This window comes from Anopheles darlingi, chromosome 2 (genome assembly GCF_943734745.1).
Source record: "Anopheles darlingi chromosome 2, idAnoDarlMG_H_01, whole genome shotgun sequence".
Lineage (NCBI taxonomy): Eukaryota > Metazoa > Arthropoda > Insecta > Diptera > Culicidae > Anopheles > Anopheles darlingi.
This window is the reverse complement of record NC_064874.1, coordinates 53,263,099-53,335,187: the sequence shown is the minus strand read 5'-3', so window position 1 is coordinate 53,335,187 and position 72,089 is coordinate 53,263,099. Positions and strand designations below refer to the sequence as shown.

At 41.4% G+C, this 72,089-nt stretch overlaps 2 protein-coding genes across 2 annotated transcripts; both read right to left on the bottom strand.

Moving 5' to 3' along the window:
- Window positions 1–21,255: 21,255 nt before the first annotated feature.
- On the bottom strand, window positions 21,256–35,618 carry LOC125952034 (protein unc-79 homolog). The gene is given in 28 exon segments (XM_049681251.1): window positions 21,256–21,732; window positions 21,734–22,165; window positions 22,269–22,447; window positions 22,520–22,906; window positions 22,987–23,318; window positions 23,395–23,549; window positions 23,688–23,866; window positions 23,959–24,342; window positions 24,451–24,581; window positions 24,647–24,742; window positions 24,908–25,448; window positions 25,747–26,538; window positions 26,632–26,777; window positions 26,871–26,942; window positions 27,024–27,584; window positions 28,601–28,773; window positions 29,296–29,644; window positions 29,728–29,845; window positions 30,526–30,605; window positions 30,857–30,989; window positions 31,143–31,238; window positions 31,308–31,436; window positions 31,538–31,680; window positions 31,752–32,892; window positions 32,966–33,474; window positions 33,679–34,011; window positions 34,385–34,504; window positions 34,713–35,618. Coding segments are annotated over 28 exon segments (8,109 nt in total). The 5' UTR covers window positions 34,768–35,618; the 3' UTR covers window positions 21,256–21,389.
- A 418-nt stretch (window positions 35,619–36,036) lies between these two features.
- LOC125952012 (neurogenic locus protein delta) lies at window positions 36,037–49,131 on the bottom strand. Its single transcript, XM_049681218.1, has 7 exons — window positions 47,827–49,131; window positions 47,343–47,467; window positions 43,213–43,518; window positions 41,704–41,767; window positions 41,244–41,492; window positions 40,593–40,647; window positions 36,037–40,498 (listed from the first exon to the last, which is right to left on the bottom strand). Exons 1-7 carry the CDS (start codon window positions 47,933–47,935, stop codon window positions 38,314–38,316), a joined length of 3,093 nt encoding a protein of 1,030 aa, XP_049537175.1. The 5' UTR covers window positions 47,936–49,131; the 3' UTR covers window positions 36,037–38,313.
- Between the last annotated feature and the right edge of the window lie 22,958 nt (window positions 49,132–72,089).

The following is a 72,089-nucleotide window of genomic DNA, read 5'->3' as shown; positions in this document are numbered from 1 at the left end:
CACATTGCTTCGAAAAAGCTAATTTTAACACAGGATTTTCAAAAATCGTGGCGATCAAATGTCTATGTGAAATTTTTAATTGTACTTATATTTCTCGAATAGAACATCATTCTCGTTTTCGTCAATTAGTATCCTAAAATGGTATAAGGCTCCTTGGAAAGGGTAATTACTTTATGCGAAAAATTCAAGGAAAAAATCGCACCAGTCTGCACAGATCGATTTTTAACGGGTTTATATCCAATTAATTTATTTATTTTAATTTTTATTTTTTCCATAATGCAGACCTTTCGTAAAATTGTTTGCGAAAGTTTTATATCAAAAGAAGCAGAAATGAGCGATACCAGAGTGATCTAATTCATTTTAGTTCGGTTTGCCGGGGAATCCATGCGGTGCATACCAATACTCGTAAATAAGGCAACGCTTTTTATCAGTACAGTTACAGGCATTCATATAGCACCAAGAGGCTTGGTACCATACTAATACATGCAACTGTACTGATAACAAGCGTTTCGTTATATCAAATTCATTTTCATTCGGCTTGCCGCGCAATCCACGCGGTGCATACCAATACTCGTAAATAAGGCAACACTTGCTATAAGTACAGTTACAGGCATTCATATAGCACCAAGAGGCTTGGTACCATACTAATCCATGCAACTGTACTGATAACAAGTGTTGCCTTATTTACGAGTATTGGTATGTACCGCGTGAATTGCGCGGCAAGCCGAATGAAAACGAATTTGATCACTCATGCCGTACTGATAACAAGTGTTTCCTTATTTACGAGTATTGGTATGCACTGCGTGGATTGCGCGGCAAGCCGAATGAAAATGAATTGATGATCGAGTATTGGTATGCACCGCGTGGATTGCGCGGCAAGCCGAATGAAAATGAATTTGATATAACGAAACGCTTGTTATCAGTACAGTTGCATGTATTAGTATGGTACCAAGCCTCTTGGAGCTATATGAATGCCTGTAACTGTACTGATAAAAAGCGTTGCCTTATTTACGAGTATTGGTATGCACCGCATGGATTCCCCGGCAAACCGAACTAAAATGAATTAGATCACTCTGGTATCGCTCATTTCTGCTTCTTTTTATATAAAACTTTCGCAAACAATTTTACGAAAGGTCTGCATTATGGAAAATATAAAAATTAAAATAAATAAATTAATTGGATATAAACCCGTTAAAAATCGATCTGTGCAGACTGGTGCGATTTTTTCCTTGAATTTTTCGCATAAAGTAATTACCCTTTCCAAGGAGCCTTATACCATTTTAGGATACTAATTGACGAAAACGAGAATGATGTTCTATTCGAGAAATATAAGTACAATTAAAAATTTCACATAGACATTTGATCGCCACGATTTTTGAAAATCCTGTGTTAAAATTAGCTTTTTCGAAGCAATGTGCAAGAGAGTTTTTTACTGCCTGCTTGGAAAGGGTAATAATTTTATGCGAAAAATTCAAGGAAAAATCGCACCAATCTCGCGGTGCATGCGCATGAGTGATCAAATTCGTTTTCATTCGGCTTGCCGCGCAATCCACGCGGTGCATACCAATACTCGTAAATAAGGCAACACTTGCTATAAGTACAGTTACAGGCATTCATATAGCACCAAGAGGCTTGGTACCATACTAATCCATGCAACGTACTGATAACAAGTGTTGCCTTATTTACGAGTATTGGTATGTACCGCGTGAATTGCGCGGCAAGCCGAATGAAAACGAATTTGATCACTCATGCCGTACTGATAACAAGTGTTTCCTTATTTACGAGTATTGGTATGCACTGCGTGGATTGCGCGGCAAGCCGAATGAAAATGAATTGATGATCGAGTATTGGTATGCACCGCGTGGATTGCGCGGCAAGCCGAATGAAAATGAATTTGATATAACGAAACGCTTGTTATCAGTACAGTTGCATGTATTAGTATGGTACCAAGCCTCTTGGAGCTATATGAATGCCTGTAACTGTACTGATAAAAAGCGTTGCCTTATTTACGAGTATTGGTATGCACCGCATGGATTCCCCGGCAAACCGAACTAAAATGAATTAGATCACTCTGGTATCGCTCATTTCTGCTTCTTTTTATATAAAACTTTCGCAAACAATTTTACGAAAGGTCTGCATTATGGAAAATATAAAAATTAAAATAAATAAATTAATTGGATATAAACCCGTTAAAAATCGATCTGTGCAGACTGGTGCGATTTTTTCCTTGAATTTTTCGCATAAAGTAATTACCCTTTCCAAGGAGCCTTATACCATTTTAGGATACTAATTGACGAAAACGAGAATGATGTTCTATTCGAGAAATATAAGTACAATTAAAAATTTCACATAGACATTTGATCGCCACGATTTTTGAAAATCCTGTGTTAAAATTAGCTTTTTCGAAGCAATGTGCAAGAGAGTTTTTTACTGCCTGCTTGGAAAGGGTAATAATTTTATGCGAAAAATTCAAGGAAAAATCGCACCAATCTCGCGGTGCATGCGCATGAGTGATCAAATTCGTTTTCATTCGGCTTGCCGCGCAATTCACGCGGTACATACCAATACTCGTAAATAAGGCAACACTTGCTATAAGTACAGTTACAGGCATTCATATAGCACCAAGAGGCTTGGTACCATACTAATACATGCAACTGTACTGATAACAAGCGTTTCGTTATATCAAATTCATTATCATTCGGCTTGCCGCGCAATCCACGCGGTGCATACCAATACTCGATCATCAATTCATTTTCATTCGGCTTGCCGCGCAATCCATGCGGTGCATACCAAACTCGATCATCAATTCATTTTCATTCGGCTTGCCGCGCAATCCACGCGGTGCATACCAATACTCGTAAATAAGGCAACACTTGCTATAAGTACAGTTACAGGCATTCATATAGCACCAAGAGGCTTGGTACCATACTAATACATGCAACTGTACTGATAACAAGCGTTTCGTTATATCAAATTCATTTTCATTCGGCTTGCCGCGCAATCCACGCGGTGCATACCAATACTCGATCATCAATTCATTTTCATTCGGCTTGCCGCGCAATCCACGCAGTGCATACCAATACTCGTAAATAAGGAAACACTTGTTATCAGTACGGCATGAGTGATCAAATTCGTTTTCATTCGGCTTGCCGCGCAATTCATGCGGTACATACCAATACTCGTAAATAAGGCAACACTTGTTATCAGTACAGTTGCATGGATTAGTATGGTACCAAGCCTCTTGGTGCTATATGAATGCCCGTAACTGTACTTATAGCAAGTGTTGCCTTATTTACGAGTATTGGTATGTACCGCGTGGATTGCGCGGCAAGCCGAATGAAAATGAATTGATGATCGAGTTTGGTATGCACCGCATGGATTGCGCGGCAAGCCGAATGAAAATGAATTGATGATCGAGTATTGGTATGCACCGCGTGGATTGCGCGGCAAGCCGAATGAAAATGAATTTGATATAACGAAACGCTTGTTATCAGTACAGTTGCATGTATTAGTATGGTACCAAGCCTCTTGGTGCTATATGAATGCCTGTAACTGTACTTATAGCAAGTGTTGCCTTATTTACGAGTATTGGTATGTACCGCGTGAATTGCGCGGCAAGCCGAATGAAAACGAATTTGATCACTCATGCGCATGCACCGCGAGATTGGTGCGATTTTTCCTTGAATTTTTCGCATAAAATTATTACCCTTTCCAAGCAGGCAGTAAAAAACTCTCTTGCACATTGCTTCGAAAAAGCTAATTTTAACACAGGATTTTCAAAAATCGTGGCGATCAAATGTATATGTGAAATTTTTAATTGTACTTATATTTCTCGAATAGAACATCATTCTCGTTTTCGTCAATTAGTATCCTAAAATGGTATAAGGCTCCTTGGAAAGGGTAATTACTTTATGCGAAAAATTCAAGGAAAAAATCGCACCAGTCTGCACAGATCGATTTTTAACGGGTTTATATCCAATTAATTTATTTATTTTAATTTTTATTTTTTCCATAATGCAGACCTTTCGTAAAATTGTTTGCGAAAGTTTTATATCAAAAGAAGCAGAAATGAGCGATACCAGAGTGATCTAATTCATTTTAGTTCGGTTTGCCGGGGAATCCATGCGGTGCATACCAATACTCGTAAATAAGGCAACGCTTTTTATCAGTACAGTTACAGGCATTCATATAGCACCAAGAGGCTTGGTACCATACTAATACATGCAACTGTACTGATAACAAGCGTTTCGTTATATCAAATTCATTTTCATTCGGCTTGCCGCGCAATCCACGCGGTGCATACCAATACTCGATCATCAATTCATTTTCATTCGGCTTGCCGCGCAATCCATGCGGTGCATACCAAACTCGATCATCAATTCATTTTCATTCGGCTTGCCGCGCAATCCACGCGGTGCATACCAATACTCGTAAATAAGGCAACACTTGCTATAAGTACAGTTACAGGCATTCATATAGCACCAAGAGGCTTGGTACCATACTAATCCATGCAACTGTACTGATAACAAGTGTTGCCTTATTTACGAGTATTGGTATGTACCGCGTGAATTGCGCGGCAAGCCGAATGAAAACGAATTTGATCACTCATGCCGTACTGATAACAAGTGTTTCCTTATTTACGAGTATTGGTATGCACTGCGTGGATTGCGCGGCAAGCCGAATGAAAATGAATTGATGATCGAGTATTGGTATGCACCGCGTGGATTGCGCGGCAAGCCGAATGAAAATGAATTTGATATAACGAAACGCTTGTTATCAGTACAGTTGCATGTATTAGTATGGTACCAAGCCTCTTGGTGCTATATGAATGCCTGTAACTGTACTGATAAAAAGCGTTGCCTTATTTACGAGTATTGGTATGCACCGCATGGATTCCCCGGCAAACCGAACTAAAATGAATTAGATCACTCTGGTATCGCTCATTTCTGCTTCTTTTTATATAAAACTTTCGCAAACAATTTTACGAAAGGTCTGCATTATGGAAAATATAAAAATTAAAATAAATAAATTAATTGGATATAAACCCGTTAAAAATCGATCTGTGCAGACTGGTGCGATGTTTTCCTTGAATTTTTCGCATAAAGTAATTACCCTTTCCAAGGAGCCTTATACCATTTTAGGATACTAATTGACGAAAACGAGAATGATGTTCTATTCGAGAAATATAAGTACAATTAAAAATTTCACATAGACATTTGATCGCCACGATTTTTGAAAATCCTGTGTTAAAATTAGCTTTTTCGAAGCAATGTGCAAGAGAGTTTTTTACTGCCTGCTTGGAAAGGGTAATAATTTTATGCGAAAAATTCAAGGAAAAATCGCACCAATCTCGCGGTGCATGCGCATGAGTGATCAAATTCGTTTTCATTCGGCTTGCCGCGCAATTCACGCGGTACATACCAATACTCGTAAATAAGGCAACACTTGCTATAAGTACAGTTACAGGCATTCATATAGCACCAAGAGGCTTGGTACCATACTAATACATGCAACTGTACTGATAACAAGCGTTTCGTTGTATCAAATTCGTTTTCATTCGGCTTGCCGCGCAATTCATGCGGTACATATCAATACTCGTAAATAAGGCAACACTTGTTATCAGTACAGTTGCATGGATTAGTATGGTACCAAGCCTCTTGGTGCTATATGAATGCCCGTAACTGTACTTATAGCAAGTGTTGCCTTATTTACGAGTATTGGTATGTACCGCGTGGATTGCGCGGCAAGCCGAATGAAAATGAATTGATGATCGAGTTTGGTATGCACCGCATGGATTGCGCGGCAAGCCGAATGAAAATGAATTGATGATCGAGTATTGGTATGCACCGCGTGGATTGCGCGGCAAGCCGAATGAAAATGAATTTGATATAACGAAACGCTTGTTATCAGTACAGTTGCATGTATTAGTATGGTACCAAGCCTCTTGGTGCTATATGAATGCCTGTAACTGTACTTATAGCAAGTGTTGCCTTATTTACGAGTATTGGTATGTACCGCGTGAATTGCGCGGCAAGCCGAATGAAAACGAATTTGATCACTCATGCGCATGCACCGCGAGATTGGTGCGATTTTTCCTTGAATTTTTCGCATAAAATTATTACCCTTTCCAAGCAGGCAGTAAAAAACTCTCTTGCACATTGCTTCGAAAAAGCTAATTTTAACACAGGATTTTTAAAAATCGTGGCGATCAAATGTCTATGTGAAATTTTTAATTTTACTTATATTTCTCGAATAGAACATCATTCTCGTTTTCGTCAATTAGTATCCTAAAATGGTATAAGGCTCCTTGGAAAGGGTAATTACTTTATGCGAAAAATTCAAGGAAAAAATCGCACCAGTCTGCACAGATCGATTTTTAACGGGTTTATATCCAATTAATTTATTTATTTTAATTTTTATTTTTTCCATAATGCAGACCTTTCGTAAAATTGTTTGCGAAAGTTTTATATCAAAAGAAACAGAAATGAGCGATACCAGAGTGATCTAATTCATTTTAGTTCGGTTTGCCGGGGAATCCATGCGGTGCATACCAATACTCGTAAATAAGGCAACGCTTTTTATCAGTACAGTTACAGGCATTCATATAGCACCAAGAGGCTTGGTACCATACTAATACATGCAACTGTACTGATAACAAGCGTTTCGTTATATCAAATTCATTTTCATTCGGCTTGCCGCGCAATCCACGCGGTGCATACCAATACTCGTAAATAAGGCAACACTTGCTATAAGTACAGTTACAGGCATTCATATAGCACCAAGAGGCTTGGTACCATACTAATCCATGCAACTGTACTGATAACAAGTGTTGCCTTATTTACGAGTATTGGTATGTAACGCGTGAATTGCGCGGCAAGCCGAATGAAAACGAATTTGATCACTCATGCCGTACTGATAACAAGTGTTTCCTTATTTACGAGTATTGGTATGCACTGCGTGGATTGCGCGGCAAGCCGAATGAAAATGAATTGATGATCGAGTATTGGTATGCACCGCGTGGATTGCGCGGCAAGCCGAATGAAAATGAATTTGATATAACGAAACGCTTGTTATCAGTACAGTTGCATGTATTAGTATGGTACCAAGCCTCTTGGTGCTATATGAATGCCTGTAACTGTACTGATAAAAAGCGTTGCCTTATTTACGAGTATTGGTATGCACCGCATGGATTCCCCGGCAAACCGAACTAAAATGAATTAGATCACTCTGGTATCGCTCATTTCTGCTTCTTTGTATATAAAACTTTCGCAAACAATTTTACGAAAGGTCTGCATTATGGAAAATATAAAAATTAAAATAAATAAATTAATTGGATATAAACCCGTTAAAAATCGATCTGTGCAGACTGGTGCGATTTTTTCCTTGAATTTTTCGCATAAAGTAATTACCCTTTCCAAGGAGCCTTATACCATTTTAGGATACTAATTGACGAAAACGAGAATGATGTTCTATTCGAGAAATATAAGTACAATTAAAAATTTCACATAGACATTTGATCGCCACGATTTTTGAAAATCCTGTGTTAAAATTAGCTTTTTCGAAGCAATGTGCAAGAGAGTTTTTTACTGCCTGCTTGGAAAGGGTAATAATTTTATGCGAAAAATTCAAGGAAAAATCGCACCAATCTCGCGGTGCATGCGCATGAGTGATCAAATTCGTTTTCATTCGGCTTGCCGCGCAATTCACGCGGTACATACCAATACTCGTAAATAAGGCAACACTTGCTATAAGTACAGTTACAGGCATTCATATAGCACCAAGAGGCTTGGTACCATACTAATACATGCAACTGTACTGATAACAAGCGTTTCGTTATATCAAATTCATTATCATTCGGCTTGCCGCGCAATCCACGCGGTGCATACCAATACTCGATCATCAATTCATTTTCATTCGGCTTGCCGCGCAATCCATGCGGTGCATACCAAACTCGATCATCAATTCATTTTCATTCGGCTTGCCGCGCAATCCACGCGGTGCATACCAATACTCGTAAATAAGGCAACACTTGCTATAAGTACAGTTACAGGCATTCATATAGCACCAAGAGGCTTGGTACCATACTAATACATGCAACTGTACTGATAACAAGCGTTTCGTTATATCAAATTCATTTTCATTCGGCTTGCCGCGCAATCCACGCGGTGCATACCAATACTCGATCATCAATTCATTTTCATTCGGCTTGCCGCGCAATCCACGCAGTGCATACCAATACTCGTAAATAAGGAAACACTTGTTATCAGTACGGCATGAGTGATCAAATTCGTTTTCATTCGGCTTGCCGCGCAATTCATGCGGTACATACCAATACTCGTAAATAAGGCAACACTTGTTATCAGTACAGTTGCATGGATTAGTATGGTACCAAGCCTCTTGGTGCTATATGAATGCCCGTAACTGTACTTATAGCAAGTGTTGCCTTATTTACGAGTATTGGTATGTACCGCGTGGATTGCGCGGCAAGCCGAATGAAAATGAATTGATGATCGAGTTTGGTATGCACCGCATGGATTGCGCGGCAAGCCGAATGAAAATGAATTGATGATCGAGTATTGGTATGCACCGCGTGGATTGCGCGGCAAGCCGAATGAAAATGAATTTGATATAACGAAACGCTTGTTATCAGTACAGTTGCATGTATTAGTATGGTACCAAGCCTCTTGGTGCTATATGAATGCCTGTAACTGTACTTATAGCAAGTGTTGCCTTATTTACGAGTATTGGTATGTACCGCGTGAATTGCGCGGCAAGCCGAATGAAAACGAATTTGATCACTCATGCGCATGCACCGCGAGATTGGTGCGATTTTTCCTTGAATTTTTCGCATAAAATTATTACCCTTTCCAAGCAGGCAGTAAAAAACTCTCTTGCACATTGCTTCGAAAAAGCTAATTTTAACACAGGATTTTCAAAAATCGTGGCGATCAAATGTCTATGTGAAATTTTTAATTGTACTTATATTTCTCGAATAGAACATCATTCTCGTTTTCGTCAATTAGTATCCTAAAATGGTATAAGGCTCCTTGGAAAGGGTAATTACTTTATGCGAAAAATTCAAGGAAAAAATCGCACCAGTCTGCACAGATCGATTTTTAACGGGTTTATATCCAATTAATTTATTTATTTTAATTTTTGGTAAAAAACTAATATATACACCTCAACCGATTCGTTAGGCTAACCGATTCTAATTGCATACATTTAGGGGCCGAACATTTCAAAATTTAGCCCTTAAATAACCAGTGGAATGAACAAGAACCTTAAACATGAGATTAAATCAATTTATGGTGCGAAAAAATACCCAAATATTATCTTTTGACATTGAAAATGTATTGGCATCTCCCTCCCCTCTTCTGTAATAGTACTATTTAACGTTTATAATGTAGTTTTTAAAGATATTTAACTGAAAATGTGTATGTTTTTGGGACAATTATTATGTCTAAATCATCTTTTTATCTATCTGGCAGGGACGGGGGGAGGTACAAGCGATATACTAGGTATGTACTCGCTCCCTCCCCACCCTTCCTGCACTTTCCATGTGTATTTCTGTGTCCGGCTCATTCTATCGGTTATCTAACGGCAAATTTTTGAAATGAATAACCGCTAAAATTATTTGAATCGGTTGAGGTGTATGTTTTGGTTTTTTACCTAATTTTTATATTTTCCATAATGCAGACCTTTCGTAAAATTGTTTGCGAAAGTTTTATATAAAAAGAAGCAGAAATGAGCGATACCAGAGTGATCTAATTCATTTTAGTTCGGTTTGCCGGGGAATCCATGCGGTGCATACCAATACTCGTAAATAAGGCAACGCTTTTTATCAGTACAGTTACAGGCATTCATATAGCACCAAGAGGCTTGGTACCACACTAATACATGCAACTGTACTGATAACAAGCGTTTCGTTATATCAAATTCATTATCATTCGGCTTGCCGCGCAATCCACGCGGTGCATACCAATACTCGATCATCAATTCATTTTCATTCGGCTTGCCGCGCAATCCATGCGGTGCATACCAAACTCGATCATCAATTCATTTTCATTCGGCTTGCCGCGCAATCCACGCGGTGCATACCAATACTCGTAAATAAGGCAACACTTGCTATAAGTACAGTTACAGGCATTCATATAGCACCAAGAGGCTTGGTACCATACTAATCCATGCAACTGTACTGATAACAAGTGTTGCCTTATTTACGAGTATTGGTATGTACCGCGTGAATTGCGCGGCAAGCCGAATGAAAACGAATTTGATCACTCATGCCGTACTGATAACAAGTGTTTCCTTTTTTACGAGTATTGGTATGCACTGCGTGGATTGCGCGGCAAGCCGAATGAAAATGAATTGATGATCGAGTATTGGTATGCACCGCGTGGATTGCGCGGCAAGCCGAATGAAAATGAATTTGATATAACGAAACGCTTGTTATCAGTACAGTTGCATGTATTAGTATGGTACCAAGCCTCTTGGTGCTATATGAATGCCTGTAACTGTACTGATAAAAAGCGTTGCCTTATTTACGAGTATTGGTATGCACCGCATGGATTCCCCGGCAAACCGAACTAAAATGAATTAGATCACTCTGGTATCGCTCATTTCTGCTTCTTTTTATATAAAACTTTCGCAAACAATTTTACGAAAGGTCTGCATTATGGAAAATATAAAAATTAAAATAAATAAATTAATTGGATATAAACCCGTTAAAAATCGATCTGTGCAGACTGGTGCGATGTTTTCCTTGAATTTTTCGCATAAAGTAATTACCCTTTCCAAGGAGCCTTATACCATTTTAGGATACTAATTGACGAAAACGAGAATGATGTTCTATTCGAGAAATATAAGTACAATTAAAAATTTCACATAGACATTTGATCGCCACGATTTTTGAAAATCCTGTGTTAAAATTAGCTTTTTCGAAGCAATGTGCAAGAGAGTTTTTTACTGCCTGCTTGGAAAGGGTAATAATTTTATGCGAAAAATTCAAGGAAAAATCGCACCAATCTCGCGGTGCATGCGCATGAGTGATCAAATTCGTTTTCATTCGGCTTGCCGCGCAATTCACGCGGTACATACCAATACTCGTAAATAAGGCAACACTTGCTATAAGTACAGTTACAGGCATTCATATAGCACCAAGAGGCTTGGTACCATACTAATACATGCAACTGTACTGATAACAAGCGTTTCGTTATATCAAATTCATTTTCATTCGGCTTGCCGCGCAATCCACGCGGTGCATACCAATACTCGATCATCAATTCATTTTCATTCGGCTTGCCGCGCAATCCATGCGGTGCATACCAAACTCGATCATCAATTCATTTTCATTCGGCTTGCCGCGCAATCCATGCGGTGCATACCAAACTCGATCATCAATTCATTTTCATTCGGCTTGCCGCGCAATCCACGCGGTGCATACCAATACTCGTAAATAAGGCAACACTTGCTATAAGTACAGTTACAGGCATTCATATAGCACCAAGAGGCTTGGTACCATACTAATACATGCAACTGTACTGATAACAAGCGTTTCGTTATATCAAATTCATTTTCATTCGGCTTGCCGCGCAATCCACGCGGTGCATACCAATACTCGATCATCAATTCATTTTCATTCGGCTTGCCGCGCAATCCACGCAGTGCATACCAATACTCGTAAATAAGGAAACACTTGTTATCAGTACGGCATGAGTGATCAAATTCGTTTTCATTCGGCTTGCCGCGCAATTCATGCGGTACCACGCAGTGTTGCCTTATTTACGAGTATTGGTATGCACTGCGTGGATTGCGCGGCAAGCCGAATGAAAATGAATTGATGATCGAGTATTGGTATGCACCGCGTGGATTGCGCGGCAAGCCGAATGAAAATGAATTTGATATAACGAAACGCTTGTTATCAGTACAGTTGCATGTATTAGTATGGTACCAAACCTCTTGGTGCTATATGAATGCCTGTAACTGTACTTATAGCAAGTGTTGCCTTATTTACGAGTATTGGTATGCACCGCGTGGATTCCCCGGCAAACCGAACGAAAATGAATTAGATCACTCTGGTATCGCTCATTTCTGCTCCTTTTTATATAAAACTTTCGCAAACAATTTTACGAAAGGTCTGCATTATGGAAAATATGAAAATTAAAATAAATAAATTAATTGGATATAAACCCGTTAAAAATCGATCTGTGCAGACTGGTGCGACTTTTTCCTTGAATTTTTCGCATAAAGTAATTACCCTTTCCAAGGAGCCTTATACCATTTTAGGATACTAATTGACGAAAACGAGAATGATGTTCTATTCGAGAAATATAAGTAAAATTAAAAATTTCACATAGACATTTGATCGCTACGATTTTTGAAAATCCTGTGTTAAAATTAGCTTTTTCGAAGCAATGTGCAAGAGAGTTTTTTACTGCCTGCTTGGAAAGGGTAATAATTTTATGCGAAAAATTCAAGGAAAAATCGCACCAATCTCGCGGTGCATGCGCATGAGTGATCAAATTCGTTTTCATTCGGCTTGCCGCGCAATTCACGCGGTACATACCAATACTCGTAAATAAGGCAACACTTGCTATAAGTACAGTTACAGGCATTCATATAGCACCAAGAGGCTTGGTACCATACTAATACATGCAACTGTACTGATAACAAGCGTTTCGTTATATCAAATTCATTTTCATTCCGCTTGCCGCGCAATCCACGCGGTGCATACCAATACTCGATCATCAATTCATTTTCATTCGGCTTGCCGCGCAATCCATGCGGTGCATACCAAACTCGATCATCAATTCATTTTCATTCGGCTTGCCGCGCAATCCACGCGGTACATACCAATACTCGTAAATAAGGCAACACTTGCTATAAGTACAGTTACAGGCATTCATATAGCACCAAGAGGCTTGGTACCATACTAATACATGCAACTGTACTGATAACAAGTGTTGCCTTATTTACGAGTATTGGTATGTACCGCGTGAATTGCGCGGCAAGCCGAATGAAAACGAATTTGATCACTCATGCCGTACTGATAACAAGTGTTTCCTTATTTACGAGTATTGGTATGCACTGCGTGGATTGCGCGGCAAGCCGAATGAAAATGAATTGATGATCGAGTATTGGTATGCACCGCGTGGATTGCGCGGCAAGCCGAATGAAAATGAATTTGATATAACGAAACGCTTGTTATCAGTACAGTTGCATGTATTAGTATGGTACCAAGCCGTACCTTGGTGCTATATGAATGCCTGTAACTGTACTTATAGCAAGTGTTGCCTTATTTACGAGTATTGGTATGTACCGCGTGAATTGCGCGGCAAGCCGAATGAAAACGAATTTGATCACTCATGCGCATGCACCGCGAGATTGGTGCGATTTTTCCTTGAATTTTTCGCATAAAATTATTACCCTTTCCAAGCAGGCAGTAAAAAACTCTCTTGCACATTGCTTCGAAAAAGCTAATTTTAACACAGGATTTTCAAAAATCGTGGCGATCAAATGTCTATGTGAAATTTATAATTTTACTTATAATTTCTCGAATAGAACATCATTCTCGTTTTCGTCAATAAGTATCCTAAAATGGTATAAGGCTCCTTGGAAAGGGTAATTACTTTATGCGAAAAATTCAAGGAAAAAATCGCACCAGTCTGCACAGATCGATTTTTAACGGGTTTATATCCAATTAATTTATTTATTTTAATTTTTATATTTTCCATAATGCAGACCTTTCGTAAAATTGTTTGCGAAAGTTTTATATAAAAAGAAGCAGAAATGAGCGATACCAGAGTGATCTAATTCATTTTCGTTCGGTTTGCCGGGGAATCCATGCGGTGCATACCAATACTCGTAAATAAGGCAACGCTTTTTATCAGTACAGTTACAGGCATTCATATAGCACCAAGAGGCTTGGTACCATACTAATACATGCAACTGTACTGATAACAAGCGTTTCGTTATATCAAATTCATTTTCATTCGGCTTGCCGCGCAATCCACGCGGTGCATACCAAACTCGATCATCAATTCATTTTCATTCGGCTTGCCGCGCAATCCACGCGGTGCATACCAATACTCGTAAATAAGGCAACACTTGCTATAAGTACAGTTACAGGCATTCATATAGCACCAAGAGGCTTGGTACCATACTAATACATGCAACTGTACTGATAACAAGCGTTTCGTTATATCAAATTCATTTTCATTCGGCTTGCCGCGCAATCCACGCAGTGCATACCAATACTCGTAAATAAGGAAACACTTGTTATCAGTACGGCATGAGTGATCAAATTCGTTTTCATTCGGCTTGCCGCGCAATTCACGCGGTACATACCAATACTCGTAAATAAGGCAACACTTGTTATCAGTACAGTTGCATGGATTAGTATGGTACCAAGCCTCTTGGTGCTATATGAATGCCTGTAACTGTACTTATAGCAAGTGTTGCCTTATTTACGAGTATTGGTATGCACCGCGTGGATTGCGCGGCAAGCCGAATGAAAATGAATTGATGATCGAGTTTGGTATGCACCGCATGGATTGCGCGGCAAGCCGAATGAAAATGAATTGATGATCGAGTATTGGTATGCACCGCGTGGATTGCGCGGCAAGCCGAATGATAATGAATTTGATATAACGAAACGCTTGCTATCAGTACAGTTGCATGTATTAGTATGGTACCAAGCCTCTTGGTGCTATATGAATGCCTGTAACTGTACTTATAGCAAGTGTTGCCTTATTTACGAGTATTGGTATGCACCGCGTGGATTGCGCGGCAAGCCGAATGAAAATGAATTTGATATAACGAAACGCTTGTTATCAGTACAGTTGCATGTATTAGTATGGTATCAAGCCTCTTGGTGCTATATGAATGCCTGTAACTGTACTGATAAAAAGCGTTGCCTTATTTACGAGTATTGGTATGCACCGCATGGATTCCCCGGCAAACCGAACTAAAATAAATTAGATCACTCTGGTATCGCTCATTTCTGCTTCTTTTTATATAAAACTTTCGCAAACAATTTTACGAAAGGTCTGCATTATGGAAAATATAAAAATTAAAATAAATAAATTAATTGGATATAAACCCGTTAAAAATCGATCTGTGCAGACTGGTGCGATTTTTTCCTTGAATTTTTCGCATAAAGTAATTACCCTTTCCAAGGAGCCTTATACCATTTTAGGATACTTATTGACGAAAACGAGAATGATGTTCTATTCGAGAAATTATAAGTAAAATTATAAATTTCACATAGACATTTGATCGCCACGATTTTTGAAAATCCTGTGTTAAAATTAGCTTTTTCGAAGCAATGTGCAAGAGAGTTTTTTACTGCCTGCTTGGAAAGGGTAATAATTTTATGCGAAAAATTCAAGGAAAAATCGCACCAATCTCGCGGTGCATGCGCATGAGTGCTCAAATTCGTTTTCATTCGGCTTGCCGCGCAATTCACGCGGTACATACCAATACTCGTAAATAAGGCAACACTTGCTATAAGTACAGTTACAGGCATTCATATAGCACCAAGAGGCTTGGTACCATACTAATACATGCAACTGTACTGATAACAAGCGTTTCGTTATATCAAATTCATTTTCATTCCGCTTGCCGCGCAATCCACGCGGTGCATACCAATACTCGATCATCAATTCATTTTCATTCGGCTTGCCGCGCAATCCATGCGGTGCATACCAAACTCGATCATCAATTCATTTTCATTCGGCTTGCCGCGCAATCCACGCGGTGCATACCAATACTCGTAAATAAGGCAACACTTGCTATAAGTACAGTTACAGGCATTCATATAGCACCAAGAGGCTTGGTACCATACTAATCCATGCAACTGTACTGATAACAAGTGTTGCCTTATTTACGAGTATTGGTATGTACCGCGTGAATTGCGCGGCAAGCCGAATGAAAACGAATTTGATCACTCATGCCGTACTGATAACAAGTGTTTCCTTATTTACGAGTATTGGTATGCACTGCGTGGATTGCGCGGCAAGCCGAATGGAAATGAATTGATGATCGAGTATTGGTATGCACCGCGTGGATTGCGCGGCAAGCCGAATGAAAATGAATTTGATATAACGAAACGCTTGTTATCAGTACAGTTGCATGTATTAGTATGGTACCAAGCCTCTTGGTGCTATATGAATGCCTGTAACTGTACTTATAGCAAGTGTTGCCTTATTTACGAGTATTGGTATGTACCGCGTGAATTGCGCGGCAAGCCGAATGAAAACGAATTTGATCACTCATGCGCATGCACCGCGAGATTGGTGCGATTTTTCCTTGAATTTTTCGCATAAAATATTACCCTTTCCAAGCAGGCAGTAAAAAACTCTCTTGCACATTGCTTCGAAAAAGCTAATTTTAACACAGGATTTTAAAAATCGTGGCGATCAAATGTCTATGTGAAATTTTTAATTTTACTTATATTTCTCGAATAGAACATCATTCTCGTTTTCGTCAATTAGTATCCTAAAATGATATAAGGCTCCTTGGAAAGGGTAATTACTTTATGCGAAAAATTCAAGGAAAAAATCGCACCAGTCTGCACAGATCGATTTTTAACGGGTTTATATCCAATTAATTAATTTATTTTAATTTTTATATTTTCCATAATGCAGACCTTTCGTAAAATTGTTTGCGAAAGTTTTATATAAAAAGAAGCAGAAATGAGCGATACCAGAGTGATCTAATTCATTTTAGTTCGGTTTGCCGGGGAATCCATGCGGTGCATACCAATACTCGTAAATAAGGCAATTGCTATAAGTACAGTTGCATGTATTAGTATGGTACCAAGCCTCTTGGTGCTATATGAATGCCTGTAACTGTACTGATAAAAAGCGTTGCCTTATTTACGAGTATTGGTATGCACCGCATGGATTCCCCGGCAAACCGAACTAAAATGAATTAGATCACTCTGGTATCGCTCATTTCTGCTTCTTTTTATATAAAACTTTCGCAAACAATTTTACGAAAGGTCTGCATTATGGAAAATATAAAAATTAAAATAAATAAATTAATTGGATATAAACCCGTTAAAAATCGATCTGTGCAGACTGGTGCGATTTTTTCCTTGAATTTTTCGCATAAAGTAATTACCCTTTCCAAGGAGCCTTATACCATTTTAGGATACTAATTGACGAAAACGAGAATGATGTTCTATTCGAGAAATTATAAGTAAAATTATAAATTTCACATAGACATTTGATCGCCACGATTTTTGAAAATCCTGTGTTAAAATTAGCTTTTTCGAAGCAATGTGCAAGAGAGTTTTTTACTGCCTGCTTGGAAAGGGTAATAATTTTATGCGAAAAATTCAAGGAAAAATCGCACCAATCTCGCGGTGCATGCGCATGAGTGATCAAATTCGTTTTCATTCGGCTTGCCGCGCAATTCACGCGGTACATACCAATACTCGTAAATAAGGCAACACTTGCTATAAGTACAGTTACAGGCATTCAAACTGTACTGATAACAAGCGTTTAGTTATATCAAATTCATTATCATTCGGCTTGCCGCGCAATCCACGCGGTGCATACCAATACTCGTAAATAAGGCAACACTTGCTATAAGTACAGTTACAGGCATTCATATAGCACCAAGAGGTTTGGTACCATACTAATACATGCAACTGTACTGATAACAACCCACTGAACAATGAGTAGACCCCTCTGCCTGCGACGCAGCGAGAGGAAGGCTGAGGAGGTTGAAAACGAAACCCCCGCCGCCTGCGACGGGGTCGAGGAAGGGGCAAATGCGACGTTCACTATGGAACCGCTCGTAGGCAGCGGGGGAAAGAGCTGAAGAAACGCAGAGGAGGAGAAGGTTTCGCGCGCGAGCTTGTGGGACGCTGCTGCGGAGGGGGAAGGGCGGAATGGGAAGAGAAGAAGGGCGAACGAAAACGAACGCGAGCTTGTGGGTTTTGATTACGAGGGGTGGGAAGGGCGCAAGAGTCGAAGGGCGATTCGAACGGCAGCGCGCAAGAGAAGGGAGCAGAAAAACGAGACGGAGCAACCCCGATCGAAATTCGGCTAAGTCCCGATCGCGGCAGTCGAAATTTTTCTAAGTCCCGGGAAGCACGCGTTCCGCAGACGGTGCAGTGCAAGTGCAGCCAAGTGTTTGTCGACAATGTAGTGGAAAGTGATTGTGAAGATGTAGGTGTTGATTGCAGTCCACATGCAAGGTAAGATAAAACAACATTACATTACCGCGGAAGTAATCTAATATTTTGATATGTTTTTTTCCTCTCCGACATGTACACGAGCATTCTGCATCGAACGGTCAACCCAAAGGTCACAGAACACGCCAACGATCGAAGTACGCGTATGGAACACGCGTTTGAACAGGAACGTTCATGATCGCAGCCCGGATCACGCCGCCACAGCGACGCCACCAAGCCAGATGCAGACGTAGACGACGGCACCAACACCAACAGCACGAACGGCGAACATCGCATCATGATGACGTCACACCATGACGACGTCATCACCAAAGTATTATGGCGTCACGGGGTGAGTTCGAAATAATTAGCGAAAATAAACGCCACCGCCATTGCGCGATGGCTTACGGACCAATCAAAGCGTACTTCATTTTGGGTAGGGAAAGAGTATAGGAAAGAAAGAAAGGGGGCTATAGGAGAGAGCGAGATAACCACAGTCCACGTCTCCGAATCGCTCTAGTCTCCGTTCCTTGGGCCCCTATAGTCTCGAGCTAGTCTCGTGGGTTATTTGCCATAAGCGCGTTGTTCCGGAGACTAGAGCGAGACTAGAGCAAGACTACAGCATTTCTATAGTGAGAAGATCGTCTCACTGTTATCTGGGAAGCGTTTCGTTATATCAAATTCATTTTCATTCGGCTTGCCGCGCAATCCACGCGGTGCATACCAATACTCGATCATCAATTCATTTTCATTCGGCTTGCCGTGCAATCCACGCGGTGCATACCAATACTCGTAAATAAGGAAACGCTTTTTATCATTACAGCGGTAGGTATAGCAAGTGTTGCCTTATTTACGAGTATTGGTATGCACTGCGTGGATTGCGCGGCAAGCCGAATGAAAATGAATTGATGATCGAGTATTGGTATGCACCGCGTGGATTGCGCGGCAAGCCGAATGAAAATGAATTTGATATAACGGAACGCTTGTTATCAGTACAGTTGCATCCCACATAGCAGTGAGAAGACTTCTCACTATAGAAAAATCGATCCGAGATCCAGCCGCCAACGGAACGATACATACATTTGGCAAATATTTTGGCGGCCCGATTTCGTCCACTAGGGCCGGAACAAAATCGTCTCGATTTCAACCAATCAAACGTGACCCTTTGTCTCGCTCTCTCCTCTAGTCCCCTTTCTTTCTGTCCTATACTCTTTCCCTACCCAAAATGAAGTACGCTTTGATTGGTCCGTAAGCCATCGCGCAATGGCGGTGGCGTTTATTTTCGCTAATTGTTTTGAACCCACCCCGTGACGCCATAAGACTTTGGTGATGACGTCGTCATGGTATGACGTCATCATGATGTGATGTCTGCCGTTCGTGCTGTTGGTGGTGGTGGCGTCGTCTACGTCTGCATCTGGCGTGGTGGCGTCGCTGTGGCGGCGTGATCCGGGCTGCGATCATGAACGTTCCTGTTCAACCGCGTGTTCCATACGCGTACTTCGATCGTTGGCGTGTTCTGTGACCTTTAGGTTGACCGTTCGATGCAAAATGCTCGTGTACATGTCGGAGAGGAAAAAAACATATCAAAATATTAGATTACTTCCGGGGTAATGTAATGTTGTTTTATCTTACCTTGCATATGGACTGCAGTCAACACCTACAGCTTCACAATCACTTTCCACTACATTGTCGACAAACACTTGGCTGCACTTGCACTGCACCGTCTGCGGAACGCGTGCTTCCCGGGACTTAGAAAAATTTCGACTGCCGCGATCGGGACTTTGCCGAATTTCGGTCGAGGTTGCTCCGTCTCGTTTTGCTGTTCCCTTCTCTTGCGCGCTGCCGCCCGAATCGCCCCTCGACTCTTGCACCCTTCCCACCCCTCGTAACCGAAACCCACAAGCTCGCGTTCGTTTTCGTTCGCCCTTCTTCTCTTCCCATTCCGCCCTTCCCCCTCCGCAGCAGCGTCCCACAAGCTCGCGCGCGAAACCTCCTCCTCCTCGCGGTTTCTTCCGCTCTTTCCCCCGCTGCCTACGAGCGGTTCCATAGTGAACGTCGCATTTGCCCCTTCCTCGACCCCGTCGCAGGCCGCGGGGGTTTCGTTTTCAGCCACCTCAGCCTTCCTCTCGCTGCGTCGCAGGCAGAGGGGTCTACTCATTGTACACTGGGATGTATTAGTATGGTACCAAGCCTCTTGATGCTATATGAATGCCTGTAACTGTACTGATAAAAAGCGTTGCCTTATTTACGAGTATTGGTATGCACCGCATGGATTCCCCGGCAAACCGAACTAAAATGAATTAGATCACTCTGGTATCGCTCATTTCTGCTTCTTTTTATATAAAACTTTCGCAAACAATTTTACGAAAGGTCTGCATTATGGAAAATATAAAAATTAAAATAAATAAATTAATTGGATATAAACCCGTTAAAAATCGATCTGTGCAGACTGGTGCGATTTTTTCCTTGAATTTTTCGCATAAAGTAATTACCCTTTCCAAGGAGCCTTATACCATTTTAGGATACTAATTGACGAAAACGAGAATGATGTTCTATTCGAGAAATATAAGTAAAATTAAAAATTTCACATAGACATTTGATCGCCACGATTTTTGAAAATCCTGTGTTAAAATTAGCTTTTTCGAAGCAATGTGCAAGAGAGTTTTTTTACTGCTTAGTATTTTTATTTAACCAAGTTAGTATTTTTATTTAACATAGGATCCGATTAGATTTAATAATGTCCCATTCAACTTTAGTCAAACAGTCTTCATTGGCCTAGCATAAACTCGAAACATTATCAGTTTAGCGATTTCTTGTAAACCCCAATCCAAATAACACTCCCAAAAAGTGTTTTATGTATTTGCAATAAGAAATGCATGCCGGACCATAGGGGTAAGGGAGTTATTATTTCCAATCATACATTGCATTGTTGGCGAAAATGAATTTACATGAATAACACGCGAAGATTAACATAAATAACATGGCGAATACCGCTTAGCCCGAATAGAAAAATACACGGAATAACTCGGACTGCATTCGAGCGACCACCAAACCAACCAAAAGTGCCCGCATTCACAAAATTTTCTTTCTCATTTTTCTTATTTCAATGTCGTTCACGAAATATTCACATTTTTTCTGGCTTATTCTTTACTTTCTCTTTATTTTAGGGATTAATATTTTGGTTTGGCCCAGCAGCGTTTTATATTTATATAGAGTAGAATTGTGTAGCTGTAGATGACTGGAGTTCGATTTGTCCCATTTTGAATTGCAAGCGCTGCAACCATTTTAATAATGCCTCCGATCCGTGATACTCTTGCTCTTCGAGATTTGGTACGGCGTCTCTACAATTCTGCAATCGCACATGAAGTGTACCAGAAAGTTGCGTGTTTGATGATAATACTGGCGTCCAAAGAGGTAGCAATTTTGCCAGTACAGTCGACCTAGTCTCTTTCAGCGATTCTAGTAGTCCCAGAAAATGAAGGTTCACACTTTCTGAAAGCTAAAGAAGGATTTAAATGTGTGTATTGTTTATAATTTGTGTTATGAATTTTCTAGTACATTACCTTTGAGTGAGAAACTAATTGCAAGATGCACGGTGTTACTTTAGCCCAAAACTCAAACACAACACTGAGGGTAGTGTGGTAGGCTTCTGATGAAATCGCTGCCAGAGTAGCGACTTGTTCTAGATATACCGTCCACAGTTGGCACAGTGTAAATGCATGGAATAGAGATGACATATGCAGCACTGATGTTTTCGATTGCTCAGCAAAACCAGCAAAAATCACTTGTACGTGATCGGCAATATGGCAGCTAGCTTCTTGAGGCACTGGCTGTATGATGATAGAACTACTTCGTAAATGAGACTGGTGGGGCGCAGTCATGTCCAATCGTTGCACTACTAGAGCTGTATGTGTTAGTGAACCCATCAGCAACCACGATAGAAGCCGCATATGACCAACACATTCTGTAAACTCTTTTGGCCTGTTAAGAGTAAAAGATATCGGGTGTATGCAAAAACGAGAAAAGAAACAAAAAAATAGCTGTATATCACAGACATATAAAATATTTGCGCTTTGATACTAACCCTTGCTGTAGAGAAGATGGAGCGTTATTGAGCCATGGAAGATATTTAGAAACTGCTCGGCTATCTTTGGAACTTCCCTTTGACATCTCCAGTGCTAGATACTGTGCTATTGCTCCTTTTAACACACCACCAATTGTATCCTCGCAGAGTCCAGGAATACTGCCAGAAGGTTTTAAATTCTGGTAATCACAGTAGCATTATATGACATATCAAGATGTATCCAATAACAGCTATCACGCAAAAGATAATACCTTAATTTTACTCAACGTGTGAAAATCCGCTAAAAACTCCAATATATCGTTCAAGTATGGTTGTCGCATACAGTCTGATATGTTACAATTCATGTTGGTAGATGAATCTCCACCCGAAAATTCTCCGATTAGACCCGGTGGTAGGATTCCACCAGAATCTTGAAGCAAAACCCCCACCAGAAGTAGCAGGTTGCTATCGGGAATATTGATTTTGAATTTCAGTGCTTGCACCATATCGAATATAATTTGTCGACCGAGATACAGTTTATCGCGTTCTTTAGCAAACGCTCTACCGCTGAAGTTGCAAATTTCACTCAAGACTTTTTGTGTCAGCTTCAGGTTTTGAATAGCGTAACTAATTATTTTTGAAAATGGTTCCAGGATACTCTGTAATGAGAAAATATAAATGTTTCATTATTAATACAACACCACTTCCATTCTACCCCACCTCTATTTATACATTATACCTTTGAAAGCTGAGGCACCTTCAGCAGGCAGACCATTATTTCTAGCAAATGTTCGGCTCCATTTATATTAGGAAGTATCAGAATTACTCTGCGTAAAAGTGTATCGACGGATTGCACCACCGGAGACCATATACTACCAGCAATGCAGTCTATCGAGACGCATTGTAAATATTCAGCCAAATTACGAAAGATAATGCCCAACAAATCACCAGGAAGTGTCTTCTTAGCATTAAGTGTTTCGGCTAACATTTGAATCGGACTAGCGGGATTTAATTCAGAAAAGTCGTTCAAACTTGTTGCAATGCTACGATAAAACCGTTTACGGGTTGTTTCTTTTAAAAGAGTAAAGGATTCAAATGTTGGATAAAAATTAATAAGCGGTTAAAAATCGTTACATAAAACACATACCATCTTTTTGAGTTAAAAAAACCTGATAAAATATACCATTTGGTGCAAGTTGATGTAGAACACATCGGAAAAATTGATGAGCAACCGATTGTGATCCTCCCGGTAGATGTGTTAAACTTTCGCATCGCCAAGGAAACGTCGGGTATACAGAAATTCTGCAGATTTTAATCGTAAACATGAAATAAAATAATAATAATCGGCACAAATAGTTTAATCAAACATTTAATTAATAATTGAAATAAATAAAAGGTTAAACTAGGACGAGTAACTGAGAAATGCGTATTTGTGATTACCGTGAGGCTATTGTTAACACTTCCGGTAATAATGGCGCGCCTAGTGATGGTTCACGATGAATGAAGGTGCTCAAAACAATTATCATAATTCCCATCTCTTCATCGGTGTATTCTTCTTTAATTGCTCCACATTCAGAACAACGATTACAGATACTTTCGTCACCAACACGAAGATTGTTCTGTAAAGTTTATGAATATAAAATATGGAAATTTCAAACATCCAATATTATTTAATGCAGAAGTAATTCAGTTGTTATGCAACACTATTTACCGATTTTTCGGGACAAGTAGAATTTTCGGCATCCTCAATATCAGAATCGTCTTTCTCCGATGGGGCCCATAAACCGGCATATTTAATATGTGTATCTTTTTGGTTCGCAGTGAACAACTTTGTATGTAATGTATGTTTTCGAACATACTGCTGGTTACCCATCTGTTGGGTGAGATTATTGTGTACGAGATGTTCATACTTTGTGCCATCATTTAAGTCCATGCCCCTCTGTGTGGGGTTTCCACCATATATGCCATGGATTCCATTGTCATCATAATCTCGGGTGTGTTGAGGAGATTCGAGAGCACTTTGCTTTATTAGCTTTCTGGGTGAACTCATCGCAATTTCGTGCGCATTGCAGTTGATCGCCGTACTCTGTAACGTCTTTTAATAGCTTTCCTTAGTTACTTTAATTGCATATAATTGTAATTACAACAAACTAGCTACTAATAACAAACAAAACTTAAATTGTACGGTAATAAACTCTCTTACATCCGATCTATTATCAGCTATGTTGAAGCATGTAGTTAATCCAGCTGAGTTTTCCGATGTATTCTGACCAATGGGTAACAGCCGTTCTTGAGATGGTATAGGTAGCTGCTGAAAGTAAGATGTACCTAAACCTATCGATCAGTTTAAATTTGTTACTGCGGTTATTTAATTAGATTAGAAGATTGTATATTCTCACATTGCTGTCCCACGATGCTTGAGTCGGATATTATGGATGTTCCTGCTGGTTTGTCGTTCATTTGTACTGATGGTTTATAAGCCTGTGTAGATTCTACTAATAAAGAAAAATAAATCGCATTTTAACTACCAAATTATGTTTCCGAATTATACCAAATTTCTAAAATCATGCTAATATTAATAGTTTATAAGATAATGACAAAGTAATAACGATGATCATATCAACAAAGTGATAACAGAGAGCATAATAAACAGAAAATACCTGCTTTCGCATATGGTTCCATAGATCCTTCATTTTTCGAATCATTTACTTCGTTGACACTGGTGTTTTGCGTTACTACAATAGCCTTTTGAACATTAGCAAAAGGGTTTAATATAGCCTGGGCTTTAGGTTGACCGAGCATGGATGATGTGACCATCATTCGCACTCCCTCCTGTACAGAACATTTCTGGGAATTTATTTGAAAGGCCGAAGGTATCCTAAAGATGGTACTGTTTGCTTTTTCTGATTTTTCTTCCTTCTCTAGTGCACTAGCAACGCGTTTTTCTGTGTTGCTTTTTCTTTCACAAACATTTGTTTGATCTGCGCATAATAAGCCAAATGATTTCTTTTTTTTACCACGTTGTTCCAATATCACCGAATGGTGCTGGAACGAATTCGTTGTCATATTTAAAGTTGAACCGATTGTTGTCAGGTTTTTGCAGCAGGAGTTGCCCAACACTTCAATCGCACCGCGCTTATCTGTGTCAATTGTTACGGGATTCAAATCATCTTCATTACTGCCAGTATCCTCGAGTGAGCCCTAAAAGTAAAAAAATGCATTATTGTTTATATACGTAAATCGTTAGTTCTTTTTGTTAAAGTATTAAAACGACTGATACATGAAATATTCGCATCAGGGCAGTTCTTACCACGTTACGGGTACAATACCCGCATAAATATCCGCATAAATTTACGGGTACCCGCATCAATCGATTTAATTTTAAAAACGCTATCCAAATCATAAAAAGGGTGAACTAAGTTCGAATAATCCCATGAAACTCCAACATTTCTGGCATATAGTAATTATTTTTTTCTGGCATATAGTAAAAGTTATTTACCTGTGCACTACTTTCCTGTAGTGTACTGTCGGAAACATCACTCTCCGGTATGACGACTAGCTCAGATTCAGTATCATCTGCATCAATGCTTACATCAGGATTTTTGCGATTAACCTTTCCACTTTTCAATCGCGATGAACTCCCATGAGGAGGCTCCTCACTCCCATACAAAGCAAGTATGGCTGACTGCAGAGGGCTATGAGGAGGACTAATATTTAGTCGTTTGTCTTCGTGCTCCGAGGTTGCCCCAAGTGATGGTTGGCTTTGATTACGCAATCTGGTTGCAGAATAGTCTACAACAATAGTAGTTGGAATTCTTCGACACTTGTGAAACTGTGCATCGAGGGAGTTCAGAACGATCCGTACGAGGTTTTGCACATGATCAGCCAAAGAGGTCTGATTGTACTGGTACTTGTAAAGAATGACTAGCAAAGACATCAGCCAATTGCGGCGTACATGCGGTTCTAGATACCAGATGGAAAAGTTGTATGTAACTACATTATGATGGATTTCTGATCCAGTGCCTGGTTGTAAAAACCCATTGTTCGTCTGATTAGGCGCGTATAACAGTAGCTGGATTACGGTTGGTAGTAGCAGCCAACCCATTTGATGGTTTTGGTCTAAAACTTGCGGTAAGTTGGTCATAAATGCGTTGAATACAGATGAAGATCGCATTCGCATCGGAGGGCAGTGGAAAAACTTTTCTCCCTGATTGTAACCCAACAGCAGATACAGATGTCGTAATACTATGGACTGAACTTTGAATAACGGCTTTTCATCTGTTGGATATGCCTGCGCAACGTTGAAAAATGTTTATTATTTATGCATTGTCCTAAACGGTTCATATATAAATATTAAATGGTTATAAATAATGGATTATCTTACCAGGTCAGGCCGAGACAAGAATTGCATAAGAAGAAATACTAACAAGTGAATGGTTTCTTTGTCTGCTTCTTCGAGATCGATCACTCTATATAAGCTTCCCATTTGTAAATCATCGTTAGGTCCGCTAATTGAATGAATGTGGCCATCTGTACAAAGTAAAAAAAAGAATCAATGTCAATCAATGAAGTCAAGTTGTAGAGTTCGCAGTGTTTAATTCATCTGAACTTCATCCTACTCACCCAGGCCAAATCGCGAGCTTTTTCGTTTCAGTATTGGCGCAGATACCTGCCGATTGTAGACTTTTTCCTTTTCTAAATTTTATTTTATTTACACAGGAAATTCAAAAATTATATAAATGTGAAGGATCATGCTAAAAAAATACTGTGACTCACCTATTTTGGACTCCTGTCGTGGGACGATAGTAGCAGGTGCAGACATTGTGCGTTTATATGGCCACTTGGTGCCAAAAGATGCGCTCAATGTTTTAGCCATGCTTCCGCTCGTATCAGACTGGCTGAGCGCTTCTCGCGCCTTATTGATTTTAGCCGAAAGAACCTCGCTACCGTTTTCACTGTTTCGAAGATCACGTAGATAAGAAATATCCCCAACACGTTCCAAATTCACTTGCGCTTCTACAAACAATGTGTCAAAGCGATTAAGAAAAAACTCCCAAGTAAGAACTTTACGATCAGAAAGGGAGTTATGAAGCTGATATATTGATTGAAGCACGACTGGTCGATCGATTATAAATTTGTCGAATTGACTCTCCATACAGTAAAGAAGCGCCTGGATAGCGTTATCGTGAATAGTCCCAAGATAAAGCGTAGCGCGTTGTGCGACATGGACATTTAGATCATCACAAGCAGCAATCAGATGGCAAAACGCTGTTGCCAAGGATGTTTGCAAACTGACTTCTGCCCTTAACGGGGTACTATCCATGAAGCGAGTTATAACTAAAATAGAATAAACAAAACATTGCAATTAGATCAATCCTACAAAGTAGTACTGTTTTTATACAAGCAAGCCTGGCATATTTCGTATTGCCTGAAGTTAATAGATGGTAAGAAACGAATGTTTACTCAGTGTAGTAAATTAGTAAATTATAACTGCGCTTGATGCGGCGATTTTTGTTTCTTCTTGTTTTTACAATCATAGGTCAAACATCCTTTATTTGTGGGGAAAGATGGTAAAAAACAGCTGCCGTACGATTTACGATTCACACATGGCAAGGATAGCGATCACCAGAACCTTAGTGGCCTACGGACGAACGCCTCGGAACTCCGGCTGGCGGCATCGGAGTTCAGATGCGACGTCATTATCTGACGGAAACCTGACTTGATTCGTCGCTACCTTCAGGCCTCCTTTTCAGGTGTGATCGCTCGATTTCGAACAGCACCAGATCGAGAGGTTGTTGCGTACTCATCGCGGAACGCGTGTTTGACTAATCTGCCATCCACTCAGATATCAGTTCGCTTCGAGGAATTAATGATTTGCTTCGAAATAAAATTTGTTTATATTCCTAAAACTATCTTTTTTATTATTTCGGGAATAACAAAATGAATGAATGAAGTAGGATGATTAGCATTGAAAAAAGTTAAATAAACATAAAAAAGGTATGTTACACGATTTCGGATAGACGGGTGAGCCTTATATCCAAACTATGGTTCTATTGATTTTTTATAACATATATAAGAACGGACGAGCCGTACGGTTGGGTATCAATCAATAAAAATTGATTTGTTCATTTTTTCTGCACGTTCAAAGAGATACCGGGACAGCCAACGAGGAACGTTAATAAATTGGCTTAGATATACAAAATTATCAAACTAATGCTGAACTAGAGAGGTAAAAAATATAAATACATCGATGGAAATAAGGAATCGTGCATATACCGGTATGTCAAGAACAAATCAGCTACAAAATAGAATTATCAAGTGATGGGAAGCGTTTGAAATAGAACAGTTTATACCTGTCACACGTTCTACAGCTTCGAAACGAACTCTCCAGTCTGCATCATGGAACGCTTCTTGTACTACTTTCCAGAATACGTCCGATCCCATTGGTAACGTTATACAATGTAATAAAATAGGTACCGTAACTTGACATATATGAGACTGTGCCGCAGTGCATAATTCCCACAAGCTGAAATTATATAGCTTATTCGTTAATTGAAGATAATACAATGTCGCTCAATAGTATCGACTAAGATAAGCAAAGATATGATTCTACACTACTGATACAGAGTAGAAGCCCTTGGGGAAATTTGGGACTTTTAATGTTCAAGAGACCCGTATGACTAACTCCCGTAGAGACCCGTATGACTAAGTCAAGTATGACTAATTTTGAATAAAATATGTTTGGGGCCGTAGAGTGCATGCTCGGGAAGGGATTCCCATACAAATCTCTGCTATCATTTCATGGCTTTAATTTTCCTATCATAGCCTACTTGGATGTAGCACTTTTTTTGGAACAAACTTTCAGCAAATATTTACAAAAATGTGACTAACGCAGCAACTCAAAGAAATTAAAAAAAATAACTCTCCTCTATCACTGCGTGGCTACATTTCTAGAATCTAAGATATGAAATATGATCGTCTATTCTTTTGGTCGTTAATTTTTCGGAAACATCTTATATTTAACTGAAGTATAAATCCAAAGACTTACTTTTTAATAAGCATGTTTTCTTGACACCATATGTAGAAACCCCTACTGTCGCGAGTTGCTTTAACGAATGCATCACCATGTAGAACCATTACTTTAAGGCATTGTAGAACGTAATAAAGAATTTCTGCTTTGCCGATGTAAGGGATTTCTTTAAGGAGCTGGTAGATAAACTGCAGTGATTGAGGGAGTGTGTCAATAGAGAATTTAAATTTGCCCACTGATGTATGCCAAAACTCTTCGTCGCCCTCAAATAGTTGAGATTCTACAACATTTACGGAGTCTAGCCCTCCACTTTCAGGGCTATTTTCACCAATAACATTTGGTTTTGCAATTTGCACGGTTGCGGTAGCTATAATTGAAAACAAAGATTAAGATTCAAGATTAATTTAAATTTAAATTGGCAATGGCAAAACACGAAATGATACAACGTACCTACATCAGCATCTGATAAGGTAATAGATCTGGCAACAGCTGGTACCACATTCTCTGATGGTATGATAGGGGCCAAATCCAACTGCTCAGAAACGGTTTCTACGGTCGCAGTCATTATCTACAAGTATTTTTCCATGTTACCTTTTTTATATTTAGTCAAAATACATTAATAATACTAAACTCTAACAAACGCTGTGTATGATATGTTCAACAACTCATCACATGAAGGATAAAAATCAAATAAAAAAAAGATACTAAATGTATTCTACGCTATTGCTTTTTTTACCCTTCACTGTGTTTTAATGAAATAAATATAAGTTTGTAATTAATCCACACTTAATACAGTCCTTTATAAAGTGTAGCCGAATCTTAGTGTTGAAATAGACCATAAAAAAGTCCCATTGAAGAAAATGCATGTTTGCACAGAAAAGATTAAAAAAAAATCTTTTTACAGAGATTTCAAGGAGAAGAAACACAACACTGATGTACAAATCACACCAAGAGTAAATTGAGGACTCGATTAATGGAATGACAGGGGGTGGTTCAGTTATTAAATAGTTCTGTTCACCACTGAATAATCTCTTTAGTACGAATTGAAGTAACTTCGGAGAATTATGAGATCAATACTTGAATAATCGTATCAGCGATCAACAATCAATACATATACTGAGGTATATATTTTAAAGCAGAAAGTAAGGAAAAAACAAATAATAAATCGATGGAGAAATGAACCAAAAATCAATGTTTTCTATTGCATGAGCATATTTGAGGAAGAAAGACACTATATATAATACATACAGAACAAACATGCGGCATATGTACTAATACACCACCAACCGAGTGAGGTTCCGGTTGTGGAACTGCCACCGAAACTGGACCTAAAACAGGGATACAGATTTGAAATTTGTGTTTGAAAATACATATATATAGGTAAAGATATATGGTAGGTTCTGGGGTAATCATTTTCACAGGACCAAAAATTTGAAACGCAAACTAAGAAATATCTTAGTTTTATATATTATAGTTTCAAAAATAAAAAGGTAAAAGAGTTAACTAAACAGCCCTGTAAAGCTGAATATTTCTAAAATTATAGCTTTACAGATAATTTAACATAGCACAATATGCTTACCTAAAGGACCCAGAGGTATATGTAAAGGAGCCATAGAAAGCGACATGTCACGATCATTAGGTTTCGCTTCTTTCTCCGGGTCTGGCGGACTTTTACGCGATTTTTCATCATCGACTACAGTCTGCAAAGGGGGCTTGTAAATCAGATGGTTTGTTAGAACTCCTCTTTGCGGTTCTTTAATATGTAAATACTATCCTACGTTCAATATAGCAGATTTTCTTATAACTTATCTTATTATTATTAATTAACCACCTAAATCTCAGCTATACTAAGTCAGCTAACTTACATCTGGCGGATTAACAGGATAAATAGGAGCCAAATATTGTACCAACTTTGCTGAAAGTTGATGCCACATAACAGAGGTCTCACAATATGCGCAGTCCTGCAATTACAATAAAACGGAATACAGCTATATTTCTTTGGGCTGCAGCTGCATGTAATCGAGCAATACCATAAGTCGGCAGTTATGATTGCCCATTCCGACGTTTGCTGCTGTTACCATGCATTTTAAAAGTCGACACACGTTCTCTGCAACAGTCGTATAAATACCGGAATGCATTTCTATTTCTTGTAGTTCCATCTGTTTACAATAAGTGAAATGGACAAAACGTTGGAAATATTTAAAATAAACCCCATTAAATAACTATAGCGTATGAAAATCTTAAAAATAACATTTTTCACCTGGCGTAACAGAATATCCAGCATAAGAACACAACAAGTGAGATTGTGTTCAGCATCACTCGAAAATTCCATGCACTTACTTATCGGTACTTCATCGTCTGATATGGCCGATGTATTGCCAGACTCGTCCTCTACTACCGGTGCTGCGATTGATAAAGATCTCAGCGTTCATTGGTCGTCGCTCATCTTTTCGGCAGGGGATGACACTACTTACAAATTGAACTCCTACGAGGTGGTTGTACATCTCTTTCTTTGAAGGATTTAATTGCACAATTTATATTATTAACTCCAAAACCATTGCCACCAGCAGAAACGCGGTTAGCATCTTTGTTTTGATTTATTTCTGCTTGTACGCCATGCTTCATGATACGAACTCCATCACCAAACATTGCAAAAAGCTGTGAAAGCGGTATAACGATCTCCAGTTTGGTCAAGTTTTGCAACCAGTAGAGTGCCTGCTGTTGAACTTTTGCCGTTGTTTTTTCGAAACGTATTGTAACAAAGTTATACATGGATTTCGCATCAAATCCAAGCGGAGACATTTCCGTGTCTAAAATCTTGCTCAATACTATCTTCAACTCAGACAACTCTTTCTCGGGAACGTCGTTTGTGATAGCTTCCATCCAGTGTGGCATTACCGTCTCCCAAATTTCTTGTGTTATAATCTCGTATGGTATCAAACAGATCAACCGCTGCAAACCCTCCTTTAGGTGTGACGTCCTCGAAGCTAGCGAATCCCAGTGTCCACCAACACGTGAATACTCGGGTGGATGAGGTAAAAGACAATCAATGAACTCCTTGTAGTGGCTTATGCGTACTTCTTTCAACCAATTGCAAATATGGTCTTGTTTAAGTTTCTCTAGCGTGCTCTCTGCCTGCCCGTCGTAGGAGTAAGCTGTCACATGAAACCAATGAAATAACATAGACAACATTCGACCCAAAATTTCGACTGGAGTGTCAACGGTCGGCGTACACCTTCCAACCAGTAACCATATACCGTAACGCCCCAATAATTGCCTTTCTTCCAGCGTTAAAAAATCATTTGAACCTTCTCCACAAGTGATGGTGTTAGTTTTACCATCCTGATTAGTCAAGTCTTTTCGGAAATCAACATTAAGCGGTTTCGCCTCGCGTAGCAGGCTAATCACCGATTCAACTAAGTATGTTTGCATCTCGGCATCCATCATCATCATTGGCGGTAGACTGCGATGTACAATGTGATCAATCCCACGACGACTATTATGGCGATTACCATGGCACTGCATACAGTATCGTATTGGATGATTTCCGTTGTAGCTGGCACATTCATTTGAAAAGCATATTGAGACAGCCGCCTTTTCTTGCGAACGGCAGTTCTAGAAGCAATACATAAGAATTCTATTGATTAAATTGAGAGAAATAGACGTTATTATAAGAAAAATGATTTACCTTGTTTTCGCAGACCATGGAAACTTGTTGCATTGGGTGCAAAATATCACCGAATGTTAAATTCCGATGGTCACGATGAATCTCATTGGCGCATTCGATACATAGATAGAGCGGGGGAGGTGCATCTGGTGCATAGATAATACTAATGCAGTGATCGTAGCATACTTTAACAGCCTCCGCATTGCCCGCATTGGGGCATGATTCACGTTGACACACAAAAGGTATCAGGTCATTTGTAAACTTGCACAGCAATCCCTTCCGGTCGAACAGGTTCGGATCGAAGGCAGGCCAGTAATAAAAGAGCAACTTTGCAGCAGACGCACGAGACATTGCCGTCCCGTACCCTATTACGCATAACAGATCTTTGGACACGTTATGCTTAAGTCGCATGAGGCACTCTAATAGCTGACAATGATGGGCGGGATTCGTGGAGTATTGAAACACGAGCATTATGACTGCTGATACCGATTGGCATGCGTGGCATTCCTGATCATCATCGCTTTGACGTGCTAGAAACAGTAAACATAAATAATGATAATCGTTAATCGTCATAACACGACCTGGCACCATCGGGTAACCACTCGTTTCAAAATAATGTATATTCAAATATCTAAATTCAACACACAATATATGCTAATATCAACGAGGCCATTCTACCACAAAAAAATAACTGCAAAATAAACATTGTTTCATAAGTATATACCTCTACTTACTTATAGTAAATGGCAGAATATAATAGCAAAGATAATTTATAATCTCCTGGTGAAGTGATGCTGGCAGAACTGATATTGTGGATGCCGTTAAGTAAGGTAAATTGTCGATAAGATCACGATCAAGAAACGGCAGAATGCAACCCAGACACTGGAGAAAAGCTTTTCCAAATAAATTAAGCCCGGACTGAATGTTTGAGGCTGCATCAAGCAACATTGTGAGAGCGTTGTATAAATTTTGATATTCCAGATTAGGATAGCTTGACATTCTCATTTGGTCCAACGACGGATCTTTGATCATTTCTAACGGAGAACATGGAACGTCCTTCAGAACAGCTAAGGTGGAAAGAGAGAAGAGGTTGAGACGGAATTGATACTAACCGGGTACATTATATAATGTGTATGCGTATATTATATGACGGTGTTGTGCTAATTCTATATTATTACTATTACTGCTACTATTAGTATAAGACATGTTTAAAAAACATTTTAGTAGGCGCATAAAGATTAGCATTGATATGAGCCACAAATAAAATTAGATAAGATGAAAGGGAATCAAATAGACCACCATAAACAACCAAAAACGGATGAAACTAAGTGTAATTATGCAAGCACGTATGTGCAAAGCATTTTCTTTCTTTTATATGTGTTGTTTCGACTGTATCAACAGTAATTGAAAAGGAATGCATAGGAAATTTTCAATACTTACTCAAAAGTGTCTGTGAGAAATATTTAATAGTGTTGGCTACATCTGATCCAGTAGGTGCCGGTACTTGATTGCTTAATAAGCGTACATGATATTCATGAAGACAACGGAGCTTCGCCTGAACTGTAATTTTTTTTTATCACAAGATTAGAAATAAATCTTCAAGCAGTAACACAAAAACAGTAATGTAACAATATAAATCTCAGAAAATACTTCTTTTTTACCATACTCATTTCAACCCCCCCTTCCTCGAGAGAGAGGGGGCTCTCTCTCTCTCTCACACACACACACACTCACGCGCGCCCGCGCACACTCTTTCTAGTATACTCACAAGCAGCTCCTCTTGTACCCATGTTGATTAGCTGTATTCTGAAACTTCCCGTCATTGAAACAATGGTGCAATACTCTTTACGATTTTGTTTAGCTTTTGCCTTTTATATTGAACATGCGTCTGAAATAAACACTTTACAAATTACACTTCTATATTTCACTCTGAATCACCAATCATTTTGTGTAATTTATTTTTTCAGATTGAGTAGGTTTGAGATTCAATATGTTGAATGCATTTTAGTGACATAATGGTGAATTGTGGTGCATAACTACACAACTGTTATCATTTTGAACAATCAGTGCTGCCTTCAATTATGAATCTTTTTACACTAAAGAAATATCATGTTATCTTTTACTTCCGAACAATTTGTTCGTACCCTCACTACTAAGAGGGGCTTCCAGATTCGAATAGTGCTGTGGCACCTATCCGTGCTATTTTTGAAAGAGAAATAGAGAAAGCGAGAGGGAGAGAGAGAGGTAGATTGGATAAATAATAAGAAAAAGAGAGAGAGAGAGAGAGAGAGAGATCTCTGGATTTACTTTCGTACATGCGCACTGTAAATCGTTAAATTATGCGTTAAAGAAAAAAAAATTATTCACCCCTGCATGAAATTTACATTTTAAATTTTTTTTCATATGAAAGCGCTTATTTTCACACATACCTTGTGCCTACACCTTGCGTACATCATACTTTTTTTAAAAATTGCCGTTTTCAATTTTTCATTGAGGCGCATCTTTTAATACACACGTAATTGAATATAATACAATTTAATTATTCTTGTGCGACTGAACAGTCCAAACACTTTTAAAAACCTACTTAAAAGTTTAAAAAATTAAAAAGAAAATCTCGACAATATACGACATAAACGCAGTTTACATTTTGATAAGTTAGACTAAGAAGTCGATACAAAGGGTCTAAATATCATACAGCTCTAAAATGAGACTGAACCTGCTTCAGTGATCTGATCATTTAAGAATGGCACAGGATGATTCATCACATAAAGCCTTCTTAAACTCTGTAAATAAAGAGAAAGAGAACATGAGAAGCCCAATTCAATTCAACTTGCTGCGAGAGGAAAAAATAAAAAGTTAATAAATTACGGTAATTACCGATTACACAATTACTGGCCGATCTCGAGCTGAGGATAAATTTTCTTGAACATGATTGTTCGACGGTTATAAAGCCCATTAAAAAAGAAAGAAACTTTTAAACGTTCTAGATAAACAGGTAAAACAGATCTAAAATCATTTCGAATCAATTTAAAAAATCGATTCATTGCGTGTTGATAGAACATACATACAACACCATATGAGGTGAAAAATAAAACCATCTTAACAAATATGTCATATTTATAATTTTAATTTTATTCATTCGTACTCGTTGCTATTTGAAACATGATTGTTCATAGTTCACATAATGCATAGGATTAAATAGAATATGAATCAGCTTTCAAAATGTAGCACATGCAATTATCAGAAAACTTAATATAACCTTCAAATTATGATTCCCAAGATATAAACAAGAAACATTAAAACAATATACAAATATACTTATATTCATGTTCAAGTTCATTTCATATTCAGTCATTCAATCATTATTTGATTCAATTAAATGCTTCTATATTTTCACCTTTTTAGTGTTTGAGAATATGTTTTATATCTGTTGGCCACATATTTTTGCTAAAACTCATTCTATTAAGGTGTTATAGCGCATCATATATTTTTGACTAAGTGTATTTTTATTTAAATTTCAACTTGTATGAAAATCAAACTAAAGCACTGAAGAAGTTTCACATTTCCAATACAAAATGTTGGCGATATCGCTGAGAATTTACGAATATATCATAACATAATCGTAGTGAAATTGTAGCATAACAATGTTAATTATTATGACGTTATCTTAATTATTAGGAGTGTTTAATAAAATTAAAACACAGTATCACATTGCGAAAATTGAGAGTATGATTTTTGTATTCGAAATAGAGTTGCATTAGATTTAATTTAATTAAATATAAATTGGAAAATAAAAGCTTTTTATACCGACCATATCAGATATTCTTCTGTATATTTGATTTAATTTATGTTTCTTAAAAGAAGAGCTCACGCTCCTAAAATCATGCCAATAAGTAACTGTAACTGAGAACGCAAATATACTGTACACTTCCTCAGCAGACTTTTCATTTTGATAAATTCAATCAGGAACATTATCAACTGAATAAACCAAATTCGCAAACGCCATAATAAAAATAATCCCAACAATTAGCAAATTTTATAAACAGGAGCAGAAACGATCATTAGAGACCATAAGTATTAATACAATGTCGGCTGTTTGGTTACGACAGTTGGTTATGAAGTATGGTTACTTGCCAATAATAGCAAAAACATCAAATGAACAATAAGAACGAGTGCTGTAAGAGATGAACTGACATTCATGAAAATAAAATGATAATTTGTATCTGTATAACAAAAACTGCATGAATCTTTTCAAAAATAAAAATAAAAATAATTAAAACCAAGTAGATAATTTGCTTTTTGATGTTTATTCCAATCTTCAATTCAACTATACAAATATTGCGAGTTATGGCTTTAGTATAAGAAGTGCAAATTAAAATTTTGAATTGATTTGGACTTGCGGTCAAATATGGATAAATGGGTGTTCGTGGGTCTGTGAGTACGAGTGCCTGTGTAACTGAAACTCTAAAATCGAAAGGATTTGTATGAATGGCGATAAGTATGGGAAGTCATTTCATTGTTCCTTTTCAAGATGGAATTTAAGTAGTTCGTGTTACTATTAAAGTGGATACTACCGTTCGTAAAATGAATGGTATTTCTCTTAATGGCTAATAAGTATTTACTGGCCAAATTTAAAAGCAATTCTACGAAGATTATCAATCAAAGCTAGTGATTATTATTTACAACACAGCAATGTTCAATTTACAGCTATCTTATTGATGCGAATCACTTAAAAATAAATAAAAGCGCTAGCTAATTTTCGTACTATGGTATGTCTTAGAACGACCTATCTAAGATAAACAAAAATAATACCGTAGTAAATACAAATAATACCGTATTATTTATGAGGAAAATACGCACAGTTTTCTTTAAAGTTCTTGTAAAAAAAACTGCTTCGACTGTTCATTATCGTCTCAACAATCCGATTTGTTCTAATTACGACGAATTGAGCGGCTTAGGCTACTACACGACTTTATGAAGTAGGCATTATTATTTGTTTCGTTAGGATGAAATGCTATCAAATACCGACATTTATCGAACCGTTCCATGACTCTACGACGTTCGATATCTATAAAAAATTTAAGTTTCAAGTATTAACTCGAGATTAGAATGATATATGAGAGTGTGAATTTTCACGTGAAATTGTTTCCGTAATCTTGACCTACTAGAGCAAGGTAGAGGTAGAGCACCAGAAACAGCTAAAATTAACTTGCATATTTATAAACCCTTTCTTTCTTTCTAGTGCAATTTCCATACGAGTTTCAAAATTTTGTTTCATATTAGCCAACCTCAGGAAAATCGAAATTGTAACTAATCAAGACTGTCGATTCATGAATATACCCTATGATAGAGATTGCGCCTTTGGTCACTTAGATATGCGGCGGACTGCATGGTCCAACGATAGAATGACTACCGGCGACAGGAGCGTTCCATCGAGAAGGACATAGGCGGCTCTCAGATAAAACTGATATGCGTTTATCAAATATATCTTTCCCGCAATTGATACTAATGTCACATGAAGGGGGATTAGTTGACGAACAGCTTGGTACACCTCCTGATAACGGAGATACTGACGTCAAAGCTGGGGAGGTTGACGACGCTAAAGTACTTGGAGAGCATTGCGACTGAGTGTGTAGCGTATTATGGTGACTGTTATGCTGCTGCAAAAGGGTGGGATCCGTATTCAGCTGCTTCTGAGATTTGACTCGTTGTAGAGTAACGCACGATGGTGCCATCACCGTCGGATCTTCCGCGCTAAGGTACAACAAAGTACCAGTAGAACTTCCTCCGCTTACTCCTGAATGATGCATGCAGGTATCATCTAAACTGCTGCTTAAAATTAACGATGCCGATACATTTCCTCCCCCAGAACCGCAGCCAGCCACCGCACCAGCAGACACGGTGCTGCTTAACGTTGTAGAAGACACCGGCATATTGTTTACGCTTTTATCCCAGGTATTCTTGATCATGTGGTGTGAGCTATCAAAGCTAGATAACGTATTACTTCCATTTCGCTTCTGGCCTACAACCGATGCCGTCATATGGGTGTTGTGAAAACTTTGATATTGTTGTTGTTGCTGATGCTGTTGCTGTTGTGGTTGTTGCTGCTGCAATTGGTGAGGCTGCGTAGGTGAGGAAGATGATTGTTGAGACTGCTGCAGTATTAGGTGATGGTGAAGGTGATGTGCCGCAGGCACGTTGTGCGACGCATTCTGTTCATTCTGTTTGCGTGCTTCTGCGTCATCCTTATCTTGTTCGCGTTGCCGTTTACGCTTAAGACATATCACGATCGCTGTCGCTACAAATGCAGCCAATGGAGTTGCGATGGATAAAATAGCAATCAATGCAATTTGAACTTTGCTTAACCCTTCAACGTTGTGATGGCCATCGATTTTTGTGGTATCTCCTCTGTGCCGCAGCTGTTGGTGCGAATGTTGATGTTGTGACATAAGAGTATCGGTTAATCCAACACTACCAATAGCTCGTTGAACAGCACTGCTGCCAGCTGGCTCCACCTCACAGATTGCGCCTCGATATCCACCGGCACAAACACACTGGAAGCTATTTACGCGATTTATACATGTTCCGCCATTCCTACACGGAGACGAGGCACATTCATCCACATCCGCACTGCAATCTTTTCCAGCAAACCCGGCACGACATTTACAACTGTAGTCGTTTTTAAGATTCGTACATGTTCCACCATTGGCGCATGGTTTAGTAAGACATAGGTCAACCCGTTCTTCGCAATGCGTCCCAATGAATCCTGGAACACATTGACACTTAAAGTGATTTTCACCGTCAATGCATGTGCCACCGTTCAGACATAGATTACCGACACAATCATCCACGTTCTCCTCACACCGCTCACCAACGAAGCCATCCGGACAAAGGCACATTAGAGACCCGGCCCGACCGTCATTTGATGCTAACAATATCGCAATTGAGATTGATGTCGAACCCGAAACATGGCATGTGCCTCCGTTAACACAAAATCCAGCATGGCACTCACCGGTTTTAATCTCACATGAGGATCCACTATACCCAGGTGGGCATTCACATCGAAAATTGGCAACGTTAGTTCCTGCAACACCTGTATTCATTGCATCTATGCAATTTCCGTGGTGACAAGGCTTTTCTGCACATGTTACAGATTCTAACTCGCAGTGCGAACCCATCCAACCTGATACACAGAGACACCTATACTTTAATACACTATCGATATTTAACGACTCATTTCCGTGCTGCACTGGCTGACAGGTGGCTCCATGCAAACAAGGTTGTTCATTGCAACTCGTCATGATTGACTCACAATCTGTTCCCGTGAAACCAGGCCGACACTGACAGGTATAGGAACCTTGGCCTGTATTAAAGCATGTGCCTCCATTTCGACATGGTTTGTGGTTAGTGCAGAAATTTAAATCCTGGTTGCAAAACAAACCACCCCAGCCTTCTTTACACAGGCACTCCCACGGTTTTTTACATGTTCCATACACACATCCCGGATACGGCTCGCACTCGTCACATAATGGTCCCTTCCATCCAGACTGGCATCTGGTAATAGAACAATAAAGAAACAAGTCATCTTACTAAGAGGAGATAGTTGTACACACACTACATTTCGTTCATAATCTAATGCTATACTTACATGCACTCATTTGGTTTTGTGCAGTGTCCGTGAGTGCATCCAGGAGTGCAACGTGCTAAGGATATAAGCATTCATGATAGTACTCATTAGTCATATTTTCGATAATCAACTCTTTGCATATCTGATTACAAATATTATAAAACCATTAGTTTATAATTGAAGATCATATTTTTTTGCTCAGATGAAATGTAAGCCTTAGCAATGATCGATCAATTTAACTTAATCATTTTTAACTTAATCCACAAAGACAAATAGAAAAATATATTAAAAGGCAATACTTGTTTTCATAAGATTGATTGTACATTGCGTAAGAAGTTTGCAAGTCACATGGAAAATCCATTAGATTATGGACTTATCATGCTACGTGCAATCTTTACACGCAGTGTAGAAGCAATTTAAGAAAATAAAATTTCCTTTTCAATCATGTATGCACTTTTGAGCTTAATGCACTCTTGAATTTAGTATAACAGCAACTCTACATGCAGCAAAAAATGTTCACGCGGCATGGAAAGCCCATAGCCACCCAAACGAGTCCTAGTTATAAGGACTTTCCATGCCGCGTGAAAAGTTTTTGCCGTGTCTAGAGACGCTGTAGTAATTACGTTTAAAAATAGCTTAATAAAATACTGACTTAAATTTAAAATCACCTACCAAATGTACAGTATTCACCCTGCCAACCAGATAGACATACGCGTTCACCGAGCGAAGAACAGGTGTAGTGTCCAAATTGATCGTCTCGCTTGCGGCACAAATTAGCACAACCTGGGCCGTAATAATTCGAATCACACGTCACCCGAAACGCATACCGTATCATAGTGTGCGAAGAGTTATAACTGTCTTCCATCCATTCTGCAGAAACATCCAATATTCGTTGAATCGAGAGCCGTGAAATAAGAGTGCCTGAAATAGGCGATGTACAATAAATTCCAGGACATGGACATTATATTTTAAATGTAATTTAACCAGCAAGACTAAACTTAAAATACGACCAACCACACGATTGAGTTTTGGAAAAGATAACACAATAAACAGAAATAATATTACAATTTTACCGTAAAAATATGTTCGAAGGCCTTCATGTCAAAAAGCGCAGTGTTTCAGTTTAACTTACCGGACGATCTAGTGGTCGTTTCATTCGTATCATGCCAGGCTTCGATGATGAGTGTAAAGTAACCCTACAAAAAAAAGTTTTAAGTTAGTCAGCAAGAGTAGGTTTCAAAATATAACTATCTGGCATAAGTTCTATCTGAAACCCTGAATGTTTGTAAACGCCATGTACTTAAAAAAACAAAGTCATAACGTAGGGCTGACATTAATATAAAACAATTTGTTGAACCATATTTACTCATCCACATGGAAAAAATAAGCTGAGTTTTCCAAACATTACATATCCGTTGCCCTTCATCGCGTAAAAGTACATTTTCCGAAAAAGCTAGCGGCCATACACGCTCAAAATTCTATCAGTTATATGTTATCTTTGTTATCTTTGCTTTTTTTGTAGCTTTTGTGTCACGAGGTGTCACGATACAAAAGAATCCTAAGGTGAAACGCACCTTTCTTTGAACGTATGCTGTTCTGTCAAATCCCATACAGACAGACACACGGACACACGAGCACGCACGCACACGCATGTATATGCATATATTTAATACTTAGGTACCTATTCCCGTCAGGCGTTAGTTGATTAGTGAAAATTAAAAAAAAAACAGCAGGCAATCGTTCAACTGAGGTCAATAATCCAAGTGAATAGTCCAGAGATAAAGAAAAGAATACTTTCGCATGAGTCCGTTAATAAAACAAATGACATATGTTCCCAACGGTAAGCACATTCATTTAAATAGCAGGCGGAATGATTGTCGTTTATTCTCATCTCGCATCCACCCATGAAATATATATTTCACTCATGATTTGTTAAAATTGTATTATTTGCAATTCTTCAAAGCCAACAATCAATGCAATAGCTATTTACACAATTTACTCGAAAATGATGAAAAGGTTAATCTTTCTATGATGTGCATGTGCATATGCATCCGTTTCTTTTCTTTGCCAAGGCTTCGCCCTCAAGCATTGGTAAGAGCAACCGCAATACCATTGCTTCACTCACACGTCTTGTACATCGGTCTTTCGTTCATACACAAAATGAGCCGAAAACCTGACTGGCAGATGTTACTTATAAAGTGAAACGCATACTCGTTGTGTTGTCGCCTGTTGTCGAGGCTATTTTACGGAGATGGCAACAAACAAACCCCTCTTTTTAAACGGCCATCCTTTGGTCTATGTCTTATTCTTCTTTCTATTTTTATTTTTTCGCTGGATGATTCTTCTACCAAATGACTGAATTTGGATGAACCAAAATGAAAAAAACTGATTTCATACACCATCTAAAGGCATAGTAAAGCATCGATTTTATACATGCCCACATACACCTTACATTTTTGTTGTAGGTGTCCGAAAAAAATTCAAATATTTTTGTTTAAATTAATTTAAATTCTATCGCAATACAAAAAAAGATAGATTGATTATATAAATATATTGGAACTATATTAATAGTTCAAAGTTTACTAAACAACTAATTTTTATATTAGATATTTAATAAAAAGTGCATGCGCACGCTACTTACCGGCCATCCAAACTCAAAGGGGAACCTCAAAGGATTTTCGAAATCTTTCGTCGTAGCGCTGATAGCTGTGAAGTTTAAAAATGTTCCTTCTAGTACTGGAGTAATGACGTCACCGAATGTACATGGCGATGTGGTATCAATGGTAGCCTGATAGTGTTTCAGACAAGCCCGGAATCTCGTTTTGCATGTACCGATGCAGTGCCCGAGGGCAGTCGCCTTTCCAGAGCAACACTTTTCATTATGGTCGATATTTTTTTCATTTTGAAAGTAACGTAATTCTAGCTCGAACAGTCCTGATCCACCAACCTGGATATTGATAAAAAAGAAAAATGCATAACGATACAAAAACCATGATTTAATTTAAAGATAACTGCTACACAATCGCAAAGTATTATACATAGTGTGCTAGCTCAACTGGGACTACCGTACTTTAATTGATTGTTTTTTTTTTTTTTACATTTTATCTGATGATAAGATCTGAAGAGAAAAATACAAGAATTACAGGTTGCTTTTGTTTTCTAATATATTCTTCATACATCATTAAATAAAAAATAATTATAAAAATCATTTATTTTCCCATTCCAAGATGCTCCCAAAAATCGAAAAATTACCAAAACGTTCGACGCGGTAGCTGGAGCAACATTTTTAAATAAAATAGTCAATTTGTATAAATTAGACGATCAAGCGCCATGCTACCATGGTTAAAAAGTATTTTTTAAGTGTTTGGGGTTGAAGTCATGTCTGTATATGTTTACATTTTCCCCAAATTAGAACCAAATATTCTTATATATAGAGTTGTAATTTTAGGATTTTAAGAGACAATTTTAGTTTTAGTAGTTTTAGCATTTTAGGAGAAAAAAACAGCTCTATAATTGCCCCACATAAACATCTTAAAATTATTGTTCCAATATTTACGTTAGTAAATCAGGTAAAATCAAGGATACCATTCGCGGTTCATTCCCGGGAGAGTTATACGTTTAATAAACTGGCTGAAATGGCGTTTAAACTACACCTTACCTAAGCAGCTGTAAAAACCAAGAGTATATTAATTCTTATGACAAACGATAATAAAGCGAAATGAAATTGGAAGTTAGGCTATATATGCTTGAATAGGATATAAAGGCTTGGAGGGACGAAGCGAATATTCATTGAATCATTTTTAAGGTTCTACAAAACACTCATGGAAAATTTAAGAGCGCTCCTGGTATCTAAACATTCCTTATAATTTATTTATTTTTGAATTAACATAGCCGGTAAAGCAAGATATTAAATATACAATTTTCTTTAAATTTTTATTTTTTTTGGTTTTACTTAAAACATTTGCAATTTTATAACCTCTAGAATTTTACTTGATCATTAATCGCGTAGTTGGCAACATAAACAGCGATCAATGTTATTAAGTTTGAGAGTATGAGGACACACCTGCTGACCGATTTTAATGCTTCTCCATTCGAAAAGAATTGAGGCGACTGTGTGGTGGTGATATTTGCGTGTTGGTATTTGTATGTTTATTGTTGGTTAGTTTAATAGCTGGCTAAGCATTGATCAACTACATACATTGTGTAAGCGTTCGCTGGAATCAATAGCTATTCTCATCAATTGGTATATAATCTTAAAGAAAAGATTGATGATGTTAGTATTTTTTTTATACACGCTTTTGGTGAGAATTGTTAAATTCTAGTTAAATATAACGGAAGTTTGAATTGAAAAACAAAATGTATTTGCTGCTTAATAATAACGATAATATAATAATTATACATCTAATGGAAGTCGCTATAGCACTTTCTTATTTAAATTAAAGTAGGGAATGACAAACTAACTAATGAGAACTTTTTCTATAGCTATAACAAATTTCTTTTCGTGCAGATGTAATATTTGGTTCACAATTAATTTACAATCATCTTACTCGCGTATTTATGAGTAAATTATCTTATATATTGTGCCATGCGGTCCACACCATTTTAAAGTTTTATCATTATTTTTTAGATACAATAAGTACATAATATCTGGAATAATAAGGAATAATAAGGAATTCGAATGACTATATAAGAACGGCGATCAGCATATGTTACCGAGTTTCAATTGCATAAGTATTCCAAGTTATTTTTTCTAACAAACGGGGAAACAACAATTTCTTAAAACACATAGTGTTTTGCCGCACTTGGTACCGTCGAAACACTCATACTTTCAAAACATTCGTATTATAGAATAGATTTTTAATCCAGACAATAGTCTTCGTTTTGCCAATACGACTCAAAAAATTATGCTCATTTACATCTTTGAGGTTTTTGCTTAACTTAATTGAAATCATATTCATCGTTGTCTTTTGTCAGGTAGCGAGTGTAGTATCAATCCTTGCTGCCACCTTTTTTCCCAGCGAGGCTTTTCTCGCTATACACCTTGGCCGTCTTGCCGGTTGCGCGCTTATTCCGCTCAAATGGCTCTTCGTTTCATATACATATTCGAACCGTGGGAAACAATTCAACCATTTCATGCACCACCCGACCCTCATGCCAATCTACACAACTGGCACACACAGTCCCAGTGCAGGATACGACGGATAGCTCGTTTGCTTGCTGCTGCAGCAGCATACGACCCATCCAGCGAAACCTTTTTCCTCTTATTCCTCAACCGAATACGAAACTTTAATCGCATTGCCTGGACTCGCTGGCTTCTCATTCTATTCCGGCGCGTATTCTCCGATCTTTACTTCGTCCGTAATGCTTGCCACGCTTGCTGCTAGCAAGCCGTTCATAAAAAAATACTCTTTCATCAGCTTCACCTTTCCGGCCGATCCGACATCCCGCCATCCAGGCAATCACGTGTACGAACGCCAGATTGACTTGTGTTGGTGCGTCTTTTCGTATCTTGCCGTAGATTGGACATGTGTGTTAGTTTGATCGACCGATCGACTATTGGCAAAGCTGCGAAACAGGGACCCAGCATGCTGTTGTCTCTCGCTTCCATGGGTGCTACTGCTTGGTGTTCAGCATGCAAGCTGCGGCAGTAGAATTTTTCACTAAAAAAATTAAAACCACACCACTTCTGAAACAAGATTTTAATCTTTGCATATGTTGCCTATAAGCTTGTTCACGTAAAGATCCAAAAATACTCGCATCACACGTGACATCCCTACTTCGAGTTGGGCCATGCGTAATCTGTCGTATGTTAAGACGCTCTATTGCAAATCCAAAGCTGGCAGCAATCTAACCATTGCATTATCTGGTCTTTATTGCTGTTTTACCAAAATCATTGCTGTTTCATCAGATGACAAATATAATTCGCATTAATTGCAATAAGGGAGTTGATATTAGTAGAAATAAGAGTAATGCACCATTCTGTCGATATTACAGGATTGCGATCTTCGCTTATCAGTGTAATTTGAATGTTGTTCTGAATCATTTCAAGCTGTTCTTATTTTTCATCTATTTTGAACTACATGCGATGAAGTTTATCTTTAACATCCGAACTAACCTTTTTACATCAGCCTTTTCTTATCTATAGAGTTGCGTCAGCCTTTTTCTATCATACGTAGCATCGAAAAGCATACAATTATGTATTTGTACAACGTCACATTGACAAAATGCGGTGGCTAAGTCATTTGTGGAGAGAAACAGTTGCTGATGATGAACAGCCACATCTCCTCTCCTCTAGACTGTCTATTTTTATTCCAAAAGCTAAGAGATTGCGGCATCTAATAAAATAGTACATTTAAAAAATTATGTTTGTTGTGCAGGTTATAACAGAGTATGTTGAAAACAAAATATTAAGTTGTGAAAAGGAAACTATATAAGCTTGTTCGCAAGATATGTACATCAAATCCAATGCTGATCTTACGGAGTTTTTCATTTTCAACTAGAAAAAAGCTTGCTAAACTTTTGTAAAAAAACAAGTTTAGCCTCTGTTGTGCAGAAGACAGAATACTCCAACTCTTGTGCAACGGTAGCTCAGTTTCCGCTATCCTCATTGATGGACTCGATTTCATACAGAAGGAATCGTTGTTCAGGCTACATCAATAAGGTAAAAAATGGACGAACCAAAAGAAAGACGGAAAGAAAATAAAAAGCATCGAAAAACAACGAAAAACCGGGGAAAAGAAGCTATGCCAACGTTCGTAAATTGTTACTCACACCAACGAAGGAAGCGGCAGCCAGGTGGCATCTGCTGCTTAGTTTACTTTGATGGATGCGCAAGGAACACGGAGAAGAAAACTTTCTTGGATGAATCCAGAATATCTGGTTGTCAGGAGACGAGCCTAGCATTAGGAAAGAAGTTAGTTGGGCGCCGAGTATTTGCGATTATTAGAAGGATGAAGGACACGACCGTGCTCGGGAAATAATTGGTAATAAAGCAAAATAACGATGTCTCGCAATACTAAGATGAAACAGCAATACTAAATGTTTTAGATTTTCAAGATTACTACTAGTTCCACAACCAAAGACCCCTCTCGTTATTGGCAGAGGAGAATATCATTATTTTTTTCATTTTCAATCATTTTTTTTTGGCAAATTTGGTGTACCAAATCTGCAGTAAATATGTTAACAAACTAAAATGAAAGGTTGGACACTTGATATGTTTGATGTAAAATAAATTGAAAAATGTAATTGGACTTACCTTGAGAAACAGGAAAGGTGACGAAAGGTAGACGAAGGAAAGGATGTGAAACCAATTCATTGTCTATGTCGCCGGTTTTTTCTAAGCAAGTGTTATAAGGAAAGCACATTCAAAAGTACGGAGTAGCAAAGCCTTAAATGTGCTTAGAATTATGATAAATCCAGTTGAAACACGAGTTTATCAAACCTCTATTACATATCACCACCAGACCATACCAGATCGTCGTTTTGCGTAGGGTGCTTCGTCTGATGGTGTATTTCCATTGGATTTCGGATAGTATACGGAATTATTTTTCGGTTGGAATGTCATTATCATAAACCGTGCAATTTTGATCAGCACAGAACAGTCGCACACGAATAACTAGATTTCTTTGCTCGTCTGCCTAACTCCACTTTTTTCCACTTTCCACTGCAACCTGGTCTTGGTAACTGCAACGGTAACACTAATCAATCCAAGAGATAGTTTGCTTTTCTGAGACCAATGAGTACGGTTTCTTATGAACGTTTTAGGCGATTTAATAGATGCGAAGCGCTTCTTGGAAGCCCTATTTCTATGGCCTGCTTTGCACTATTGGCTTAGCAACACAATACACAATGAGCCACGCGCACTTTTCTAAATTTCACCAAACATTTCACAACCACCGACCGTGCGGAGCTCTGCGAAGGAACTAGATATCTTATACACTGATGATAACTAATTTTTATTTTGATTTATTGTCGTTCCACGAAGGCCAGGCGCACGAACGGCTCTCGATTGCTGTGAACAATTTGTGGAACTATACCCATATATTTTTATGCACTTCACTCACTATCGTGATTCGCCCACAATAATGGCACAAAACGGCAACTGCCTTTCTGTTTTACCTGGTTCGATGGTGCGTTCTCATTTTGTTGAGCGTACCAGGAAGTCGTTGAAAAGCAGGAAGGCACAAAGAAAGCCTAACCTGAAGCCTGACCTGAAGGAGCGGCGCAGGTAGTACACTTATTTTCTCAACAACACCGGAGATAACTTTGCGCCTGAACTAGCGGTGCATACGGGCCATTTTTTTTACCAAAAACTGTTTAGCTCGGGTATGAACTTTGCCGCACGGAGTCGAGGGTACATTTGAACACTTCTTATTAGCATTTCGAATCAACAACCGATCGTTGAAAAAGCATTTTTGAAAGCAACAGCAGGAAAGACACGGCACTTATGGATTCTAGGTAAAAGGCCGAGACTAGCTGCACCATAGAATCACTTTAAGATCAACGTATTCACTTTCGCATCACTCATTTCCAAAAAATAGCGTCACCAACCTATCCCACCTTCACCAGCCAAAAGAGAAAATGAGAGAAGCGCGTCCAACGTGTTTAAATTATACAGGTGTAGTCATGACACTTTTCGAGCCACCATATTGGATTTATTTTTGACATGTGGAGGAAATAATACTCAGCTTTGATTCTGAGATAAGTGATGAAAACTACGACTCGAATCCGGCCTCCGCCGTTAAGTGACCACCGCATTTAAAACGCAATGTAGAACAAACACACTACAAGGAAATTTAGGGATAAAAACTCTCGTAAAAACCCACTATTAGCACCCCCTATCACGGAGCACTTAAAAATTCACTAGGTGGTGACCAAGGTACTTTAAAAAGACAGGTAGCTTCTTAACCGCTTTGACAGGTCACCATTTTCAATTTGTTTGACATTCATAGCAGGGCGCTTTTTATCAACAAAACCACGTGAGTTTCAAGAAGAAGAAGAAGAAGATATGGGCAAGTTTGGTGGTTTTATCAAGGAAAGTACCTGATTTCACTCTTTTTCGGATGTTTAAATGATTCATCTTTGTATTTAAGATCATTCGAGCGACCGAGTTGTGTTTTACAGCGAGTGAGCACGGTCCAGGAACGCTAGCTAGCTCTTGTTCTAGGCTGGGTGGCAAGACCTACGGACCGATAACACTAGGAAGAATTTTGAGAATATTTGCATAAACTTTAACTTTCGTGCCACTTTTCGTGAATTTGAACTGTCGTAATACCACAGAAAAGCGAAAACAGCTCCGAAAAGAGCGTTCCCGAAGTAAACATCCCACCATCCCGTGAATGTCAAACTCTGAAGTTTTTTCTAAAATAAAATCGGGGATTTGTTCTGGATAAAGCTACCTGTCTTTTTAAAGTACCTTGGTGGTGACAGACGGAGCGTAAACTCTAGCGTAAGCGAAAAAATTAATGCCAAAACCTTTACGCTTGCCGTTTACATGCTGTCAAACGATTATTGGTCCGTGGGGCATGAAACCTAGCGTAAAAGCTTTTTGCAAACGAGAGGGCTCGCAATATGTTCTTTTTGTGGTTTACATCGATAGTGAGTGATCATTGCTAGTGTGTTCAATCCTTTTCTTCAAAAAAACAATTTTAATTTCCTCAACCCGGCCATGTAAACATATCGAAGCGTAAACGTTTTGGCAATAGATGCTGCCACACGGAGCGAAAATTTGCGCGCAAATTTACACATTAATGCCAAAATGTTTTCGCTTCGTGTGGCAGGGGTAAAAACCCGAAAATTTATGGCGAAATGTCAAACGTATTGTTTACATCTGTGTTTTGGCCGCTGAAGTTGATTTCCGAATAAATTTTGCAGTTTTTAACGATTTTGTTGCTGTTGCTGTTATATTTATATTAAAAATGCAAAAACAATACGAAAAGAACCTACATTTTCGTAAATAAAGCGTTCGATAGCGTCAAGGGTTCAGCGAAAAAGTCCGCGGACGTATAAAAGTTTGACAGCGTGTAAGGGTTAAGCGAAAACGTTTTGGCATTAGCCGTGGCCACACGGGGCGAAAATTTGCGCGCAAATTTGCACATTAATGCCAAAATGTTTTCGCTTCGTGTGGCAGGGGTAAAAACCCGAAAATTTATGCCGAAATGTCAAACGTATTGTTTTCATCTGTGTTTTGGCCGCTGAAGTTGATTTCCGAATAAATTTTGCAGTTTTTAACGATATTGTTGCTGTTGCTGTTATATTTATATTAAAAATGCAAAAACAATACGAAAAGAACCTACATTTTCGTAAATAAAGCGTTCGATAGCGTCAAGGGTTCAGCGAAAAAGTCCGCGGACGTATAAAAGTTTGACAGCGTGTAAGGGTTAAGCGAAACCGTTTTGGCATTAATTTTTTCGTTTGCGCTAGGGTTTTCGCCCCGTGTGGCCACGGCTATTAATTTTTTCGTTTGCGCTAGGGTTTTCGCCCCGTCTGGCACCGCCTAATAATTTGTAAATTTACGCGTAAATTTACGCTCCGTCTGGCAGCACCTATTTGGTGGCAGGGTTGAATCATTAGATGCTGCCACACGGAGCGTAAATTTACGCGCAAATTTACACATTAATGCCAAAATGTTTTCGCTTCGTATGGCAGGGGTAAAAACCCGAAAATTTATATCGAAATGTCAAACGTATTATTTACATCTGTGTTTTGGCCGCTGAAGTTGATTTCCGAATAAATTTTGCAGTTTTTAACGATTTTGTTGCTGTTGCTGTTATATTTATATTAAAAATGCAAAAGAAAATACAAAAAAGAACCTACATTTTCGTAAATAAAGTGTTTGATAGCGTCAAGGGTTCAGCGAAAATGTCCGTGGACGTATAAAAATTTGATAGCGTGTAAGGGTTAAACGAAACCGTTTTGGCATTAGCCGTGGCCACACGGGGCGAAAATTTGCGCGCAAATTTGCACATTAATGCCAAAATGTTTTCGCTTCGTGTGGCAGGGGTAAAAACCCGAAAATTTATGCCGAAATGTCAAACGTATTGTTTACATCTGTATTTTGGCCGCTGAAGTTGATTTCCGAATAAATTTTGCAGTTTTTAACGATTTTGTTGCTGTTGCTGTTATATTTATATTAAAAATGCAAAAACAATACGAAAAGAACCTACATTTTCGTAAATAAAGCGTTCGATAGCGTCAAGGGTTCAGCGAAAAAGTCCGCGGACGTATAAAAGTTTGACAGCGTGTAAGGGTTAAGCGAAACCGTTTTGACATTAATTTTTTCGTTTGCGCTAGAGTTTTCGCCCCGTGTGGCCACTGCTATTAATTTTTTCGTTTGCGCTAGAGTTTACGCCCCGTTTGACACCGCCTATTAACTAACGTCGGTAAAATCCTGAAATAGGCCCCCCCTCACGGTGAGTTACTGAGTGATCGAAAAAATCGTCGTTTTACTGGTAAGATGTAGCCTTTTCATCCCTCCCTTCTCCCCTAACACATTTATTTACGTTTCCGCATATTTTTATGGTAAAAGACTGAAATAGGCCCCCCCACTCACGGTGAGTTACTGAGTGACCGAAAAATCGCTGTTTTACTGGTAAAATGTAGTTTTTTCACCCCTCCCCCCTCCCCTAATACATTTATTTACGTTTCCTCATATTTTTATGAAGGTTTGTTTGTCTAAAAAGTGGTATTTAACGATTTTTTCGGTCACTCAGTAACTCACCGTGAGTGGGGGGGCCTATTTCAGTCTTTTACCATTTTTATGAATGTTTGTTTATCTAAAAAGTGGTAACTAACCATTTTTTTCGGTCACTCAGTAACTCATCGTGAGGTGGGGGGGGGGGAGGCTATTAGCTGTTTTACTGGTAAAATGTAACTTTTCCACTACTCCCCCCTCCCCTAATACATTTATTTACGTTTCCTCATATTTTTATGAAGGTTTGCTTATCTAATAAGTGGTAATTAACGATTTTTTCGGTCACTCAGTAACTCACCGTGAGTGGGGGGGGGGGCCTATTTCAGTCTTTTACCAACAAACCTTCATAAAAATATGTGGAAACGTAAATAAATGGTTAATAGACTGAAATAGGCGGTAAAAGACTGAAATAGGCCCCCCCACTCACGGTGAGTTAATGAGTGACCGAAAAAATCGCTGTTTTACTGGTAAAATGGGTAAAAGACTGAAATAGGCCCCCCCACTCACGGTGAGTTACTGAGTGACCGAAAAAATCGTTGTTTTAATGGTAAAATGTAACATTTCCACCCCTCCCCCCTCCCCTAATACATTTATTTACGTTTCCGCATATTTTTATGAAGATTTGCTTATCTAAAAAGTGGTATTTAACGATTTTTTCGGTCACTCAGTAACTCACCGTGAGTGGGGGGACCTATTTCAGTCTTTTACCGTAAAATGTAAGGTAAAAGACTGAAATAGGCCCCCCCACTCACGGTGAGTTACTGAGTGACCGAAAAAATCGTTAATTACCACTTTTTAGATAAGCAAACCTTCATAAACATACGCGGAAACGTAAATAAATGTATAAGGGGAGGGGGGAGGGATAGAAAAGTTACATTTTCCACGTAAAACAATGATTTTTTCGGTCACTCAGTAACTCACCGTGAGTGGAGGCCCCTATTACAGTCTTTTACCGTATTAAGGGAGGGGGAAGTGGTGGAAAAGTTACATTTGGTAAAAGACTGAAATAGGCCCCCCACTCACGGTGAGTTACTGAGTGACCGAAAAAATCATTGTTTTACGTGGAAAATGTAACTTTTCTATCCCTCCCCCCTCCCCTAATACATTTATTTACGTTTCCGCGTATGTTTATGAAGGTTTGCTTATCTAAAAAGTGGTAATTAACGATTTTTTCGGTCACTCAGTAACTCACCGTGAGTGGGGGGGCCTATTTCAGTCTTTTACCTTACATTTTACGGTAAAAGACTGAAATAGGTCCCCCCACTCACGGTGAGTTACTGAGTGACCGAAAAAATCGTTAAATACCACTTTTTAGATAAGCAAACCTTCATAAAAATATGCGGAAACGTAAATAAATGTATTAGGGGAGGGGGGAGGGGTGGAAATGTTACATTTTACCATTAAAACAACGATTTTTTCGGTCACTCAGTAACTCACCGTGAGTGGGGGGGCCTATTTCAGTCTTTTACCCATTTTACCAGTAAAACAGCGATTTTTTCGGTCACTCATTAACTCACCGTGAGTGGGGGGGCCTATTTCAGTCTTTTACCGCCTATTTCAGTCTATGAACCATTTATTTACGTTTCCACATATTTTTATGAAGGTTTGTTGGTAAAAGACTGAAATAGCCCCCCCCCCCCACTCACGATGAGTTACTGAGTGACCGAAAAAATCGTTAATTACCACTTTTAGATAAGCAAACCTTCATAAAAATATGCGGAAACGTAAATAAATGTATTAAGGGAGGGGGGAGGGGTGGAAAAGTTACATTTTACCAATAAAACAAAGATTTTTTCGGTCACTAAGTAACTCACCGTGAGTGGGGGGCCAATTTCAGTCTTTTACCGGTTTGTTTGTCTAAAAAGTGGTAATTACCGATTTTTTCGGTCACTCAGTAACTCACCGGGAGTGGGGGGGGGCTATTTCAGTCTTTTATCGCCAAGAAAGCGTTGGCGGAAGCGCTGAAGGCTATTGGCGAAAGGCTCGATCAATCTATGATGGTCGGTCTGCCCAAGTGAGTGGCTCCGCGAATCGAGCTGAGCTCTAAAAAGTGTCCCTCGAAAAAATTAGAATAGAAGTGCTTGGAGCTTGGCCACCTGTCGAGGAACTGCAAAGGCCCCGACAGATCGAAGATCGACAGAAAGCAGGTGTGAACGAGAGTGTCATAGGCCAACGTACTGGTGGAAAGAAATGCTAAACTTCCTTCGCCGCGCTTGTCTGAGAGCCTGGAGACTGGCTCAAAGGACAAAAACGGAAGAAGACCGTAGTGTTGCGAGATCGACGTCCAAGCGCAGCAACTCGGAATGCTTCAAGGAGCTGTACGTGGCAGCCAAAGAAATCCCATAGAGCGATGTCTACCCGTGCGGTGCCCGGAGAAGCTGAAAATCATAGTGGCGAAGCTTTTCCTGCGTGGCCAACCACTCCATATGCGGACGACGAAGTAGTGCAGCTGATATCCTAATTTCAAACGAGGAGATAATGAAAATCAGGAAGAAGCTACCAACGAACAAGGCACCTAGGCCGGACTTCCGAATCCGCGCTTGAAACCGCAATCCGAGAAGCTTCCGATATGTTCCGTGTCGTGCTGCAGAACCTGCTGATGAACACGGTGGGCAAGCACGGTGGGCACGGTGAAGAAAGTCATCCTGAACCGGCTCTCCAGATACAGGGAGGGAGAGAACGATTTATCGGAGAAGCAGATTGTGTTCCGAAAGAGACGATCGACATGCGAGACGATACGATCAAGAAAATTTGGCTCTATTTTGTGGAAAATTTGATCTAAACTGCGTTCATGGGATCCAATCTAGAAAGGCAAGTTGCAAAAATGTAGCCACGTGCGGGCTCATCAGAAATATACAAATAAATATTCTTTTCCCCTAACATAAGTTTATCCACGTAGCCCCGGCGATTTTTTGTTGAATTTCTCATTTTTTTTATTTATGGCAGATTTTTGAAGTTGATAAAGTGATGTTTTTTTTCGATATTGCCTCAAACAATGAGCTTTACATAAATAAAAAACAAAAACCTAAAAAAAGTATCAACAATTTTCATAAAAACTCGATCGGGCTACCTGGCAAATAACGTTTGCATTAAAAAAAGGAGACAAAATTTGAATGATGATAAGAAAAAAAACTAAGACTGATAATTGAGATCTATAAACTGCATTTGGAAGGTAATTTGATCACTTTTCACACAAAATTCTGATTGCGCCATTCAGAGCACCCTTCCGTTAGTTAGCTGGATTTTTCGATATGAAGGTCGAAAACGCGTTTGCGCACTTGTTTTTCAAATATTTTTGTGCTTTTTCGACCTATTCTTTCTCCGTTTTCGCCACAAAAATGTTGCAATAGATGCTACGATTTAGGTATGGACCGAATTTTCCGATGGGATGCAGTTGGTGGACGTTGAGCGGGTTCAAGGACTTGGGTATCATCATGGGTATTGGGTATGTCTACGTTCGTCAGGTACTTCTGCATTTTTTGGTTAGTTGTACCGACCTACCGGACAATTGCACGCAGCGGTGTAGCTATTTTTCTGTCGGTCTTCTTCTTCAGCATTCTTTGGAGCTTCTTGGCGCTCAGAGCGTCTGCCATACGGAACCGAGCCATCTCTCGATGCTCTAATTATTGTCCATTAGTGCCAAGATGCTGTGGATGCTTGGAAGTGCTTGGAACTTGGCCACCTGTCGAGGAACTGCAAAGGACCCGACAGATCGAAGATCGACAGAAAGCAGGTGTGAACGAGAGTGTCATAGTCCAACGTACTGGTGGAAAGAAATGCTAAACTTCCTTCGCCGCGCTTGTCTGAGAGCCTGGAGACTGGCTCAAAGGACAAAAACGGAAGAAGACCGTAGTGTTGCGAGATCGACGTCCAAGCGCAGCAACTCGGAATGCTTCAAGGAGCTGTACGTGGCAGCCAAAGAAATCCCATAGAGCGATGTCTACCCGTGCGGTGCCCGGAGAAGCTGAAAATCATAGTGGCGAATCAAATGGAAACTATACGATTTTTCACGTATTTCTCATTCTCATAGTTTCAATTTGATTGATTCATTTCAATTCTTTCGCATTTGTTTTTTATTACAGCCCCTAATCGCTTTCCAAAACTTTTGCCAGCCGCACGGACATCTTCCTTCGGCATTTTGTGTCAAATTTTTACAAAACGTTTTTTTAACGTATTAAAGTCATATTCTTTGTGTCAACCAGCTTCCCTAGCAAGTATCCCCATACTTAGATATCGAGTGGGTTTAAATCTGAAAACGATACGTGCCATTCCGATGAGCTTTCAAAGCATGGCAAATTTTGCGCTCAGTGCCTTTTTGCGCCTGTCTGAACAGTCAGTGCCTTATGCGCAGGTGTTGAAGACTGTTGGAAACAAAAATCTATTTTCCTTATATTTTCTACGCACAAGGAATCTAATGGAGCTTGAGAACGAACTCCAAATAATATTTTTTGTGGATTTTTACGACTTTATCAATAAATAACCGCCATTTTTCTCTCCGATTGTTCCGGATTTCGTCGTATGCGCTCGATCACCGGATTAATTGTCGTTAGAGTTCGTACAGTCCGGTTTTTCACCGGTTTCTATTTGGGGACAACCATATTACTATATTTGAATCGTTTGATGGTTCTGTACGCGCATAATCTGCTCAAATTCTGATGTGACAGCATTCCTCTTATTTGAATGTTGACTAGCTAAACGGCCCGGTTACAGGGCTACGCAACATGACCATGCTTTTCTGCTTTATTGTAAATGCGCGTTTTTCAAAGTGAACTTATAAAGCTAAACGGCCCGGTTACAGAATATTTCAATATTTTGCCCGGTTTTTTAAATGTTTTTGTTTTGCTTACTATGCGCCCTTCCATGTCATTCCATGCCCTTTCATGCCATTCCATGCCCTTCCATGCCCTTCCATGCCATTCTAGCACTCTCCATGATTTCCAGTTTTTAATTTGGTTTCTTAAATATGGGAAGCTCCATTGCAAAATTTTCGTCACTTGTGATGCAAGACTTGTGTAACTTTTATCGGTTCACCGGGATGCTGGAGAGAGCAACAATTTCCAGGTTCCCTTTTGTAAGTGACTTGCCAGACCATAGTCCGACTAACCGATGCCAGATCGATCAGCGCTTGATCATCCGCCCGTCATCTACCAGGTCCAGGTCCATAATGTTCAGGCCATGTCCTGCCATGTCCAGGTCCAGGTGTGATTTCAGGTCCATCAGGAAATGCGACTCACTACTTTCCCAGTCCCGGTTGCATAGCCTTCGTTTCGCTATGATAAGAATAGAAAATCTGGTACGATGTGTTGCAATGAGCGATCCCATTCGGATTCATCATAAGGTTGGGTGTTACCTGCTGTGTGGTGACGCTCAAAAACCACTAACAGCGCATGCCATTTGCGGACCATTTCCAGGTTCTGTTGGCCGCTCCTCCACGGTGCCATTGATAGCGATGAAGCCACCATTTTTCCGGTGACTTGCCAGGCCACCTGTAGGCTGCACTTCGATTGCCAAGGACGATCTCGAGCAAGAACAGCTTCTACCATGTCCAGGTGTGATTTCATGTCCACCAAGGAAATGAGACCCGCCATTTTCATCTCCACACCCCAGGTTGCATAGCCTTCGTTTCGCAATGACAAAATCTGGCACGATGTGTTGCAATGATCGATCACATTCGGATTCATCATAAGGTTGGGTGTTACCTGCTGTGTGGTGACGCTCAAAAACCACTAACAGCGCATGTCATTTGCGGACCATTTCCAGGTTCTGTTCGCCGCTCCTTCACGGTGCCATTGATAGCGATGAAGCCACCATTTTTCCGGTGACTTGCCAGGCCACCTGTAGGCTGCACTTCGATTGCCAAAGACGATCTCGAGCAAGAACAGCTTCTACCATGTCCAGGTCCAGGTGATTTCAGGTCCACCAAGGAAATGAGACCCGCCATTTTCATCTCCACACCCCAGGTTGCATAGCCTTCGTTTCGCAATGACAAAATCTGGCACGATGTGTTGCAATGAGCGATCCCATTTTGATTCATCATAAGGTTGGGTGTTACCTGCTGTGTGGTGACGCTCAAAAACCACTAACAGCGCATGCCATTTGCGGACCATTTCCAGGTTCTGTTGGCCGCTCCTCCACGGTGCCATTGATAGCGATGAAGCCACCATTTTTCCGGTGACTTGCCAGGCCACCTGTAGGCTGCACTTCGATTGCCAAGGGCGATCTCGAGCAAGAACAGCTTCTGCCATGTCCAGGTGTGATTTCATGTCCACCAAGGAAATGCGACCCGCCACTTTCCTCTCCACAGCCCAGGTTGCATAGCCTTCGTTTCGCTATGACAAAATCTTGCATGATGTGTTGCAATGATCGATCACATTCGGATTCATCATAAGGTTGGGTGTTACCTGCTGTGTGGTGACGCTCAAAAACCATTAACAGCGCATGTCATTTGCGGACCATTTCCAGGTTCTGTTGGCCGCTCCTCCACGGTGCCATTGATAGCGATTAAGCCACCATTTTTCGGTGACTTGCCGGGCCACCTGTAGGCTGCGCCTCGATTGCCAAGGACGATCTCAAGCAAGAACAGCTTCTGCCATGTCCAGGTGTGATTTCAGGTCCACCAAGGAAATGAGACCCGCCACTTTCCTCTCCACAGCCCAGGTTGCATAGCCTTCATTTCGCTATGACAAAATCTGGCACGATGTGTTGCAATGATCGATCCCATTCGGATTCATCATAAGGTTGGGTGTTACCTGCTGTGTGGTGACGCTCAAAAACCACTAACAGCGCATGCCATTTGCGGACCATTTCCAGGTTCTGTTGGCCGCTCCTTCACGGTGCCATTGATAGCGATGAAGCCACCATTTTTCCGGTGACTTGCCAGGCCACCTGTAGGCTGCACTTTGATTGCCAAGGGCGATCTTAACCAAGAACAGCTTCTGCCATGTCCAGGTGATTTCATGTCCACCAAGGAAATGAGACTCGCCACTTTCCTCTCCACAGCCCCGGTTTCATAGTCTTTGTTTCGCTATGATAAGAATAGAAAATCTGCAATCTGGAACGATGTGTTGCAATGATCGATCCCATTCGGATTCATCATAAGGTTGGGTGTTACCTGCTGTATGGTGACGCTCAAAAACCACTAACAGCGCATGCCATTTGCGGACCATTTCCAGGTTCTGTTGGCCGCTCCTTCACGGTGCCATTGATAGCGATGAAGCCACCATTTTTCCGGTGACTTGCCAGGCCACCTGTAGGCTGCACTTCGATTGCCAAAGACGATCTCGAGCAAGAACAGCTTCTTCCATTTCCAGGTCCAGGTGATTTCATGTCCACCAAGGAAATGAGACCCGCCACTTTCCTCTCCACAGCCTAGTTTGCATAGCCTTCGTTTCGCAATGACAAAATCTGGCACGATGTGTTGCAATGATCGATCCCATTCGGATTCATCATAAGGTTGGGTGTTACCTGCTGTGTGGTGACGCTCAAAAACCACTAACAGCGCATGCCATTTGCGGACCATTTCCAGGTTCTGTTGGCCGCTCCTCCACGGTGCCATTGATAGCGATGAAGCCACCATTTTTCCGGTGACTTGCCAGGCCACCTGTAGGCTGCACTTCGTTTGCCAAAGACGATCTCGAGCAAGAACAGCTTCTACCATGTCCAGGTTCCAGGTGATTTCAGGTCCACCAAGGAAATGAGACCCGCCATTTTCATCTCCATACCCCAGGTTGCATAGCCTTCGTTATGCTATGACAAAATCTGGCACGATGTGTTGCAATGATCGATCCCATTCGGATTCATCATAAGGTTGGGTGTTACCTGCTGTGTGGTGACGCTCAAAAACCACTAACAGCGCATGCCATTTGCGGACCATTTCCAGGTTCTGTTGGCCGCTCCTTCACGGTGCCATTGATAGCGATGAAGCCACCATTTTTCCGGTGACTTGCCAGGCCACCTGTAGGCTGCACTTTGATTGCCAAGGGCGATCTTAACCAAGAACAGCTTCTGCCATGTCCAGGTGTGATTTCATGTCCACCAAGGAAATGAGACCCGCCACTTTCCTCTCCACAGCCCCGATTTCATAGTCTTTGTTTCGCTATGATAAGAATAGAAAATCTGCAATCTGGAACGATGTGTTGCAATGATTGATCCCATTCGGATTCATCATAAGATTGGGTGTTACCTGCTGTGTGGTGACGCTCAAAAACCACTAACAGCGCATGCCATTTGCGGACCATTTCCAGGTTCTGTTGGCCGCTCCTTCACGGTGCCATTGATAGCGATGAAGCCACCATTTTTCCGGTGACTTGCCAGGCCACCTGTAGGCTGCACTTCGTTTGCCAAAGACGATCTCGAGCAAGAACAGCTTCTACCATGTCCAGGTTCCAGGTGATTTCAGGTCCACCAAGGAAATGAGACCCGCCATTTTCATCTCCATACCCCAGGTTGCATAGCCTTCGTTATGCTATGACAAAATCTGGCACGATGTGTTGCAATGATCGATCCCATTCGGATTCATCATAAGGTTGGGTGTTACCTGCTGTGTGGTGACGCTCAAAAACCACTAACAGCGCATGCCATTTGCGGACCATTTCCAGGTTCTGTTGGCCGCTCCTTCACGGTGCCATTGATAGCGATGAAGCCACCATTTTTCCGGTGACTTGCCAGGCCACCTGTAGGCTGCACTTCGATTGCCAAGGGCGATCTCAAGCAAGAACAGCTTCTGCCATGTCCAGGTGTGATTTCAGGTCCACCAAGGAAATGAGACCCGCCACTTTCCTCTCCACAGCCCAGGTTGCATAGCCTTCGTTTCGCAATGACAAAATCTGGCACGATGTGTTGCAATGATCGATCACATTCGGATTCATCATAAGGTTGGGTGTTACCTGCTGTGAGGTGACACTTAAAAACCACTAACAGCGCATGCCATTTGCGGACCATTTCCAGGTTCTGTTGGCCGCTCCTTCACGGTGCCATTGATAGCGATGAAGCCACCATTTTTCGGTGACTTGCCAGGCCACCTGTAGGCTACACTTTGATTGCCAAGGGCGATCTTAACCAAGAACAGCTTCTGCCATGTCCAGGTGTGATTTCATGTCCACCAAGGAAATGAGACCCGCCACTTTCCTCTCCACAGCCCCGATTTCATAGTCTTTGTTTCGCTATGATAAGAATAGAAAATCTGCAATCTGGAACGATGTGTTGCAATGATCGATCCCATTCGGATTCATCATAAGGTTGGGTGTTACCTGCTGTGAGGTGACGCTCAAAAACCACTAACAGCGCATGCCATTTGCGGACCATTTCCAGGTTCTGTTGGCCGCTCCTCCACGGTGCCATTGATAGCGATGAAGCCACCATTTTTCCGGTGACTTGCCAGGCCTCCTGTAGGCTGCACTTCGATTGCCAAGGGTGATCTCAAGCAAGAACAGCTTCTACCATGTCCAGGTCCAGGTGATTTCAGGTCCACCAAGGAAATGAGACCCGCCATTTTCCTCTCCACAGCCCCGGTTTCATAGCCTTCGTTTCGCTATGATAAGAATAGAAAATCTGCAATCTGGCACGATGTGTTGCAATGATCGATCCCATTCGGATTCATCATAAGGTTGGGTGTTACCTGCTGTGAGGTGACGCTCAAAAACCACTAACAGCGCATGCCATTTGCGGACCATTTCCAGGTTCTGTTGGCCGCTCCTTCACGGTGCCATTGATAGCGATGAAGCCACCATTTTTCCGGTGACTTGCCAGGCCACCTGTAGGCTGCACTTCGATTGCCAAGGGCGATCTCAAGCAAGAACAGCTTCTGCCATGTCCAGGTGTGATTTCATGTCCACCAAGGAAATGAGACTCGCCACTTTCCTCTCCACAGCCCCGGTTTCATAGCCTTCGTTTCGCTATGATAAGAATAGAAAATCTGCAATCTGGCACGATGTGTTGCAATGATCGATCCCATTCGGATTCATCATAAGGTTGGGTGTTACCTGCTGTGAGGTGACGCTCAAAAACCACTAACAGCGCATGCCATTTGCGGACCATTTCCAGGTTCTGTTGGCCGCTCCTTCACGGTGCCATTGATAGCGATGAAGCCACCATTTTTCCGGTGACTTGCCAGGCCACCTGTAGGCTGCACTTCGATTGCCAAGGGCGATCTCAAGCAAGAACAGCTTCTGCCATGTCCAGGTGTGATTTCATGTCCACCAAGGAAATGAGACCCGCCACTTTCCTCTCCACAGCCCAGTTTGCATAGCCTTCGTTTCGCTATGATAAGAATAGAAAATCTGCAATCTGGCACGATGTGTTGCAATGATCGATCCCATTCGGATTCATCATAAGGTTGGGTGTTACCTGCTGTGAGGTGACACTTAAAAACCACTAACAGCGCATGCCATTTGCGGACCATTTCCAGGTTCTGTTGGCCGCTCCTTCACGGTGCCATTGATAGCGATGAAGCCACCATTTTTCCGGTGACTTGCCAGGCCACCTGTAGGCTGCACTTCGATTGCCAAGGGCGATCTCAAGCAAGAACAGCTTCTGCCATGTCCAGGTGTGATTTCATGTCCACCAAGGAAATGAGACCCGCCACTTTCCTCTCCACAGCCCAGTTTGCATAGCCTTCGTTTCGCTATGATAAGAATAGAAAATCTGCAATCTGGCACGATGTGTTGCAATGATCGATCCCATTCGGATTCATCATAAGGTTGGGTGTTACCTGCTGTGAGGTGACACTTAAAAACCACTAACAGCGCATGCCATTTGCTGACCATTTCCAGGTTCTGTTGGCCGCTCCTTCACGGTGCCATTGATAGCGATGAAGCCACCATTTTTCCGGTGACTTGCCAGGCCACCTGTAGGCTGCACTTCGATTGCCAAGGGCGATCTCAAGCAAGAACAGCTTCTACCATGTCCAGGTCCAGGTGATTTCAGGTCCACCAAGGAAATGAGACCCGCCATTTTCATCTCCACACCCCGGTTGCATAGCCTTCGTATCGCTATGACAAAATCTGGCACGATGTGTTGCAATGATCGATCACATTCGGATTCATCATAAGGTTGGGTGTTACCTGCTGTGAGGTGACACTTAAAAACCACTAACAGCGCATGCCATTTGCTGACCATTTCCAGGTTCTGTTGGCCGCTCCTTCACGGTGCCATTGATAGCGATGAAGCCACCATTTTTCCGGTGACTTGCCAGGCCACCTGTAGGCTGCACTTCGATTGCCAAGGGCGATCTCAAGCAAGAACAGCTTCTACCATGTCCAGGTCCAGGTGATTTCAGGTCCACCAAGGAAATGAGACCCGCCATTTTCATCTCCACACCCCGGTTGCATAGCCTTCGTTTCGCTATGACAAAATCTGGCACGATGTGTTGCAATGATCGATCACATTCGGATTCATCATAAGGTTGGGTGTTACCTGCTGTGAGGTGACACTTAAAAACCACTAACAGCGCATGCCATTTGCGGACCATTTCCAGGTTCTGTTGGCCGCTCCTTCACGGTGCCATTGATAGCGATGAAGCCACCATTTTTCCGGTGACTTGCCAGGCCACCTGTAGGCTGCACTTCGATTGCCAAGGGCGATCTCAAGCAAGAACAGCTTCTGCCATGTCCAGGTGTGATTTCATGTCCACCAAGGAAATGAGACCCGCCACTTTCCTCTCCACAGCCCAGTTTGCATAGCCTTCGTTTCGCTATGATAAGAATAGAAAATCTGCAATCTGGCACGATGTGTTGCAATGATCGATCCCATTCGGATTCATCATAAGGTTGGGTGTTACCTGCTGTGAGGTGACACTTAAAAACCACTAACAGCGCATGCCATTTGCTGACCATTTCCAGGTTCTGTTGGCCGCTCCTTCACGGTGCCATTGATAGCGATGAAGCCACCATTTTTCCGGTGACTTGCCAGGCCACCTGTAGGCTGCACTTCGATTGCCAAGGGCGATCTCAAGCAAGAACAGCTTCTACCATGTCCAGGTCCAGGTGATTTCAGGTCCACCAAGGAAATGAGACCCGCCATTTTCATCTCCACACCCCGGTTGCATAGCCTTCGTTTCGCTATGACAAAATCTGGCACGATGTGTTGCAATGATCGATCACATTCGGATTCATCATAAGGTTGGGTGTTACCTGCTGTGAGGTGACACTTAAAAACCACTAACAGCGCATGCCATTTGCGGACCATTTCCAGGTTCTGTTGGCCGCTCCTTCACGGTGCCATTGATAGCGATGAAGCCACCATTTTTCCGGTGACAAGCAAGAACAGCTTCTACCATGTCCAGGTCCAGGTGATTTCAGGTCCACCAAGGAAATGAGACCCGCCATTTTCATCTCCACACCCCGGTTGCATAGCCTTCGTTTCGCTATGACAAAATCTGGCACGATGTGTTGCAATGAGCGATCCCATTCGGATTCATCATAAGGTTGGGTGTTACCTGCTGTGTGGTGACGCTCAAAAACCACTAACAGCGCATGCCATTTGCGGACCATTTCCAGGTTCTGTTGGCCGCTCCTCCACGGTGCCATTGATAGCGATGAAGCCACCATTTTTCCGGTGACTTGCCAGGCCACCTGTAGGCTGCACTTCGATTGCCAAGGACGATCTCGAGCAAGAACAGCTTCTACCATGTCCAGGTGTGATTTCATGTCCACCAAGGAAATGCGACCCGCCACTTTCCTCTCCACAGCCCAGGAAATGAAGCCACCATTTTTCCGGTGACTTGCCAGGCCACCTGTAGGCTGCACTTCGATTGCCAAGGACGATCTCGAGCAAGAACAGCTTCGGCCATGTCCAGGTCCAGGTGATTTCAGGTCCATCTAGGAAATGAGACCCGCCACTTTCCTCTCCACAGCCCAGGTTGCATAGCCTTCGTTTCGCAATGACAAAATCTGGCACGATGTGTTGCAATGAGCGATCCCATTTTGATTCATCATAAGGTTGGGTGTTACCTGCTGTGTGGTGACGCTCAAAAACCACTAACAGCGCATGCCATTTGCGGACCATTTCCAGGTTCTGTTGGCCGCTCCTCCACGGTGCCATTGATAGCGATGAAGCCACCATTTTTCCGGTGACTTGCCAGGCCACCTGTAGGCTGCACTTCGATTGCCAAGGACGATCTCGAGCAAGAACAGCTTCTACCATGTCCAGGTGATTTCATGTCCACCAAGGAAATGCGACCCGCCACTTTCCTCTCCACACCCCAGGTTGCATAGCCTTCGTTTCGCAATGACAAAATCTGGCACGATGTGTTGCAATGAGCGATCCCATTTTGATTCATCATAAGGTTGGGTGTTACCTGCTGTGTGGTGACGCTCAAAAACCACTAACAGCGCATGCCATTTGCGGACCATTTCCAGGTTCTGTTGGCCGCTCCTCCACGGTGCCATTGATAGCGATGAAGCCACCATTTTTCCGGTGACTTGCCAGGCCACCTGTAGGCTGCACTTCGATTGCCAAGGACGATCTCGAGCAAGAACAGCTTCTACCATGTCCAGGTGATTTCATGTCCACCAAGGAAATGCGACCCGCCACTTTCCTCTCCACACCCCAGGTTGCATAGCCTTCGTTTCGCAATGACAAAATCTGGCACGATGTGTTGCAATGAGCGATCCCATTTTGATTCATCATAAGGTTGGGTGTTACCTGCTGTGTGGTGACGCTCAAAAACCACTAACAGCGCATGCCATTTGCGGACCATTTCCAGGTTCTGTTGGCCGCTCCTTCACGGTGCCATTGATAGCGATGAAGCCACCATTTTTCCGGTGACTTGCCGGGCCACCTGTAGGCTGCACTTCGATTGCCAAGAACGATCTCGAGCAAAAACAGCTTCGGCCATGTCCAGGTCCACCAAGGAAATGAGACCCGCCACTTTCCTCTCCACAGCCCAGGTTGCATAGCCTTTGTTTCGCTATGACAAAATCTGGCACGATGTGTTGCAATGATCGATCCCATTCGGATTCATCATAAGGTTGGGTGTTACCTGCTGTGTGGTGACGCTCAAAAACCACTAACAGCGCATGCCATTTGCGGACCATTTCCAGGTTCTGTTGGCCGCTCCTCCACGGTGCCATTGATAGCGATGAAGCCACCATTTTTCCGGTGACTTGCCAGGCCACCTGTAGGCTGCACTTCGATTGCCAAGGACGATCTCGAGCAAGAACAGCTTCTACCATGTCCAGGTGATTTCATGTCCACCAAGGAAATGCGACCCGCCACTTTCCTCTCCACACCCCAGGTTGCATAGCCTTCGTTTCGCAATGACAAAATCTGGCACGATGTGTTGCAATGAGCGATCCCATTTTGATTCATCATAAGGTTGGGTGTTACCTGCTGTGTGGTGACGCTCAAAAACCACTAACAGCGCATGCCATTTGCGGACCATTTCCAGGTTCTGTTGGCCGCTCCTCCACGGTGCCATTGATAGCGATGGAGCCACCATTTTTCCGGTGACTTGCCAGGCCACCTGTAGGCTGCACTTCGATTGCCAAGGACGATCTCGAGCAAGAACAGCTTCTACCATGTCCAGGTGTGATTTCATGTCCACCAAGGAAATGCGACCCGCCACTTTCCTCTCCACAGCCCAGGTTGCATAGCCTTTGTTTCGCTATGACAAAATCTGGCACGATGTGTTGCAATGATCGATCCCATTCGGATTCATCATAAGGTTGGGTGTTACCTGCTGTGTGGTGACGCTCAGAAACCACTAACAGCGCATGCCATTTGCTGACCATTTCCAGGTTCTGGTGGCCGCTCCTCCACGGTGCCATTGATAGCGATTAAGCCACCATTTTTCGGTGACTTGCCGGGCCACCTGTAGGCTGCGCCTCGATTGCCAAGGACGATCTCAAGCAAGAACAGCTTCTGCCATGTCCAGGTGTGATTTCAGGTCCACCAAGGAAATGAGACCCGCCACTTTCCTCTCCACAGCCCAGGTTGCATAGCCTTCATTTCGCTATGACAAAATCTGGCACGATGTGTTGCAATGAGCGATCCCATTTTGATTCATCATAAGGTTGGGTGTTACCTGCTGTGTGGTGACGCTCAAAAACCACTAACAGCGCATGCCATTTGCGGACCATTGCCAGGTTCTGTTGGCCGCTCCTTCACGGTGCCATTGATAGCGATGAAGCCACCATTTTTCCGGTGACTTGCCAGGCCACCTGTAGGCTGCACTTCGATTGCCAAAGACGATCTCGAGCAAGAACAGCTTCTTCCATTTCCAGGTCCAGGTGATTTCATGTCCACCAAGGAAATGAGACCCGCCACTTTCCTCTCCACAGCCCAGGTTGCATAGCCTTCGTTTCGCAATGACAAAATCTGGCACGATGTGTTGCAATGATCGATCCCATTCGGATTCATCATAAGGTTGGGTGTTACCTGCTGTGTGGTGACGCTCAAAAACCACTAACAGCGCATGCCATTTGCGGACCATTTCCAGGTTCTGTTGGCCGCTCCTTCACGGTGCCATTGATAGCGATGAAGCCACCATTTTTCCGGTGACTTGCCAGGCCAGCTGTAGGCTGCACTTCGTTTGCCAAAGACGATCTCGAGCAAGAACAGCTTCTACCATGTCCAGGTTCCAGGTGATTTCAGGTCCACCAAGGAAATGAGACCCGCCATTTTCATCTCCATACCCCAGGTTGCATAGCCTTCGTTATGCTATGACAAAATCTGGCACGATGTGTTGCAATGATCGATCCCATTCGGATTCATCATAAGGTTGGGTGTTACCTGCTGTGTGGTGACGCTCAAAAACCACTAGCAGCGCATGCCATTTGCGGACCATTTCCAGGTTCTGTTGGCCGCTCCTTCACGGTGCCATTGATAGCGATGAAGCCACCATTTTTCCGGTGACTTGCCAGGCCACCTGTAGGCTGCACTTTGATTGCCAAGGGCGATCTTAACCAAGAACAGCTTCTGCCATGTCCAGGTGTGATTTCATGTCCACCAAGGAAATGAGACCCGCCACTTTCCTCTCCACAGCCCCGATTTCATAGTCTTTGTTTCGCTATGATAAGAATAGAAAATCTGCAATCTGGAACGATGTGTTGCAATGATTGATCCCATTCGGATTCATCATAAGGTTGGGTGTTACCTGCTGTATGGTGACGCTCAAAAACCACTAACAGCGCATGCCATTTGCGGACCATTTCCAGGTTCTGTTGGCCGCTCCTTCACGGTGCCATTGATAGCGATGAAGCCACCATTTTTCCGGTGACTTGCCAGGCCACCTGTAGGCTGCACTTCGATTGCCAAAGACGATCTCGAGCAAGAACAGCTTCTTCCATTTCCAGGTCCAGGTGATTTCATGTCCACCAAGGAAATGAGACTCGCCACTTTCCTCTCCACAGCCCAGGTTGCATAGCCTTCGTTTCGCAATGACAAAATCTGGCACGATGTGTTGCAATGATCGATCCCATTCGGATTCATCATAAGGTTGGGTGTTACCTGCTGTGTGGTGACGTCCAAAAACCACTAACAGCGCATGTCATTTGCGGACCATTTCCAGGTTCTGTTGGCCGCTCCTCCACGGTGCCATTGATAGCGATTAAGCCACCATTTTCCGGTGACTTGCCAGGCCACCTGTAGGCTGCACTTCGATTGCCAAGGGGGATCTCAAGCAAGAACAGCTTCTGCCATGTCCAGGTGATTTCAGGTCCACCAAGGAAATGAGACCCGCCACTTTCCTCTCCACAGCCCAGTTTGCATAGCCTTCGTTTCGCAATGACAAAATCTGGCACGATGTGTTGTAATGATCGATCACATTCGGATTCATCATAAGGTTGAGTGTTACCTGCTGTGAGGTGACACTTAAAAACCACTAACAGCGCATGCCATTTGCGGACCATTTCCAGGTTCTGTTGGCCGCTCCTTCACGGTGCCATTGATAGCGATGAAGCCACCATTTTTCCGGTGACTTGCCAGGCCACCTGTAGGCTGCACTTCGATTGCCAAGGGCGATCTCAAGCAAGAACAGCTTCTGCCATGTCCAGGTGTGATTTCATGTCCACCAAGGAAATGAGACCCGCCACTTTCCTCTCCACAGCCCAGTTTGCATAGCCTTCGTTTCGCTATGATAAGAATAGAAAATCTGCAATCTGGCACGATGTGTTGCAATGATCGATCCCATTCGGATTCATCATAAGGTTGGGTGTTACCTGCTGTGAGGTGACACTTAAAAACCACTAACAGCGCATGCCATTTGCTGACCATTTCCAGGTTCTGTTGGCCGCTCCTTCACGGTGCCATTGATAGCGATGAAGCCACCATTTTTCCGGTGACTTGCCAGGCCACCTGTAGGCTGCACTTCGATTGCCAAGGGCGATCTCAAGCAAGAACAGCTTCTACCATGTCCAGGTCCAGGTGATTTCAGGTCCACCAAGGAAATGAGACCCGCCATTTTCATCTCCACACCCCGGTTGCATAGCCTTCGTTTCGCTATGACAAAATCTGGCACGATGTGTTGCAATGATCGATCACATTCGGATTCATCATAAGGTTGGGTGTTACCTGCTGTGAGGTGACACTTAAAAACCACTAACAGCGCATGCCATTTGCGGACCATTTCCAGGTTCTGTTGGCCGCTCCTTCACGGTGCCATTGATAGCGATGAAGCCACCATTTTTCCGGTGACAAGCAAGAACAGCTTCTACCATGTCCAGGTCCAGGTGATTTCAGGTCCACCAAGGAAATGAGACCCGCCATTTTCATCTCCACACCCCGGTTGCATAGCCTTCGTTTCGCTATGACAAAATCTGGCACGATGTGTTGCAATGAGCGATCCCATTCGGATTCATCATAAGGTTGGGTGTTACCTGCTGTGTGGTGACGCTCAAAAACCACTAACAGCGCATGCCATTTGCGGACCATTTCCAGGTTCTGTTGGCCGCTCCTCCACGGTGCCATTGATAGCGATGAAGCCACCATTTTTCCGGTGACTTGCCAGGCCACCTGTAGGCTGCACTTCGATTGCCAAGGACGATCTCGAGCAAGAACAGCTTCTACCATGTCCAGGTGTGATTTCATGTCCACCAAGGAAATGCGACCCGCCACTTTCCTCTCCACAGCCCAGGAAATGAAGCCACCATTTTTCCGGTGACTTGCCAGGCCACCTGTAGGCTGCACTTCGATTGCCAAGGACGATCTCGAGCAAGAACAGCTTCGGCCATGTCCAGGTCCAGGTGATTTCAGGTCCATCTAGGAAATGAGACCCGCCACTTTCCTCTCCACAGCCCAGGTTGCATAGCCTTCGTTTCGCAATGACAAAATCTGGCACGATGTGTTGCAATGAGCGATCCCATTTTGATTCATCATAAGGTTGGGTGTTACCTGCTGTGTGGTGACGCTCAAAAACCACTAACAGCGCATGCCATTTGCGGACCATTTCCAGGTTCTGTTGGCCGCTCCTCCACGGTGCCATTGATAGCGATGAAGCCACCATTTTTCCGGTGACTTGCCAGGCCACCTGTAGGCTGCACTTCGATTGCCAAGGACGATCTCGAGCAAGAACAGCTTCTACCATGTCCAGGTGATTTCATGTCCACCAAGGAAATGCGACCCGCCACTTTCCTCTCCACACCCCAGGTTGCATAGCCTTCGTTTCGCAATGACAAAATCTGGCACGATGTGTTGCAATGAGCGATCCCATTTTGATTCATCATAAGGTTGGGTGTTACCTGCTGTGTGGTGACGCTCAAAAACCACTAACAGCGCATGCCATTTGCGGACCATTTCCAGGTTCTGTTGGCCGCTCCTCCACGGTGCCATTGATAGCGATGAAGCCACCATTTTTCCGGTGACTTGCCAGGCCACCTGTAGGCTGCACTTCGATTGCCAAGGACGATCTCGAGCAAGAACAGCTTCTACCATGTCCAGGTGATTTCATGTCCACCAAGGAAATGCGACCCGCCACTTTCCTCTCCACACCCCAGGTTGCATAGCCTTCGTTTCGCAATGACAAAATCTGGCACGATGTGTTGCAATGAGCGATCCCATTTTGATTCATCATAAGGTTGGGTGTTACCTGCTGTGTGGTGACGCTCAAAAACCACTAACAGCGCATGCCATTTGCGGACCATTTCCAGGTTCTGTTGGCCGCTCCTTCACGGTGCCATTGATAGCGATGAAGCCACCATTTTTCCGGTGACTTGCCGGGCCACCTGTAGGCTGCACTTCGATTGCCAAGAACGATCTCGAGCAAAAACAGCTTCGGCCATGTCCAGGTCCACCAAGGAAATGAGACCCGCCACTTTCCTCTCCACAGCCCAGGTTGCATAGCCTTTGTTTCGCTATGACAAAATCTGGCACGATGTGTTGCAATGATCGATCCCATTCGGATTCATCATAAGGTTGGGTGTTACCTGCTGTGTGGTGACGCTCAAAAACCACTAACAGCGCATGCCATTTGCGGACCATTTCCAGGTTCTGTTGGCCGCTCCTCCACGGTGCCATTGATAGCGATGAAGCCACCATTTTTCCGGTGACTTGCCAGGCCACCTGTAGGCTGCACTTCGATTGCCAAGGACGATCTCGAGCAAGAACAGCTTCTACCATGTCCAGGTGATTTCATGTCCACCAAGGAAATGCGACCCGCCACTTTCCTCTCCACACCCCAGGTTGCATAGCCTTCGTTTCGCAATGACAAAATCTGGCACGATGTGTTGCAATGAGCGATCCCATTTTGATTCATCATAAGGTTGGGTGTTACCTGCTGTGTGGTGACGCTCAAAAACCACTAACAGCGCATGCCATTTGCGGACCATTTCCAGGTTCTGTTGGCCGCTCCTCCACGGTGCCATTGATAGCGATGGAGCCACCATTTTTCCGGT

Coding starts and splice junctions, on each gene's coding strand:
- LOC125952012 (XM_049681218.1), bottom strand. CDS start 47,935: ATGTGCTTTCCTTATAACACTTGCTTAGAAAAAACCGGCGACATAGAC. Junction 41,768..43,212: donor CCTTTGAGTTTGGATGGCCG/GTAAGTAGCGTG, acceptor TTTTTTTTGTAG/GGTTACTTTACACTCATCAT. Junction 41,493..41,703: donor AACGACCACTAGATCGTCCG/GTAAGTTAAACT, acceptor CGCCTATTTCAG/GCACTCTTATTTCACGGCTC.